The following is a 56,876-nucleotide window of genomic DNA, read 5'->3' on the forward strand; positions in this document are numbered from 1 at the left end:
TTCCACATCCCTCTGACTCCTTTCTTTCACCAATCTACCCCAATTCCCTGCCTGATTCTCAGTTTATCTCTCCTGCCATCCTACCCATGGCTACCTATGGCCCCTTAGGTGTTGTTCTGTGCTGCTCCCCCTGCCCTTTCTTCCCTCCTCCCTCTACCTTTTCTATTCAGGCATCTGCCTGCATTTTGCTCATACCTTGACAAAGGGCTCACGCCTGAAACATTGGTTGTATATCTTTACCTCCTATGGACGCTGATGAGTTTCTCCAGCAATTTTGTTTATTACAAACACAACATCTGCAGACTTTATTGTTCTCCTTCACAAAGTGGTTTCCTGGATTGGGGGACTTTGGTTATGGGGAGGGATTGGATAGGGTTGTGTATTTTTTGCCTAGGGTGAAGAAAACTAAAGACCTGGTGGAGATTTGTAGCATTACAACAGATATATGATAAGAGGAGAGATGAGAATTGATTTTAGTAGGCCCCAAACGTCAGTAATATATCTTTACCTCCTGTGGATGCCGCAAGACTGGCTGAATTCCTTCAGGATTTCTGTGTGTTTTTATTACAATCTTTCATGTTCAACACCTTTGAGAAGCTAATGGCCTCAAAATTCTTTTGGCCCATTGGATTGTCTGCTAGCAGAGGGAAGCCAATATCCATCGTCCAAGGACATAAATGCATGAAGCACATCGGCAGTGAGTGGGGAAGGGTGAAGTTTAGAAGTCAACTCCAAACGTAATACTAAAGAAGGACCGTATTTAAGAAGGCCAAATTCCTGAACACCTTTGGCACCAGCTCAGATTAGGTTGGCTTCTTTAACAAATGAGGCAAACTCCAGTTCAAATTAGCTTTGGTGTGAGTTAACTCCACAGTTCACAGGCTTTGAATATGCAAAAGTGTTTGTGTGAAAGTGGCCAGAATAAGCTTCACACACTTTCTGACAACTTGCCCCCACCTAGTAACCACTGTGTGCACAAATACCTGCTTCATTTTCTGGAAATGGACACAAAATCTATGATTAGAGTTTCAGATGAAAGGTTGTGCCACATGAAAGAATTGCAAGACTATTATCGTTATAACAATCAGTTATTCATTGTTCTTCAAGACATATTGAACAATAATGGTAACCCTCCCCCACACAGCAGCAACCTTGGGGAGATAGGTGTGTTTTTTTGATTGGCTCTTTGTGTCTGTTTGACCTGAGAACCCTGCACCCATTACATTTATATTCAAACCATTAAAAATGTCCAGACAACGTCCATAGTATGCTGAAAGCCTGGCAATATTCCTAAGCTTTTTTTAGTCTGATGATATTTGAAAAATCTGAACTGAGCAGAGAAAACTCAGTAGTGGCATAACCTTTCACTACAGCCAATCTGTGTCGAATTGAACTGAATTCACAGCACTCCAGTCACATTTGTATTAAGTGTTCTGTACTCAGGATTTGGGTATAGATGCACAGGTGAAATGGAACTCACAATTTAAATGTCCAACTAAACAGTTGTATTTAATAGACCAACATTTTCTGAAAATGGTTAAGACCAATTAAATCTATTTTAAAAATCTCCTTCATCTGCACATGTAATTCACTATTACATCTTTGGTCAATTGAGGAAAAGGTTATTTGAAGCTCGACCTCAGACCTGACATAAAATTCATGATTTCCTGGACTGCAGTTATCTGTGCACTATTTAAATGCTTCTGAGACCTGGATTTTCTGCGGCAAGCAGCGAAAGGCAAAACACACTGAAGCTCTCTCAACAAAATGCTCCAGGAAAGGGAAAGATTGTGAATTGTTTATTGTCACAAGATACAGTGAGACACTTGTTTGTGTGCTCTCCAGTCAAGTCAACCTACCCTTGAATACAGCAGATAGTACAAAATAAAACCAAAGTGCACAGAAAAGTTCAGTTAAAAAAAGGTGCAAGGGCCGTATCATTTTACTAATGAGATCCACCCAATTATTTGACAACAACTGGGAAGAAACCAATATTAATGTCCTGACTGAGACCAACATCCTCAGAGCCAAGACCCCGTTACGCTCAGGTGGACATGTTGGATGTCAACATTTTTTGTACGCCCAACACAAGCAGCTCACAACATGCACTCTACTTTGAGTGATATCATGAGAAAAGATTACTGGGTGCGTGGGATGGTGGGGGAGGGTATTAAGGAGAAAGATTTAAGAATGTGTTCAAAGCCACCTTGAAGACATGCAACATCTCCATCGATCCCTGGGAATCTCTTGTCCATAACCACTCAAAGTAGTGAAGGGGTGCATGGTTATAAAGCCATACAGCCATAGAAACTGACAGCAAGGGGATACAAGCCATCATGCATCCCTCTACAATAATCCCATCTGCCATTTCTCTCCCCTTCTTACCAATTCAACAACATCGTGAAAATATTAATATCAAAATCTCTCTTCACTATCAACAACATCTCTGATGTTCATGTTTTTTTTCATTTCACTAATCGTACCTTTTATATTCGCATTCTGATCATTGATAAAAAACAAGGACCAGAACACAAGTAATTTAGTACTCCTCCCAATTACAAATACCCTTACCTTCATATCACCTAGCCAATTTGTCCCATTAATCTGGATCCCATGGGGTCTTATTTTTTGGACCAGTGTCCAATGCAGGACAATGTTAAAAGCCTTACTACTTCAACAACAAAACCCCAATCACACACCTAATTACCTCTTCAAAAGATTCAATGATATTGGTCTGATAGGACCTTCCCTTACAAAGCCACGCTGAGTATCCCTGACATACGTCTCCAGGTAGGTTAATCTTGTTTGAGAGCCTTGATACATTGGGAGCACACAGGAGTCCTTACTCAAGTGGCAAAAAGAATGGACCTCCTTGCAAACTTCTCACCCACCTGATCAATCAGTCATCACCTGTCAATATCTACACCATCTGTGGAGTAATTTTTGACATAACAGAACCCAAATAAACCTACGGTATAAGGAAGGATGTCATCCTCTATCATAAGGGAGCACTTAAAAAGGAGAAGAAAGTGTTAATCTCTGTTGAGGTTCCAGCAATCTTATTCTTGTGATGAATACATCATAAGGAACTACTGACATCTTTCAATATCCATTGAACGAGCGGTTCTCATTTTGATTTGCCATGAATATTTTATAAATAATTATTTTCACTAGCAGACATTGATAAGCCTACAAGGTAGTCAGGAGCATGTGCTTATCTGACATTTGGCATTCAATCATTTTGTTTTCCTATTGAATTTTTAGACCTTGGGGATTCTGTTAGCAATGGATTCAACTTATTTCATTTCTAACTTACAAATTCCAGAAGCAAAATCTGATCTAAGCTTTTTCTGACTGACGTAAACTTTTCAGTTAATAGTTACAAAGGCTAATCAAACGTTTCAGAGAAACATTTAAAGTCATAGAGTCAGAGCGTGAAAATGGGTCCTTCGCCACAACTTGTCCACGCTAACCAAAATGTTCCACCCACACTAATCCCACCTGTCTGCATTGCCCCATATCATTCTAAACCAGTGGTTCTCAACCTTTTTCTCCCCCACTCACCTACCACTATATGTAATCCCTTATTAACCACAGATCACCTATGAGAAAAATCTAGCCAATATATCTGTCGGTGTAATTCAAACACCAGCCCAAATAATATCTTTTGCCAATCTGTTCTTCTGTCTTTCCCTCTTAATGACATCTCTCCTATAGATGGTTGCCCATATTTGCACAGTGTATTCAGTACTGTAGGCAGTAATGTCTTGCACAGTTGTACAGGAGACTCCTCAGCCACTTATCTGGCCATGATTGTACTGACTGATTGACAGGTAGCAGGATCTTGATTAGGCAACATTTCTTTCTTATATTTTCAATGATCCAAAATTCACGGGTCCTATTTGTTGATTGACTTTAAACGTGAGACCTTAAACTGGGTGGGACTTACTTTAAGTCAATATCACTGATTTCTTTTTACTTCTCTTCCAAGAGAAATAGATCTTTACTATTTAACCTGTCTAAGCCCCTGATAATTGTATAAATCTGTTCCAAAGGAATACTTATCTATTCTTACTTCTTGCCTACAATTTTCCACCAAAGGGAATATCTTCATGTTCCTCATCAGGACCTATGTATTGTACTTACAGTTTTCTTGCAATGCATGCACAATACTAATGTGTGCCAAATCTACAGTTCTAGAGTATCCTCCAAGCTCTTAAATTTCATGTCTGTCTTAAAGTGTCCTATATGCCTTTTGACCACCTTATTGAGCTGTTCTACTACCTCCACTGATCTGTGCACGTTATTCATAGTTTTGTTACTTTGTTCATCTACATGCACCAATATTTCACCATTTATTATTTGCTTAGTTATCTCAATGCATTATCTCATTTTGTATTCTTTGATGGCCCTCTAAACTAAACACAACTCCAGCAATCAATGTAATTTGCCAACTTACTAGCCACCCACCTACTTTTTTTTATCTAAGTTATATACATATATCACAAGGAGCAGGAGTCCTAAAACTGATCCTCTAATCAAAATAATACCCTTCCATCAGTCAGTTCCAATTCCAAACTATGGATCCCCTGCAGCCTTACCTTGTGGATCAAACCTACCAAGAAGGACCTTGTTAAATGCCTTACTAAAGTCCATGTAGGCAGGATCCACTGCTCTACCCTCATCAACTACCTTTGTCACATTCCCAAAAATTCAATCAAATATGTAAGACATGACCTTTCCCCAAAAAAGGCACGCAGACTATCCCTAATCGGTGTCTCAATGCATCATTCCACACCTCAAAGTGGGACCACTCAGAGTTCAGGATTCAATCAGGGCAGTTGGTTATAGGGAGTCAGGAGGTGTAGCCTGACATCTCTACAGCAAACTTCAATGCGGAATATTTCTATTTCTACATAGATGGTGTTAGTTCAACCCATTCACACTCCTGGTAATTTTTCAGTATAATTTTCCTCCACATTTCTTGTACTAATCTACAGGTGAGCCACTCTAATATCCAAGCCCCCTATCTAGTTTTCTCTCATGGGCTGCCTTGACCATTGCCTGCATTTGTTCTTGACACCCTCATGTACCTCACAAGTTCCAACTTTTCATTCGATCCAACTATTTTAAAATACTATGTTCCTGGCTCTACTCAATCTCAGTGAATATTAAGATTAGAAGACTATTATGTTTAAAAGAATCAAACTGTTAGCTCACATTCAATTTATTGGAGTAAAAATTGTGAAGATTTGTCTCTGGCTGTCTTTTAAAAGGAATGATTTTATGTCAAATATTGTGATGGAAAGTAAGCCAAGAAATCCTTCTCATGTTAAATAAGACCAGGACTTCATTACCTAGGACTTATGCTATTTACACATTGAGAGCTATATATATTGCGCTGGTTCAATTTGCACAGTGAATAAATACTTCCATTTTAATAATATTTAGATGTTTGAATGAAATAGTTTCAGCAGAAAACACCCTGCTCAGTCGATTGAAGCATCTCAGCACATTTATTGTACAATCAGCACAGCTAAAATTGGGAGACAAAGGGCTTTGAAGTTACAGAACAGAAAATGAATTATGGATTTTGAAATCTGAAGAGCAAAGGCAAGTAAAAGGAGCTGTTACAGATTTGTAACAACAGACACATCATTCAAGTAGTATGTAAACAGGATAAAGAGTATTTAAAATACCCAGAAATGGACAGAAATTATAAATGTGCAAAAGTTCATATTTCCAGCATGAATTATACATGTTACATTCAGGTTTCATTTAAAAGACTGAGTCCAGTGGACAGGGGGGCAGTGCTGCCTGAGCTAACCAGAGTGTCGCTTCAGCACCTCAGGGGGGAGGGGGGAGGGGGGGGTTTGCTCAGGCACCTCAGGGTGCCGCTCCGACACCTCGGGGGCCACTCCAGCACCTCCTTGTGGTCATTTTTGATGAACTTTGGCACCTACAAAATTAGCATTGCACCCCTGCCAGGGCCACATATCAATCTCAAGTAAGTACAGGCAGTGAATATACTAAAACTTAATATGAGATAACTTAACAGCCACTGTACAAAATCGAGTCATTATTACAAAAGAAACCCGCAAATTCCATGTATTCATATGTTTACTTGTCTGGTGCAAGATTAAAATTATTCAAATATATTCCCCCTGAGATTTAAAGACTCAAGTGAAAACTGTGCTTGCTTTTTTAAAACAATAAAACTGGTCATAAAACTGTAATTTCTACTCCAAACACAAATTCAATAATCATGATGTTAAATTAAAGGTGGGTTCTCAGTGACATAGGAGGAATCATGTACATGCAAAATTAGATAAGTTGGAATGTTGAATTGTCCCTTGAATAAATCCTTATGGGTTTTGTGTTGCTGAGCTGTGGAATGCTGGAACACAACGTGATCTGAAGTCAACTATTTACAAACGCAGATAATTGTTCGGAGCTTGGAGAGTTTGAACATGAAAGTGAGTAGCTTGGGGCACATTTATTGACACTTTCTCCTGCGTTGCTGTTTGGGTTCATTCTGGAGTAGGAGAGAGATAATTTTGCCCATTAATATGTAGACATCATGTAATGGTCTTCTCAAGAAGATATAGTTAGAGGTGTCTAGGGAGATAATTTCAGAAACATATTTCAATCCCAGGAATAGTGTAGGAAGTAATTCAATAGCCTTACCAAGTCAAGAAAAGTGAACACAGTTGCAAATTTATCAGTTTCTGGTGCACAATTGCCCTCTTCTCTCTTGTCAAATTATCTTGCAAGTTTATATTATTATAATATTCCCCATTACATGATGGGGTTCTGCTGATCTTATTTTACCAAAGACTGATCCATGAGATAAAGGAATATGAGAGTGGAAAGAAAACGTTTGAAAACCATTGTTTTAATTATACGTAATTTCTTGTTATGAGCACGGTTTCTTAACTCCAAAGCAAATGGGTTAATGACAAATTTTCTCAAGCAAAATATTTCAGTAATACTTTCTCACATACCACCTTAAGTAATCCCTTAATAATCACAGAGCACCTATGGGATAGGATGATATTTAAGGTGGTGTGTGAGTGAAAATAAAAAGTTTGAAAGTCACTGATCAAGCAGAATAGTTAATGTGGCGTATTTGAATTTTCAGAAGAGATTATTAAAAAAAATCAGTGCATACCTAACAGTGGTAATATTTTGAATGAATTGAGTATTTTTTAACAAGTGATAAACTACAAGTAGGAATTCATGGATCATTTTTGGGTTGTGAGGATCTGATGTGGACTGAGTCCTCAGATGCTCATGATCTATGAGAACAAGTACAATACACCTAAGTTTGCTGAAGATATAGATCTATCCAGCAATGTTGGTGAAGAAGCAGAAAGTTGACAAAAATGTATTTTTTACACACTCACTGTGTTCCAGATATTATTCCCCAATTTCCTGGAATGCAGTCTATGTAAAAAGATCGGAATGGGAATAAGGACTCATTTCTCTTCTAGCATTTTACCTCCTTGATCCCTAGGAATTTTCACGGATCGCCTACATTCTAAACTGAATTGCAGGTGATCCATGAACAACAAGTTAATGAATAGGATGTCCAGCCAACGAAAATATCGCACTTCAAATATTCTGTCTAAACTCATAGTGTGATACAGATATTTGGAGTTTTGGTCATTCCTGTGTGAATGGCCACTCTGAGAAGATAGGGAGACCCTTCAGAATGAAAAAGATCACTTAAGTTATATGTAAAAAACATAAAAGGTAAAGGACATGGCAATTGGAATATAATGTGGAGCAATGTGAGGTCATCCACTTTGATAGAAATAATAGAAAGGCAGAATATTTTTCTTAAAATGGAATAAGGTGATATTCAGAAGGACCAGGACTCATTCAACATGTCATGCAAGTACAGTCAAACAAACAAGAAAGCACAAAAGTAGAGCTATCTTGTCTAAAATATTGTGCAAAATTATCTCACTGCCAAAGGAAAGTTACTGATAAGTAGAAATTGTGCCTGGCCCACAGGAAAAAGAATTTCAGTGTTGTTTGTGATGTCATGTGTGTGCTCTGACATTAATTGTGATATTTGAACTTTGAGAATGCATTTGTGGTTGAGAATATGTGGCAAGGATTCGCTAGATTAACATCTAGGTCAATGGTTCTCAACCATTTTCTTTCCACTAACATACCACTTTATCTATGCCCTATGCCATCGGTGCTCTGTGATTAATAAGGGATTGCTTAAGGTCGTCTGTGAGTGGAAAGTAAAAGTTTGAAAACCACTGTTTTAATTGTACCTAACATGCACGGTTTCATAACTCCAAAGGAAGTGGGCCAATGACAAATTTGCTGAAGCAGATATATTTCAGCAACATTTAGGTCTAGAGCTGTGATTCTCAACCTTTCCTTCCCACTCACATACCACCTTAAGCAATCCCTTACTAATCACAGAGGACTTATGGCATAGGGATTACTTAAAGTAGTATGTGAGTGGAAAGAAAAAGGTTGAGAACCACTGATCTAAGTTAATAGTTTGTTGTATGAATATTTAAGCAGACTGATCCTTCTCTGTCCAGAATTTACAGGCATGAGAAGTGATCACAATGAAGTACAAAACATTGCCACAGAGCTTGACAGAATGGAAAGTGGAACAATGCTTCCTTTGGATGGAGTGTTCATATTCTCAATATATGGGATCAATTATTCAAAACATAGTTTGTGAAACTTTGAATCCTCTACCTAAGAATGATGTTGAGGTTCAGTCACTAAGTGTATTCATGAAAGAAAAACATACATTTTTAGATATGAATATTTAGATAGATAGGGAGGCACAATTAGCGGAGTGGTTCACACAATGATTCTGCAGTGCCAGCGGCTGTCTGTCAAGAATTTATACATTCTCCTTGTGTCTCCATGGGTTTCCTCTGGGTGCTCCAGTTTCCTCCCACTGTTCAAAATATACTGGGTGTAAATTGGGCGGCACACAGGCCTGTGAGCCAAAAGGGCCTGTTACCATGCTGTATGCCTAAATTTAAATTTAATTATTAAGGGAATCAAATGATGCTCTAAAAGATAAACCATGCTCTTTTGAAAGGTGGAGCTGATACAGGGCACCGAATATTCCTCCTTTGCCTTCTCAAGCTCTCGTTTTGTTTTTAACAAGGGCATTCTTCTGCTGCATTTTTTTTCTACAAGAAAGAGTAATGGCTCAAGTAAGTTGTGGACTCCTGTCCGGTTACATGGTCTTAATCAAGGTTGACCATCCTATACAGAGTTAAAATCTCAACTTACAGTTTATGGTTCCATGGGGATTAAAATTGAACAACTAGTTACTTTAGGAGTTCATACGGGACTGAAGAAAACCAGTCTTTTAATTAATTCCATAGATGAAAGAGATCCCAGGAGAGTAATCTCTTGCGTCCTATCCAATGTTTACCCCTTAACTGAGATTAATAAAACAACAGATCATTTGGCCAATACCAAATGTGAGACAGTTTCCTATGCACAAACTGGTTACAATACAAAGGTGACAATATTTTAAAACATATTTCATTGCTTTGGATTATGTAGAGGTCATGAAAAAGACTTAAATAAATATAGTTATCATTCTATTATCAGAATATTCCATACATTTGTATTGTTGACTTTGAATAGATGAGATACAAAATTGCAATTTATTGATCTGAATTAAATTTCAGGGCTTCTTTATACTTTGGATAGCTTTCCCATCAGGGAATTGAAACAAAATGGAGTTAGCCCTGTGCCATAGGACACTTAAAACCTATTTCAAGCACACTTTGATATTTAACAAAATTTATGTGCCACTTTTAACAGTGAAAGTATAGCTGAAGGGTGATATAAGTAAGGAAACGGTCAATATTATAATATCAAGAGTAGCAATAGCAAGAAATAACCAGAATGTCTATTAACAATACTGGGTCCGCCAATGAGTTGGAGGATAGTTCTACCTGTGCTCACAGCAAGCAGCCAATTGTACAGAAAACATACACAATTTAATCAGAATGCAGTCAATTCGTACAGTGGAAGGAATTTATGATGAGAACTCATGTTTACTTTTCATAATACAAGCAGGATCATTTCTATAGAGAAATATAATGAGAGGAGACTGGCTGCACAAAGGAAAATGCAGAAAACAATTTATTCCAGTGGTAAGAGCCGTTCAGTCTTAATGGATGGGAGAATTGATTCTTCATTCCACTCCTGCCAGGAATAACGTTGTCACTGTATGCTGTTCCAATGGTTTCTTAAATATGACATAAATTAAGATAAGTCAAGATTAATTATCATAATGGTAAAATTTGACATTGATCTTTTGATATAAACCTGTTTTGAACAGTACCTGAATATTGTGAACTGTAAGTATGTAAAAGCATTTGCAGTTGCCAACATATTTTTTTTGGAAAACATAATTAGATCCATTAAATCACAGAGAGATACAGCATGGAAACAGGCTCTTCAGCCCAAGCAGTCTGTACCAGCAACAAACCACCCATTTACACAAATCTTACATTAACACAGTCATCCACATCCACTACCTCATCCCACCCCCACCTCTAATCCAAACATTAAGGACAATTTACAGCAGTGAATTAACCCATCAGTTCGCATCTTTTGAACATGGGAGGAAACCAGACCATGCATTGGAAGCCCACACAGTCACTGAGAGAATGTTCAAACTCCACGCGGACAATATTAAACGTCAGGATTGTATCTGTGAGGCAGTGGCTTTCCTTGCTGTGTCACAGTGCTGCTCTAACACATTGGCTCACTGAAGATAAGCAAAGCTTCCCCTGTGTCCTTCCATGTGATTCTCCATGACTGCATCAGAGGAGGTATTAGACATCATGTTGCGGTGCCTTCTTCCTCACAGCGTGCCCCCACTTTAAAAGCCGACTAAAAGTGACTGTTTGCTGGCCATTCTTCCCACTATCTCATTCAACAAATTGCTTGAAAGAGAAACTGGCAGCTCATTTGTTGAAATTAAAAGATGAGGTGTCGCAAAAACATAATCCAGACCTGCGGAGTGAATGAACAAGACAGCTCACCAAAATTCCCCACAAAATGTAACAAGTGCAACAAGTTCTTCATTCATGATAGCACAATTTAAATAAAAAGGAAATCTAAAATATCACATCAGCATTCTAGGAATGTTATTATACACCATGAACCAGGAGCTGATTGACGTAACATTTCCTCTACAACTATGAATGTTCAAGCCCAGAAGCTAATTTTTTAAACACCTTATAAAGCAAAACTGATTTCCTGATTAACTTATTTTGCAAAGCAGCCATGTGCAAAATGTTAATCTTTTAGATTTTGTTTTTAAGAATGGAGTGCTCCGGTTGACTTCAGATTTTAAAAAATCAACATCTATCCAACGTGGAAGAAAAAAAATTATTTTTTTCAGACCACTTATTTGTGTGCATGGCATGAAAAGTGCTGAGCTGAATGATGGCATTTTAAGTTCTGCGATGCTTTGCTGTTTCAAACACATTTGTGCTGGGAAGATAAACTAGAGATTCAATAACAATATCAAAATTAAAATTGATATTAATATTAATATACATTTTTTATCAATAAGCATGGTTTAGATTTTATTCTTGAAGTTAATTCTTATTTAGTACGATTCTCATAAACTCAGGCAATATAGTTAGCAAAACATTTAACACCACGCTATTGCAGCAACCCAGGTTTGAATCTGGCACTATTTATAGGGACTGTGTATATTCTCCCAATATGGGTTTCCTCCCACCTTTCAAAATGTAAAGGGGTTATAGGTTAATTTGGGCATTTGGGTGGTACAAACATGTGGGCCGGAAGGGCCTGTTACTGTGATGTATGTCTAAATTTAACATTTTTTTAAAAATCTCAATCAAGAACTTACCAAAGAAGATGAATAAGAAGAAGGAATTGCACTATTTAAACAACAATTTCACATCAGTTACTCTTCATTAATTTGGGTTACTGGATTAACTTTCTTTTATATTAGATCCAAGAGTAAAGATTTTACATAATAATTTGCACAGATTAACATTTTGTGTTGAAAATATTGCAGGAACTAGGTTTCAAGTCTGTTAAAGGTTGGGTGGGAACTAGGACCCTGGTATGTTGAATTCCATATGAGAATGGGGACTCTGCTGTGTTGTGTGGAAACTGTGACTCCAGTGTGTTGAAGATTGCGTGGGAATGAGGAACCTGGTTTGTTAAAGGTGGTGCTGGAACTGGGACCACTGTGTGTTTAAGGTGATATGCTGGAAGTGGGGCAGTAGTGCACCAATTGGGATCTCAGTACTGTGAGAAAACCAACTGAAAAACCTCACAAAGATTAGCATATACAGAGCTGTTGTCATACCCACACTCCTGTTCGGCTCCGAATCATGGGTCCTTTACCAGCATCACCTACGGTTCCTAGAACACTTCTACCAGTGTTGTCTCCGCTCCATCCTCAACATTCATTGGAGCGACTTCATCCCCAACATCGAAGATGGCAGAGGCCGACAGCATCGAATCCATGCTGCTGAAGATCAAACTGCGCTGGGTAGGTCACGTCTCCACCTTCCCAAGATCGTGTTATATGGTGTGCTCTCCACTGGCCACCAAGACAGAGGTGCACCAAAGAAGAGGTACAAGGACTGCTTAAAGAAAGCTCTTGGTGCCTGCCACATTGACCACCACCAGTGGGCTGATATCGCCTCAAACCATGCATCTTGGCGCCTCACAGTTCGGCGGGCAGCAACCTCCTTTGAAGAAAACCGCAGAGCCCACCTCACTGACAAAAGGCAAAGGAGGAAAAACTCAACACCCAACCCCAACCAACCAATTTTCACTTGCAACCGCTGCAACCGTGTCTGCCTGTCCCGCATCGGACTTGTCAGCCACAAACGAGCCTGCAGCTGACGTGGACATTACCCCTCCATAAATCTTTGTCCGCGAAGCCAAGCCAAAGACAAAGACTGTGAGAAAAGAAGCTACTGATTGTTATGGCGCCTGATGATCTGGATACCAAACCATCAGGATTACCATATAGTTTGGATGGTGAATTATTGGAGTATCACAAGGCATCAAAAGAAGTGTGAGAGTTTGGATTTTAAAAGAAATGTAGATATGATTGCTTTGTCAAAATGAAAGTCAAATAGAGTTTTTTTTTCAACTAGAAATTGTCTATTTGGGATTAAAAGTTAATATCAGTGTCTTACAACCTTTCAGAGATGACGCCAAAGCTGAACAATTGAACAGAGCTGAACTACCTTTGACCCCAGAATGATATCGGTGATATTTACACCACTGCAACACTGAGAATCAAGAATGAATCATGTGAGTAAAATTAAGATCAGCTGAGGGCATGTGACTAAATCAAGCAGAGAAAATTAGGGAATTGTTTTAATATGGTAATACACAATGAGAACATAGAATGTTATGTCTGATGCTTTAAACTATGGAATAGGTGTTCCAATCAACTATATCACGAATACATTTTTTTTAAATGTAGACATACAACATGATAACAGGACCTTCCTGCCCAGTAAAATACCACAATTAACCTACAACCATTTATGTTTTGAAGGGTAGGAGGAAAGAGAGCACTTGGAGGAAACTCATACAAACACGGGAGAATGTACAAACTCCTCACAGACAGCGCCAGATTCGAAAACGGGTAGCTGGTGCTGTAATTGCGATACATTAATCACCATGTCACCCAAAGGCATCTCCTGATTTGAACTAAAGCAAAAGGAATCATAGTGATTAAATAAAGATAAATGTATTATTTTGAAGTGAATAAGCTTCATTTGTTTCTTTTTTTAGAAAAAAAAGATTTTTCACTCTTGTCACAAATAACAAACCTTCATTGGCTATTCCTGTTATTCCCATAATGACAGCAGCTTCCAGAATTTAAGACTGCCAACTTTTGAAAGGTGAGATACTGGACATGTTTGGAATATGTAATCATTTTCAGAAGCATGTGCGGAGAAGACCCTTCATCAGAACTGGAGAAGTGAGGAAATAAGCATGTTGCAAGTTGAAGAGACGAGGTGGTGGGGATGAGATAAAGAAAACAGAGGGAATGACAATCATAGAGCAGAGACCAAGGACAAATGCAATTTTTACCCGATAACAGTTGGATGATGGTTTTTCAATCACAGCCACAGAAATCACTGAGATAAATAAAAGTCCGATCAATTCAAATACGTAAGAGTTTTACAAGAGAGGAGTTGAATTGACTATGGATCCAGGTTATCTGAAGTGGGGCATCAAATTGTCACATAATGACCTGAGAATATAAATCTCAAATGAAATTCCCTCAGAACTTTACAGCATTGTACATATAAAAGCTAATTGCAGAAGCTTTGTACACTGGCCAGGTGCTGATAACGATCGACAAGCTCTAGTTTCAGCATATTCCTTCTGTCAAGAGTGTAAAACTAGGCCACAAAAGAGCTTCACAAACATAGAGGTGGGTGATAGGCACAATCGTTTTGAAGAGGCCACGTTGGCAATTTTCTAGTCCTTATTGATGGAACGTGATTAAGTTCAACGTGTGGGATCAACATGGAAGAAACTATAGTGGAGGAGCTGAAATAAATTTTCACTCTTCATGGCATACTTGAAGAATTAATGTCAGAAAATACAGCTCCACTCAGATCAGGCTGATTTAATTCCTTTATGAGGATAAATTATATCACGCAGTCTCTTTAAAATGTTGCTGAAAAATCCATAAAGTTCATACTTTCAAGGACACTTTGAAGGGGCAAACTTTCATGGTTGTCAGAGACTAACCCAGAGGTGAAACCAATGCAGACTAATATAACTTACATGAAAAAATGTGGTTGAAGCGTTCAGTAAAAAGAGATGATAAAATTTGAATAGGTACTTTCATCCCTGGTCTTAACATGAATCACCATTTGGATAACTTTCTACTCAAAATCATACAGCACCACATTCTACCTCAGATGAGGCGGAATTCCTAAGGGGTACCATGAAAGAGAGAAGATATTAGTGGGAGTTGAATGCAATCAATGGTGGTGATATTGGGGATGGGTAGGTACACTTTAAGATCGACTGAGGTTGAGATCAGCAAATAAATAGAGTGGAGACGATGCAGTAGAAATGCAGAAATGCTGGGAGGAACTCAACAGGTCTCACAGAGTCCATGGGAGCTAAAGATATATAGGTATAACCAAAGTTTCAGGCTTGAGCCCTTCTTCAAGGTATGAGTGGAGGAGATGGTTTTTCTGGACCAAGATATAGAGGAATCACCATCCTCAAATGGATATTGTGCAAAGATAAATAATTTATTAGCATTCATATTGATTGGGAGGAATGTCCATAAATAATACATTTATTATTAAGATGGAAAGCGTTGCTTTTGATTCAAATAAAGGAAATCATGATGAATATCATTATGTGTTGACGGTATATCGACAATGGCAAGATTTTGAGGAGCACAGAGATGAAAGACAACACTCCTTCATTTCTCTATAAGACCAAAATAAAGCAAGAAGGTTGACTAAAGTGGGAGGTGAAATACAATGAAAAAAGTCATTTAAATTGAACCAAGAACAGCAAGGATTGTGATCAGTTCAGAATATAATTAAGGAGAGCCAAATTATCAATTCAAAAATGGAAATACAGGAGGGAATTCAGTTTGCAAGAAACATAAAATCTTACTATTTTAGCTTCTATTGGTAGGCGAAGAGAAGATTGGTGTAGACTAATTTTGGCCCACGAGAGTAAAATAAAAGGAGTCATTATGATGGGGAGCAAAGAAATTGCAAACCTATGCTCTAGTGGGAAGGAAAAACCAAGGCAAACCTGTATTGGTGGAGCATTGTTGTTTGGGAAATTGATGGGACTTAATGCTAATAAATCCCTAGTTACCAAGGTGTACATCCCAGTAACAATGGATGCATTGATGGCTATTTTCCAACATTCTTTATAAGTGTCATAGAAGATCATTTGGAAAACAATAAAAGGAACCATGTGGATATGTTTCATAATGGCATTAATGTACATTTTCCTTAACAACATATGGAAGAATTACTAACCTGTGGTGGCTAGCCTGCTAGGAAATCAAACCAGGTCGGAAAGTCTCGGGCAGCGCGATGACGTGACCTTCGGCTATGTGTGGCACGGGGGGTGGTGTTAAAAAGTGCGTGGGTCCCACCGTAAACTGTTTTCCGTTTGAACTCAACTCGACTATGTCTCTTCATTTCATACCGTGATTCAGCAACAATAAACCTATAATTAACAAAATAACACATGATCTGTAAGTCTATGCTTTGTTGAAACTTATTTGATACAGAGCATTTCGTATTCTAGTCGTACTGAATCTAATTCAATTCATTGGAACCCATTGGTCACTATAAAATGCTTCCAATCTCTTGTCTCCAATGTATTAACTGAGAATATAAATAAAAATGAGTCCAGTAATGCTGCTGGGAACATTGTGTTAACAGTTCATTGCTCCTTCACCTGATAGACAGTGCTCTAGATGAGTTATCATATATTTTTTTTTTCTTTTGGCTTGGCTTCGCGGACGAAGATTTATGGAGGGGGTAAAAAGTCCACGTCAGCTGCAGGCTCGTTTGTGGCTGACCAGTCCGATGCGGGACAGGCAGACACGATTGCAGCGGTTGCAAGGGAAAATTGGTTGGTTGGGGTTGGGTGTTGGGTTTTTCCTCCTTTGCCTTTTGTCAGTGAGGTGGGCTCTGCGGTCTTCTTCAAAGGAGGCTGCTGCCCGCCAAACTGTGAGGCGCCAAGATGCACGGTTTGAGGCGTTATCAGCCCACTGGCGGTGGTCAATGTGGCAGGCACCAAGAGATTTCTTTAGGCAGTCCTTGTACCTTTTCTTTGGTGCACCTCTGTCACGGTGGCCAGTGGAGAGCTCGCCATATAATACGATCTTGGGAAGGCGATGGTCCTCCATTCTGGAGACGTGACCCATCCAGCGCAGCTGGATCTTCAGCAGCGTGGACTCGATGCTGTCGACCTCTGCCATCTCGAGTACCTCGACGTTAGGGGTGTGAGCGCTCCAATGGATGTTGAGGATGGAGCGGAGACAACGCTGGTGGAAGCGTTCTAGGAGCCGTAGGTGGTGCCGGTAGAGGACCCATGATTCGGAGCCGAACAGGAGTGTGGGTATGACAACGGCTCTGTATACGCTTATCTTTGTGAGGTTTTTCAGTTGGTTGTTTTTCCAGACTCTTTTGTGTAGTCTTCCAAAGGCGCTATTTGCCTTGGCGAGTCTGTTGTCTATCTCATTGTCGATCCTTGCATCTGATGAAATGGTGCAGCCGAGATAGGTAAACTGGTTGACCGTTTTGAGTTTTGTGTGCCCGATGGAGATGTGGGGGGGCTGGTAGTCATGGTGGGGAGCTGGCTGATGGAGGACCTCAGTTTTCTTCAGGCTGACTTCCAGGCCAAACATTTTGGCAGTTTCCGCAAAGCAGGACGTCAAGCGCTGAAGATAATTTTCATTTGTGTGGGGTCAAGAAGAAAGTTTCTTACTAAATATCACCCACATTAATATTAATTCATTGGTATGACAGAAAGAAACAGGCAATGCTATTTTAACACTGCAGATAACAGGTGATGCTGGATCTTTTCAGAACATTCAATCCACTCGAATTTATTGTTTATTAAAACCAGTTGCAATGTCACATTGGTGTAGATTTCAGAAAAGTTCACGAAGTCTTCAGGCCACATGTTTTTATTTGAAATACAATGAACAATGAACAATAGTCCAATTCAGTGGCATGTCCATTCAGAGGCCTGGATAGTCTCCTGTTACACTTTTTTCGCCTGACTACACCATTAAATGTACTTGGTTTGAACTCTGCTGCAGGCAAGGATGTAATCATTAAATGCCATTTGTGTGGGTACTAATCAAAATGAGGAGTTACCATACTCTTATACCTCAGCTTTTAAACATGTTTGCTTCCTTTAACATATGCATTGAAGACACTGAGTTATGGTGAACTTGGTGTAATGGTTCATATGCGAATCATTCCCTGAACCCCCATCATATGGGTGTTAAGCTTCACATGTTGCTCCAGAGCTCTGATGGATCCAGCAAATGTTTCTGAATATTGTCCAGCCAGATCATTGCAGTTTTTCCAATGACCTCCAGTAAGACATTTACAAGTTGAGTCTTCCCTCATGTTTCAACAATATAAGTGGTGCAGTTTGAAGACAATCTGAGGGGGAAGAAAATAGTCTGGTAGCAACCTAAGGCCACCAAAACCACAACAGCAGCAAGAAATAACAATACCTCCCTTTCCCTGTGAATGACGTACTAACTGCTTTCTCTCTGTTTCTGGAACAAAAGAGGAACTAAAATTGGCTTCAAAGTTCTCAGGACAGAGAAATAAGCCAACAACAAGGATTATCACTTTTGGCTGCTGTGGTATGGACCTGTGGAAAAACAAGTTCAGGCATTCATTGAAGATGAGATTGTATATGCCAGTTCAACATGTGTCTTAACGGCTAATTGGTATTAATTATCTGTTCTTGAACACAAATGGTATTCATTAATCAATGTACCACCGGTAGATATCGGTGGAAACAATCAAGTAAGTCAGTGTATTTAAAAACATGATGAAAGAAAAGAACTATAAATCAAAGCTGCTGAAAGCAAAATGTAAGATAGATTTGAATGACAATTCTTCATCACTTTATGTTGCTTTATTACTTTTGTTACTGTGATATGATACACATTGCTGTTCCTCCTTAACAAAAAGATCACATGATATTATCTTATCTCCTCTGCTGCCGGATGGTGGTTTGTACAATTCCCAAAGATAGTTTTACACTGGTAGCTTCGTCTAACAACAAAAATAGGTGCTCAAACTTTGGCAGAAACATTTCACAATCGTTATCACATTATGTTTGATCAGCAATGCAATGTTGTGTACTGGCTACTGTGTTCTGGTGGAACACAGCCAGAATTTTTACAGTGTGAGCATTGTAGTTCCAATTAAGATGGGATTTCATTAATACAGTGGCTCGGATAAAAAAAAAATAGACATTTATAGCTCCGTAGAGAGCAGCTTAGCTAAGTCACCATTCTAATTAATTAGCCTGACCTTGCACAGTTAACAGGTAAATAAAACCCAACACCCAACCCCAACCAACCAATTTTCCCCTGCAACCGCTGCAACCGTGTCTGCCTGTCCCGTCCCGCATCAGACTTGTCAGCCACAAACGAACCTGCAACTGACGTGGACATTCTACCCCTCCATAAATCTTCGTCTGCGAAGCCAAGCCAAAGAAAGAAAAGAAGAAACCTCAAACTGTAGAACCACATTAGAAGGGGTGTTTAAAAAAAATACTGTGCTATTATCAAAATGACCACTTAGTTTCTTAATTTAACTGTATACTAAAGCTTCATTTTCCATGATAGTGTCCAGCTAATATTAACTCACGTGAATAGGGTGGTGAAGAAGGCTTTTAGTATGCTGGCCTTTATCAATCATTGCATGGAATATAGGAGTTGGGAGGTGATGTTGAGATTGTATAAGACGTTGGTGCGGCCTAATTTGGAGTTCTGTGTGCAGTTCTGGTCGCCTAATTATAGGAAGGATATAAACAGAGTGGAGAGAGTGCAGAGAAGGTTGACCAGAATGTTGCCTGGGTTTAAGCATCTGGAGTATGGGGAGAGATTGGACAGATTGGGTCTTTATTCTTTGGAGCGTAGAAGGTTGAGAGGGGATTTGATAGAAGTATTTAAGATTATGAAAGGGATAGACAGAATGGATGTGGATAGACTATTTCCGTTAAGAGGAGGAAAGTTTAAAACAAGAGGACATGAGTTAAGAATTAAGGGACAGAGGTTTAGAGGTAACATGAGGGGGAACTTCTTTACTCAGAGAGTGGTAGCTGTGTGGAATGATCTTCCGGGAGAAATAGTGGCGGCGGAGTCAATTGTATTATTTAAGAAAAGGTTGGACAGGTATATGGATGAGAAGAAGATGGAGGGTTATGGGCATTGTGCAGGGAGGTGGGATTAGAAAGGGGTGTTTGGTTCGGTGCGGACTAGAAGGGCCTAATGGCCTGTTTCCGTGCTGTAATTGTTATGTTATGTTATGTTATGTTATGAATTTCATGTATTTTGTTTCAAAACTAATCAATTTATTAAAACAAAATTTCAACCATTGTTGGTTAAGCAGAATTTATTCTTACGGAGAAACAATCAGGTCCTCAAATTATTTAGAAGATAACTGTTGATTTTTTTGATTTCTGCAATAAATCTTATGAATTGTACCATGGATACACCTATTTCATTTATTTTGCATGATCCAGCTGATCAGAAATTAGTTGCTGCATTAACCTAGGGCATTGAATACAGGAGCAGGAACCTCATGTTACAACTGTGCAAGATGTTGGTGAGATCATACTTGGAGTATTGTGTGCAGTTCTAGTCACTCAGCTATAGAAAAGATATTATGAAGCTAAAAAGGGTGCAGAAAAGACTCATGGGCAGGTTTTCATGTCTGGTAGACCTGAATTATAAAAGGATGGCTTGATAAACTGGGACTATTCAACCTGATGTGTAAGAGGTAAACTTTATTGAGGTTTGTAAAATCATAAGGAGCACAGATAAGGTAAATATACTTGGAGCCTTTTTTTTTACAGGGCAGAGGGAGCTCAAACTAGAGGGTATGGATTTAAAGTGAGAGGGGAGTAGTTAATAGAATCTGACAGGCACCTTGATCATGTGGAGGGTGATGGGTATGTGGATTGAGATGCCAGAGGATGTGGTAGAAGTGGGGATGACTGTAATATTTAAAATACTTGGATTGGGAAGATTGAGAGGGAGTGAGCCAAATGCACGCTTATCAGATTAACTTGGACAAGTCAGCTTGGACGAGGCTAAAGGGCCTGTTTCCATCCTATAGAATTCTATGACACTACCATTTAAATAATAGGATTTAAAATATAATACATTGGCTGTAATGCAAAGAGGCATCTTGAAGACTATTAAATATATTGGAAGTTCAGGTTATTATTTCTTGTATTCTTTGTCAGTAAATAGGTGGCAAGATTAATATAGATGTTAGCACGATGCCATTGATCTGGTTTTGAATCCAGTGCTGTCTATAAGGAGAACCCATGCCTATGTGGGTTTTTTTTGAGTGCTCTGGTTTCCTTCCCACATTCCAAAGATGCACGAGGTTAGTAAGTTAATTGATCGTATTGGTGTTTTTGAGCATTACGGGATCGTGAGCTGGAAGGGCCTGTTACCACGCAATTTTTCAGAAAGACAATTGTCCTATTCTAAATCCGTAAATGGTTGTCACATGCTCTGATTTTGCCACTCTATTAACTCCAACTCCTGGGGCTTCAAATTAACACAATAAGTTACACCAACAATTTTTCTTCTACAATGCACTACATGGACGTGTCTATGATTGAAACTTACGTCTTCTTCTGGATTCATTGATTGATCCAAAAAAATTTGGAAATAATTTGCACATCAGATTTTGAAATTTCGGTCCACAGTTTCTAAAACTGAATCGAAATTTATTTTGTGTTACAGTGGTACAGCATCTAATTAAACACTAATCTCCTGCGATACTCGAGAGACTGCAGATCCTGAAATCTGAAGCAAAAAAAAACCCAATCCGTTGAAAGGTTGTGATATGAAATTTTGTCTTTTTTTTTTCTTCCATTGATGCCACTTGACCTGCTGAATTCTTCCAGCAGATTGTGTTTTGTCTCAATACTCAGGCAATCTGGCAGAATAAATGGTTTGTCCTTCGTGGCGTGATGCGATTTCAACAACTTTCATTCTTTTCCTATTTCACATGCATGAAAAGATGCAGACTTCACTCAATTGATACTTAAATTAAAGCTATTTCAATCTTAAACTGATTATACCATGCATGACGCCACATGAGATGGGAAGTTAAATCAGTCAGTCAAATCTCTGCATGGTAGGAAAAGGAGTAAACAAAGTCGTTCAAATGGGGAACAAAAGCCAAGTTCAACGAAATAGAATGCAAAAGCCTACAGGCAATTCATTCAAGTAGTTTTTCTGGAAGAAAGTATAGTTCTCAATGAATAATGCAAAGTTAGTTCCACAGCAAGATTTAATTCTGTTCAAAGCAAATGGAGTCATCACTTGTGAACTAAATGAAAAGAAATCAAAAACAAATGTGACAAGAAGTACATCCATGATTAGGTCTCTGTGTACCACAAGATGATCCAGCCTTTATCAAAGGCATCTTGAATTGGTGTGCAATATGGTGAGAGTTTAGTTTCAGGACTAAATGCAGCTTTAGGTGGTCTCTCTTTGTTTTTTTTATTTTCTATCACATGAAGGGCTAACTGTTTCTTGCCAGTAGTTTTATTTCTGAAGACAAATTCTAACAGCAAGCTCAATTGGTTTCTGTGAAGGCACTTAAGTTCTACTTTATCGCTGTCAACTTTCTGTTAAAATCCAGCTGTCTAGAGATGGATGTGCTCATTTTCTTCTCAAGAATGAGACAGCAGACACTACCATTAATTTTTCCTGTATCATTTCACTGTGGCTTCCTCTCTGCTCAATGCAAACTTTATTTCAGATTGATATAAATATTAATCCTTATTTTCTGACACCTGAGATTCAGCTAATGAAAAAAAAAACAGGTAAAGATAGTTATCAACAAGTACATTTTTTCTGTTTAGGTTTCTGAGTGCCATTCTTGTGAAGCAAAATAAAAGTGTTAGCCCCATTAACAATTGAACAGCTTTTCAATGTTTGTTTTTAAATGATCAGCTGGCTGTTGAAATTGGTGGAAAAATTGCAAGCCAGGGTCTTCCAGGCAATTATCTTATCATGCGTCTGCAAAGCCAAACCTTAATTGCCATTGGGGCTTTGCTGCTCGGTTTCTGGATCTGTTGTACATTATCCAGGGCATATTTGTTGGATTTTTCTGGCTTGAAGTATTTCAGGTTCACCCAATATTCTGACTCTCTAGCCAACATTAGAACTAGGGCTAAATGACAATCAAACAGTGTCATTCACATCCCCAGTGATGAAGTGTTTTGGGAGGCTGGTGTTAAATTGTATCAGCTTCTGTCTGAGCAACAACATCGATCCATTCCAATTTACCTTCCATAACAACAAATCTATGTCAGATGTTATTTCGCAAGATCTACATAAAGCCCCAGAACACCAGGACAGCCGAGACATACACGCATCAGGGTGCATTTTATTGACCACAGTTTGGCATTTGACACCAAAATTCCCTCAAAACTGATCAGCAAACTCCAAGACCTAGGACTTAAAACACCCCACTGTATAAATAGATCCTGGATTTCCTCACCTCTGGACAACAATCAGTGAAGATTGGTAATCCTCAACAGAACATCTCCTCCACAATCTCCATCAGTACCGGAGCACCTCAGGGCTATTCACTTTACACCTACCAATGTGTGGCTTGGTACCACAAATTTGCTGATAATGCTACGGTAGAGGGTTGTATAAAAAGGGACGACGAGTCAGCAGACAGGAGGGAGTTTGAAAACTTGGCTGAATGATGGACAAACAATATCCTCATACTCAATGTCATCAAAGGAGCTGGTTCTGGGCTTTAGGAAGGGAAAATCGGAGGTGTACAATCTAGAGATCATTGGGAGATCAGAGGATGAGGGGGTGAGCAAATTAAATTTCTGGGAGTCATTATTTCAGTGGATCTTTCCTGGACCCAACACATAAGGATCAGTGGCTCTACTTCCTCAGGAGTTTGCAGAGGTTTGGTATGACATTGGAAACCTTGGAAAACTTCTACAGATGTGTGGTGGTAAGTATGCTGACCAACTGCATCATGCGGACGCCAATACTCCTTAGCATAATGCCCTACCAAAGACAAACCCTAGTACATCACAGACAAAACTCTTCCCACCATCAAGAATATTTACATGGAGTACTGCCTTCAGGTCAGAGAGCAGGAGCAATCATCAAGGATCCACATTGCCCAGCACATTCTCTGTTCTCGTTGCTGCCATCAGGAAAGAGTTATCGGTGTCACAAGACTCGCACCACCAGATTCAGAAGCAGTTGCTTCCCCTCCTCCGTCAGACTTCTAAACAACAAACTCAATCAGACTCATTTAACGACTCTTTCCTTATTTATTATTGAATGTTTATATTCTCTATTGTACAGTCAGATTGTTTACATTTCTTTCTTTGTTTGCATTCTCTCTTTTGTATATTTATTTTTCCTTAAGTACAGTCTTTTGCACTACCGATAAGTAGAAATTCTGCCTGGCCCTCACGTAAAAGAATCTCAGGGTTTTATGTGATGTCATGTATGTACACTGACAATAAATCTGAACTTTGACTTTGAAGTTGAAATATGGGAATTAAAAGCATGAGGAAGCCATTCAGCCATATTTTGTGAGTCTCAATTTCCAGCAGTAACTATATTTTCTATGGATAAAGGTATATTGTTCTCTTTTATAACTATTTGCAGCTTCTGGGCCTCTTGGGTAGACATGATTCACCATTTATTTATTTGAAAATTATATGCCTGGTTCTAATGATCACAGTCAGGGGAAGCAGTACTTTCACATCTTCCCTTCAATCTTTAGTTTTACTTCTCATTCTTTTAAACACCATACTGAATAATCTCTCCTCACTCAACAAACCCATCATCCAAAGAGTCAATAGGATGAACTTTTACTCTACTTCCCGATCACAAGTACTTAATTTATGATTTTGGCCTTATTTCCCCTCCATCTAGCTATATCAGCTGCTTCTCTGCTCTGTAAGCCTTAACTTTCTACCTCAATACATCCATAATTAATACGCACAAGATTTGGTTCATTGGACTTGTGTATAAACTGGATTAAACTGAGTGTAACCAAAAATCTGCAAAATCAGAGGGTCTACATAATTTTCTTAAAGCAGCAGTTGAAGGGGGAAGAAAATATGGTTCAGTTTCTGAAAACTGACATGAAATGTTTCAAGATGCAAATCACTGGGAGATAATCAGAGATTTACCTCTCAGTTAACACATGCCTCCCTATTTATCCACCTCCATCAGTATCTATTACCTCTCTCAATGAGATGTCAAGTCTTGCTTTTTCAAGAAGTGTTTACACTCTGGGGTCAGCAGTTTCATCACCTGTGGCTCATTGTCCCTTCCTCCCGAAAATTGATTTTTCCTGTGAAAAAAAATCAAACAGGAGAAAGCAGGCAAAGTTCCACATGCAACTTGCATTGGGTGTCAGTTATCTTTGCTGATGTTTTCCATTCCAAGAGGCATTTCCTTCTCCAGCTAATCTGCTACAGGATAATGCCCTTCTGCACTAGAACAATGAGGCCATTCTCAGATTTACAATATGTGCTCCCAATTGATGCTCTTGTTACAACTTGCTTAAAAGTTTTCCGATAAAGCCTATTCTCTAATCTGCTGCAAGTATTTGATGCCTAATCATGTGTTGTTTAGTATTATCATATTTCTTTTGTGGAATCTATAATGGTGATGTTGACCTGAGATCAAAAGCTACAAGATTGGTTCCAACATAGCACTGAGCCAATTGCATAGTTTCACTGAAACTTCAATTCTCCATTCTATATTTTAATGAGTTTCCCGCAAGAAACAATTTCTCAAGCTCAGGGTTGGCATGCTACATGTTTAGACCATCCAAGGTTTATACTGCAAAACTAGTATATTGAAACACACAGTATTGTAGATTCCATTTGACAAATGATGTGTTTCTGTCTCATGGCCTTTGGGACCAACTGTCAAAGGATGATCTTCTGGTAACAGGACGATCATTATTCTAGCAAAAGGAAAAGATGACCCAAAAGCAGAGTTTATCCATCCAGAGAAGTTGCATATTGGAACTGGGAGTTGGGAGATTTGCGATCAAAGAAAAATTTCTACATGGACTGGCACATTTAGCGTAGCAGTTAACGCAATACTGTTACAACGCAAGTGACCCAGATTCGAATCCGGCGCTGTTTGTAAGGAGTTTGTATGTTCTCCCTGTGTCTATTTGTTTTCTTTCCACCCTTCAAAACCTATGGGAGTTGTAGGTCAATTGGGTATAATGGGGCAGCATGGGCTTATGGACTGGAAGGCCCTGTGTCATTGTCTGTACATCTCAATTTAAAAAAACTAAAAAAACCTTTTTAACAACTTTCAGAAATGATCACAAAATATTGGTAAAATGGGTAGAGTTTGCCAAGAACAAACTGTATTGCAAAATTGCAATCAGCAGTTTCTGTGGGTTACAAACCTTTAATTCAAATTATTCGAGCAGAAATTGGGAGTATGGAAGGAAGCCACTTTCTCTCTTGAAGGCAAGCCATCAAGTGTGAAGTATGATTCTTTCTGTTAATGAAGCAGGGATGGCTCATACTCGCTCTCACACAGTGGCAGTCACTTGACCTATCTTCCATTTTGTCTGGAGATCCAAACTGGATTGTGTCCATCCATCAGGATGTGATTGACAGATTTCCAAAGAAAGGAGGAGGGGATTGTATCCAAATTATCCCTCACCCCGATGGCCAGCTTTGTATGTGGCTGAGCAAGCTGAGCAAAGATCCTGAGTACAGAAGTATCAAGAGACTACCTGTCCCTTGTGTAGCAAAAGATGGATCTGTCCTTGTCACCACACAGTTTTTCACTCAATTGGGACTTAACAATTTTTGTGGAAAACACCTTTGATCACATCTCTCAACCAAGATGGAATGTCCAGGACACTGTGTGGTAAGGACAAGTTGGATTCTTGAGCTAAGTTCCTAAGGCGGATGGTCAAAATTATTTGGCAGAAAACCTCATCATCAGAGATAGCAAACAAGCATTTAAATCTCATTAGACTTTTGATGAGAGGGTCCTTCCCTGGCAGATCATTCATGCACATCTGCAGTCTCAATCCCACCCTGTGCTGACCTCAGAATAAATGTGGTGTGGACAAGACAATTGTTCTCGTAGCCTGTTCATTTGCCAAGAAGTTTTGGAAAGTGATGCAATGGTTCTTGTCAAGGTTCTAGCTGAGCAGCTATGTTGTTATATAACACATTCCTCTAACGTCAATGAGCTATTCCCAGGGTCATATTTTAAAAAATGTTGCTGGAAGGTAATCTCAGTGAAAGATGCACGCTGTTCTGCCTGAACACTGTGGCAGACTATATAGATATGTTTTGGGGAGATAAATTGGGAAAGGTTTGTTAGAGTAGGTTACATACAAACACTTTAAAACAGATTTTGTTTGAAATACTGGAGCTGTGCCCCATTGGCTCCACAACTTTTGCAAGAAACTTCACTACTGGATTGTTGTTTTTGGAACCAACTGATTGTCTGGAAGAGAACTTGTTATTCTAAGAGGGTCATGTGGTATTACAAGCAGAGAGAATCAAACAGGCATTCTCTCAGAGAGAGAGAGAGAGAGAGAGAGAGAGAGAGAGAGAGAGAGAGAGAAAGACACACACACACACACACACACACACACACACACACACACACACACACACACACACACACACACACACACACACACACACACACACACACACACACACACACACACACACAGATCACTTCTACAGTATTATAGCCAGCAGAATCAACTGGGACTGGAACAGGACAAGCTGGCAAGCTTATGGAAAGTCCCATTTGGAAGACAGTCTGGTCAAAGCCCCTGTGGTTCATGCAAGAGAAAAGGACTGGCTGGCTATTGTTTCATTTGGAATAAGAGAAATGAAAAGGATCTCTGTGATGACCTGAAAGAAAGAGGTTATCATCTGGAGAACCCTGATGGGGCAAGTTTCATCAGCAAGATACTGAGGTGACTGATGGAAGTACCTCAGTTGTAGATGTCCTGGAACAACAAATCTCTCTCTGAAAACTGACAAGAACTTTCCTGAGCCGTAACCATTTACCTTTCAAGCACCAAAGCCAGGTGAACTTTATAAATGTTAAATTCTGTGCACAGTATAAGAATTGCCTGCAACCAGTGAACTAGGAGGAATGAGAAGTGAAATTGGACTGTGAACCAAAGAACCTTTCTGAACATACACACACGTATGCTTAGAATTAGAAGAGGGCTAAGTTAGGTTAGTTAAGTTAAGTTAAAGTGTGATTCTGTTTTCATGTTTAAAGATAATTAAAAGCAACTTTTGTTTAAGTAACCATTTGCCTTGGTGAATATCTATTGCTGCTGGGTTTTGGGGTCCTCTGGGCTCGAGGCAACACATTTCACAATTTACTCCCATCCTACTGAAGGCGAGACCAAAGCAATGAATATGACTTGGAAATTACACTAAGTCTCTCCTATTTAACTTAAAATGCTGACAAATCCTCTATACACTTGTGGCAGGAATCTAGCAGAAGCTTACGAGAATATGTTTTGTAACATCCTCAAATATCGTATTTCAAACAACAGCTGATTAAAAATAATATTAACATACAGAGATGCTGGAGGAACTCCACCGGTCTCACAGTGCCCATAGGAGGCAAAGATATAGTGCCTTGAAGAAGGCTGAAACATCGATGATATATCTTTACCTCCTATGGGTACTGTGAGGCCTGCGGAGTTCCTCCAGCATTTCTGTGTGTGTTTTACTACAATCTCAGTGTCTGCAGATGTTTGCATTTCACTCTAAAAATAATATTGCCCTTTCTTCACAAAATTATAGATGAATTAATGTCAAAGCAACTTGTTGCTGCGACATTAGAAATATATGCCAATTTATACATCAAAATGTGACTGATGTTCAAATAATTAATTACTCAGAGAAACTGAAACTTTGTAGCAGAAAATTAGTGATTTTGAGAACAATAAAGTGCTCACCATAGAAGCACTTTATTTATTCCCAAATACACCTTCAGTGATTGCTGCAGTGATAAATGCATTATGGGCTGAGGGCTAAACACCAGCTCACAATTATGGAATATTTCAGTTGTATCATGAGTTTTATTCTTTTCAGATTTTGCTTCTCAAATGTAATCATTTGGTGTCTGCAAATAGTTGATGTATTTAAGAATATGGGAGCGATACTTGCAGGAAGATGGGTGCAATGATTTATAATCAGTGTTGGAACTCTACCAGGCAGCTTGCTCCGTTCGGGTAGAGTGAATGTCTCTTTGTGAACTGTTGAATGGGAGGGTCAGTTTCTATTCTTGCTCATGTTCCTTCATCTTTGCAAGAAAGCCATTATTATTCTGCACACAATAGCATTTATGTGTGTTAGATTAAACGTGTCTCATATTTCAGTCGGATTTTCAATGAACTCCATGTTAACCCATTTTGCCTTGTATCCTGATTTTTAGTCGAACCTGCTATTTTTGTCACTTCTTATTTTCGTTCTTACTCTGGATGTATTTACCCAACTTTAATATTTGAGTATTTCAATTTTTATTTTTGCTTCATGGGAATGCTTTGGAAAATCTGGATACATTCTGCTGTTCAAAAATAAAACCCCTCAAAAAATGCATTAGCTACTGGCCTTGCTCAAGTGCAGCCTGATTGCAATCGATTATGGTGACATTTAGACTCTGAGATTTTTCATTTTGAAAGCCACCTGACACATGACACATGAAAAAGTAAATTTTGTATGGCTGCTATAATTTCCACCATGCAATTTTATCAGTCAAAGCAAATGCAAACATAATCTTCCAATCAGCCTTCAGATTTTTTTTTTCATTTTTTTAAAAAACTTGGTTAAATCTGAAAATTCCAATGATTGCTCATTTTCCCACAGAAAATGAAGGCATGAAGGCATTTGATTATTAATTTAGCTGTTAAAATGGTGTTAAATGCCAGGATGTACTTAACAGACAAAAGTCTGCAAAATGTCTGTTAGAAAATGAGCAGTTCTCATTGGCAGACCCCAATCAGTGCAGATTGGCTACATCAGCCCCTCCTTGCAGAATGTCAATACAGGGAGGGCACTGCAAGGATGGTGTTAAGTGACCCTCTGGGCTCATGACTGCATAGTTAAGTTTGGCACCAATGAAGATTTGTTGATGACAGAATAATGGGTAATGATGTACCAGAATGTAGGATGGAGATCAAGAATCTAGTTGGGAGATGCCAGAACAATGGTCTAGCTCTCATTGTCTATAAGACCAAAGATTTTATTGCAAACTTAAGGAAGGGGAAGCCGAAGGACTGTGCACTTCTCTTCATGGATGGGACAACGTGGAGAGGGTTAATAGCTTGACATTCCTATGAGCCAACATATTAGAGGATCTCTCCTGAAGCCAGCACATTGTAGCAACCATGAAGAAGGGACAATAACAACTCTACTTTCTGAGGTTTGGCATGTGTTGAATACTTTATCGAACTTCTGCAGATGGACTCTGGAATGTATACTGATTGGTTGCATCATGGCCTGATTTGGAAACTCAAGTGCTCAGGAAGATATGGCAAACCTAGCCAAGACCACCACACATACTGACCTCTCTCCATTAAAGACATCTATTTGAGATGGTGCCTTAAGAAGGCAGACATAAAGGATCCAAATCATGTCAGTCTTTTCTCACTGCTATCTTCAGGCAGAAGGTAGAGAAGCCTAAAGTCTAGCTAATCTGGGTTCTAGACCAGTTTGTCCCACATCCATCAGGTGCTTGAACCTCCCATCCTACCCTACCATCACCAGGACCACCAAAATATCTACCAACTATTGAAATTCCACTTTGCTTCTTGCACTAATTGCAACTATGAATATTTATTTATATTTGCTTTTATATTTATTATCTCTTTTACTGTTTTGGCATGTTGTGATAATTTAGAGCAGGGTTTCCCAACAGGGGTGCAAGATAACATTTCAGGTTTTTTTATAAATCCATACTCCTTCAATTTGGATAATACGTCAGATGATGAGGAGCTGAAGGAAGATCTTATTAAACTGAGCACAAATCGTGTTCTTGAAATGCAGTTTGAAAGCCAAACTTTGGAACAATATTGGTGTTCAGCCATGGACATGTTTCCAAGATTTTGTGAAAAAAACACTAACTGTGCTCATCCCATTCGCGACGACATACTTGAGCGAGTCTGGATTTAGTGCCCTTTTGTCAATCAAAACAAAATCTAGAAATCGCTTGGGTGCTCAGGCAGACGCGCGGATTGTTGTCAGCAACAAAGTGCCACATTTTGAAAAACTCTTGAGTAATAAACAGGAACAAAAGAGTCATTAAATTTAAATTGGCTTATGAACATTTGATCATTAGTTCTTTAATTTTTTTTTAAGAAATTTCATGCATGGATGAAAATTTAATTTTTTGTAGAGTTTATGCAACTTTTAATTTGTTGTAATATTTTTTCTTTTCCATATGTTTCATTTTTGTTTGTATATTATTAAAAATTGATTATATGAATTTGTTTTGGTCACCTTCACCTTTATTCTTAAATAAATTATTACTTTAAGGGGTGCAAGAACATATTAACATTTTATAATCAGTGGGAACCACTGATTATATTGTTGTAGTTGCTGTAACTTATGGACATGCTTGAAGTGTGAATTTCAGTACATCTGCACAGATATGTCCTGATGTAATGACAAGAAACTTTTATCTCAGATCTACTCAGGAGAATAGTAGCATCCATAACTCAACCCTCAAGCCTAGGTTTAAGGGTACAGAAGGCAAATGAGGTCTGTGAGCGATTTACCAGAGTGATCCGAGAAATCAGGGTCTTTATTTACATTGAAGGAACTACAGAGGAATAATAATATCAATATTTTTGAGATACCTCCCATTTTGCTAAACCCTAGTTTCAACCTCCACTAAGGCATGGTTGTCAATCCTATCTGATCTATTTCCTGTGTCTCTGCCTGTATCTGCTCTCCTCCCAGCCAGAGCAAAGATAGGGTGCATTTCTCCAGTCCACTAGTCTTCACATTTAAATGATCATCATCCATAGTTCCTGTCATTTTGTTTACGATGCCACACCAGCCACATCTTCTCAAATAATTCCCTGGTTCACTCTTCCATATCTACCAACACCCACTTCATTTCTCATGCAGGCACAATACTACTACAGTGCCATTGACCTGGGCTTGATTCCAACACTGTCTGCATGAAGTTGGTATGTTCTCTCCATGTCTGAAAGGGTGCCCTATGGATGCTCCGGTTTTCCTCCCACTTTTCAAAATGTAAGGGGGTTGCAGGTTAATTCAGGCACTTGGGCAGCATGGGACAGAAGATCCTTTCAAAAAAATTACAGAAGATCTCCCCTCTTACCATCCAGGGACGCATGCAATTCATCCAGGGCAAATGGCAATTCACTTGCATTTCTTCCAATTTAGTGAACTGCACTGGATGGTCCTGGCGATCGCTGGTGGAGAGATCAGAGAAGATTAGGTGACAACTTTGCAGAATATTTGCATTCTTGTTATGATGGCGAATTCAAACTTCCAATTGCCTGCCACTTTAATTTTGCACAACATTCTCTGTCTTCGACTAGCTTTCCTGTTCCAATGAAGACAAAGGTAAGCTTGAAGCTACAGACGCAGATCGGGTTACAACTTTCAAAAGACATTCGGCCAGATATGCGGATAGGAAGGGTTTCGAAAGATATGAACCAAATGCGGGCAAATGGGCTTCCACCAGAATGCCAACTTGATCAGCATGGATGAGTTGAGCCAAAGGGCCTGCTCTGTTTTATATGACTGCGTGTTTTTTTAAAATGATTTTATGACATTTTATCTACCTATTGGCAATGATGCAGTTCAAAATCTTGATCATTCCCCTTTCTAGTTTCTATTTGAACTGAGTAGTTCTAATGAAAGGGCATCAGATTCTTACATTCACTCTGTTTTACTCCTTCCATGGATTTTTCAGACCCGCTGAGTAATTCAACCATCTTCTTTCATTTTAGATCTATAGTAACTGCAGTGTTTTGCATCTCTTAGTTCTATCATTCCTGTTGCTCCATTTCCTCTATTCTCATTCATCTCCTACTTACACTTTGTCCAGCCAGATCAACTGTGATTAACAACTGCTCAGCACACACTCACAGATGGCACCTCATGTCATTGAATACCCTTTGGTTTCCACCAAACCACAGACATTCCCTTTGCTCACTCTCTCTCTCTCTCTATCCCACTCCCTCCTTTCTCTTAGATTTTTTACACAGCTTTTGCGAGATTTTTCCATTATGAAGAGCCTTTGAAATCCCGGCATTAGTTGTTCACACTGGAATGACCAAAACCTACAAATATCCATATCTGTCTGCCATTTTATACACCGTACCAGCATTGCAGTACATAAGGAGGCAGGACGTGTAACGCCACTGCTGAGTTGATCCCGGAATGGCTGTAGTTTACACTGCAGGTATTCCGGGAAAATTATTATGGGTCTAGGCGAAAAAGAAAAGCTGGAACTGGAATGGGACCCCCATCCTGGTTCTGTGCTTAGCCACTTTCCAGAGAAATTGGAATAATATCCCAGAACGAGGTGGCTGTGTAAAAAGCTTAAGTTCTCCACAGTGGATAAAGGTAGTGGTAGAACAAATGTGTACAATATTGGCAGATGACCTCCCTGTGAACATTGAAAAGCTTCTTGTTCACACCTTACAAGTCAAATGTTCATCCTGATTTTTTTTTCTCTGTGCCACAATGGCAGGATGAGATTTGGCTCCTGTCTATTGCCATGCCCTTGAGATGCGATTACATGTCAGAGATCAAAGCATTTCATGTTTGCTACATGAACCCTTTGTCAACTGTAGTTTAACTGGGACACAAGCCAAAGATGTGTGAGGATTAGAAAATTTGCTGCAAGTACTTCAGCACTTGGGATAAATTCTTGGGAGTCACTATCTTGGTGGATCTTTTCTGCACCCAACACACTAATGGCATTATGAAGAAAGCACATCAGCACTTGTATTTCCTCAGGAGTTTGCAGAGGTTAGCTATGACCCCAAAAACCCTGGCAAATTTCCACAAATGTACAGTGGAAAGTATGCTGACCAGCTGCATCACGGTCTGGTGTGGGGACACCAATACCCCTGAGTGTGAAGCCCTACAAAAGATAGTGGACATGGCTCAGGCCATCACTGGCAGAACTCTCCCCACTTTCGAGAATATCTACAGGGAACGCTACCATCAGAGAGCAGCAGCAATCGTCAACAATCCACGCCACCCAGCACGCACTCTGTTCTCACTGCTGCCACCAAGAAAAAGGTAGAGGTGCCACAAGTCTGGCACTACCAGGTTCAGGAACAGCCGCTCCCCCTCCACCATCAGACTCCTCAACAACAAACTCAACCAGGAGCATACTTAAGGACTCTCACTTGTGCACTTTATTGATTATTTTATTCTCTCAGTATTGCACAGTTGGTTTGTTTACATTAATTTTCTGTTACAGTTCTTTACATGTGTATATTGTGTAGTTTTGTTTGCACTATCAATAAATAATTCTGTCTCACATGCAGAAAAAAAATGACTTGCAGGGTTTTATATGATGTTATAATTGTACTCTGACAATAAATCTGAAGTCTAAATCTAAATTCTGAGAAAGCCTAATCCAGCTACACATTGCCCTCAGGTGAAAAAAGTTACCCTTTAGGTCCCTCTTAAATGGTTCCCCTCTCACCTTAAACCAATGTCCTCTAGTTCTAGAATTGTCTACCTAAGCTTAAGAATAACATTATTCTGATTTCTGGGAGACTGATGAATCTGGTAACTGGTAAAGATAGTTTATGTATTTTTTTTTCTCATTCCAATATTTAGTTGATTGAAATTTCTGCTTTTCCAATACCAAGTCTGACAATTGAGAGACATTGTAGAGAAGGGGATTAGAATTGGTATGGAAGGATAAACAGCGCCACATGGAAATTGAGGAAATGTTATTGCTTTGTCATTACATGTTTGAGAAATTGGCAGGGTTCAAGGATAAAGTAAAAGCACAACGCTGGAGAAACTCAGCAGGTCAGACAGTGTCCTTTATATAGCAAAGATAAAGATACCGAACCAATGTTTTGGGCTTGAACCCTTCATCAAGATATGGAAGAATATTGGCAGGTGGGAAATACCTGAGAAAAGACCAGAGGAATCTGTGCTGGAGCACCAGAGAGGCAATTGAAGGTAAGTTATCAGATGTGGTCTGATATTCTGGTACAGGGACCTCAACAATGGAAGTCAAGGTGCATATGCTTCACTAGACAACATTTGTGTAAATTTGGATAATTTTTTAGTTTAATTTATTCTCCAAATGTTAAACCTGCAGTTTCCTATATTTATCCTTCTGCAACATATTATATACATCAAAGGAAAATCAACAGCCTGAATGAATTATGGTCCTAAATTAATAAATCAAATTTGTTCTGACACTTAATTTTATTTATTTTCTCAGCTCTCATTCAATAAGAAAGGCCTGACCTTGGCATACACACACACTGCAGCAGCTGGCTCTTAAACCCACCTTGGTTTAGTTATTAAGACCTGACAGCAGATATATTATCTAAATAAAAATCAATTTAGTATTCTGCAAAATCTACTATACCTATTTTATAATAAGTGAAAAAATAAACAAAATTAAAGATTAAAAATCCCCTTATGCCATTTGTTACATGGGTTGTCACACCTTGCTTCCCAGCTGAGACGGAATAGAAGTGCATTTGTTGACTCCAAAAAAGTTTCAATCATTTGCAGTTTTTTTCTTCCATTTTCATATTTATTTCATTATTTTTTTATAAAGTAAACAGAAATTTATTGGGGAATTTTTGCAGTAGTATTTAATACATACTACTTTAAAAATGCAGTTCCATTGACTGAATTGGAAGTGAATTTCACGAGCAAAGTACAATGAAAGCATAACTGCTGCCACGTTGAGTGTTTCGTTTTACCATATGAAGACAAATTTCACTCCCTATCACTGAGGATTATGGCTGTAGATCTTTAGTCAGGAGTATACACTGGCACAATTTTTTGAGCCAAAACGCCTGCCTATTGCTGTACTGTTCTGAGTAGGTTTGGTGGTTTGGGGTGAATAGTAGGGAGTGTGCGTGCATGCATGCAAGCACGTGTGTGTGTGTGTGTGGGTGTGTGTGTGTGTGTGTGTGTGTGTGTCCATGTGTGCGCGTGAGTGTATGAGAGAGAGGGAATGTGCCTGTGTGTGTGTGTGTGAGTGTGTGTGTGTGTGTGTGTGTGTGTGTGTGTGTGTGTGTGTGTGTGTGTGTGTGTGTACACATATGCGGTAGGGCTTAGTCATAAACTAGGAACGGCCTTGGTAATTTCATGGTAGGATCAGGGTCAGCAAGATAAATGGAAAGATTGTCATTCTTTCTCACTTTTTGAGGGGCTGGTCACGGCTGCTGCAGGAGAGAAGTGGTGTTCTGGTCTGGTATAGAGGTGTTGGGGAGGTTATCTGCTAATTCTGAAGGAGAACTGTAGAAGTACCTACCAAATTTTATTCATTGACACCCCCCACCCACCCCCACCCCCCCACCCCATCCTGCACAAGAAGACCCCACAGGTTCTATGAAAGTCTTCAACATGTGGCATTTCAATGGTGCAGCTCCGACATATATCACTGAAAATGGCAGAGAGATTGGAGTTGAAATGTATCTGGAGCGAACTATCCTTTTGTTTTCTCCTCAAACAGAAACAATGGAATTCACATGGAGATACCAATTTCCAATTATCTTTCTTTTTTTTCATTGAAACTCAATCATAATCCTATTTCAGAGATAGAAAAGTGCATTCGTTGAACAAAGAAAGGCCTGGAAGTAAAAACTCTGGTAGAAATCTCTTCAGCCCACAGAAAACAATCAATATTTTAATTACAAATCAATTGAGCATTGCAAGCTAGTCAGATGTGATAGGAATCAAATTCAATTCCTCCCAAAATTTACATGTTTTAACAAATTTCATTGCAAATATAAATTTATATATTGATTTGTTTAATGCATTTGCCCAACCGTTTGAGTAGGAATTATTGTGGAACAGTGGGAGCTCTCTCTGTTATCAGCTACTGTATTTCACAACGAAAATGCAATGTTCTCCCTTTCTTCAGGAAGACAGAGTGTTGAACTTCATAGTCACTCTTAGACAAAACTTTCCTGACTGCACTCTGACATTGGATTCCAGTAACAAATTTGTTATAAGTCCCCAAAATTTACATCAGGGAACTAGCCCGCAGAACATGTGTCAGGTTAGAACAGGTGCAGGAACAACATTCCTGTTAATTCGAACAGTGAGGTATAATTGCAAAAATACTTTCAGAATCAGAATCCAAAATTATTGTCATGAAATTCATATTATAACCATCTTACAACATTAGTATTAATAAAAAAAATAATTCTGCATGAAAAGTATGGCATGTCTTTGGTTCATTGATTATTCAGGAATCTGATGGCAGAGGGGAAGAAACTGCCCTTGTGCCGTTGAGTTCTCATCTTTAGGCTCCTGTACTTTTTTCCTGATGGTAGCAGAGTAAAGAGGGCGTGGCATGGGTGGAGGGGTCTTTGAGAAAAGAGGCTGCTTTTTAAGACACCTCCTCATGGAGATGTCCTCGATGGAGTGAGGTCTGGTGCCTGTTTTGAAACACACTGAGTTAACAACCCACTGAAGGTTCTTGTCCTGAGAGTTGGCTCCTCCATACCAGACAGTGATGCAACCAGCCAGAATGCTCTCCACAGCACACCTGTAGAAGTTTACGAGAGTGACATTTCCTCAGACACCTCAGAAAGTAAAGCCGCTGGGGAGTTTCTTTTTGACTGTATCAACATGGAGGCTCCAGGACAGATCCTTGGAGATGATGACACCCAGGAATTTGAAGTTTTTGACACTCTCCACTACTGAGCCCTCAATGAGGACTGGGTCATGTTCTTCTGACTTCCTTCTGAAGTCCACAATCATCTCCTTGATTTTGCTGATGTTGAGCACAAGGTTGTTGTCATTTCACGATTTAACAAGCTGATCTATCTCCTTCCTATACACTTCCACGTTGCCGTTTGTGATTCTGTTGACAACTGTGGTGTCATTGGCAAACTTGTAGATAGCACTGGAATTGTGCCTGGCCACATAGTCATGGGTATATAATGAATTGCTGTTTTCGAGGTGATCCAGAGCTGAGTGGAGAACCAGTGATATTGCAGCTGCTGTGGATCAATTGTGATGGTGGGTGAATTGCAGCAGATCCAGACCTTAGCTTAAGAACATATTAATTCTGGCCATGACCAGCCTCTCAAAGCATTTCATCACGGTAGAAGTTAGTGCTAATGGTCGGTAGTCATTGAAGCAGCTCACTCTACTCTTCTTGGGTACTTGGGGTACTTTATTAATTAACCAAAATTTACTATGATGTTTAGAATTAATGATATACAAAATGGTGGGGCTACCAGTGACACAGACTCACTTCCTCATTCACAATAATCATCAACAAACATGTGTAATGAAATGTTATGGGCATGTACACACATGTTCATTTCATGGCATTGTGGATCCATGCATATCTTCCTCCCGTGTGTCTCCCTGCATTTGTCTCAGTTTTTAAATGTTTTGATATTTTAAAAGATTTAAATAAGACATGAAAATATTTCACTAATTTCTCACAGTTTTGGAATGTTGTTATGTGTTCCTGAATACCAAACATTGCAGCATTATTGAGGTTTGCATCAGTTCTTGGCAACAAATGGGGAAAGGTGGATTGCAATTAGCAAATTCAAACTTACTATTTCACTCAGCGACAAAGCAGCAACCTGCTTTATTCGACCAAATCTCTCCATTTTGCAGAATATATCTATTGGACACCAAAAAATGAAACGAAGAGAAAAGCTCTCCGTGCAAGCATCCAATATACATTTTGGAGATGGAGACCATTTGACAGAGACAGTATAGATCAAGTCAAATTGGACTGTAAGACCTGAGGTCTTGAATTTACATTTTACAGTAAAGGTTAAAACCTTGTGTTTTTGATTCTTAGTTAATTTTGTGCCCATCTCTTTGAGGAAAAGTCTTGTTTGTAGTGCTACCATCGTGACTCTGATGTAATATGTCGTAATATCCATGCAGACTAAGAGCTTGCATCTCACTCTTCGATGGACAATGAAAGGAACGTCAGCTCGAGATCATTTTCTTTGAATTTGTCTTATTTCATCTTATTTCTTCTTGTATATCTCTTTGAATATTGCCGAATGCTTTGCTTATTCATCATTATGAAAATCTTGATGCGAACTTATGCAAAATGCTTATCTGTTTTATTTACGAATTAAAGCTTCTTGCATCTACAAAGTTTGGTTTATTGGATTATTAAGATAGTAATTCAAAATATCATCGCTCACGTTCCCTTGAAGATGACACGCTTTGAAATTAGGATATATTAGAACCTGGAAAGTGTCTTCTCTACCTTGGTATCCGGCAGATGTTAGATGCAGGATAAGTGTGTCTTCCTGTATTGAGACTTACTCTTTAGAGTGCCTAACTATTACACATGCATTAAGAATAAACAGTTTAAAAGACAAAATACAAAAATACTATTCTATACTGACACTGAACAAACCTTCATTTATAAATATTAAAGCATTTTACTTTATTTTCAGTCATATTCATTGAAAACTTTTAAATGTCAATGCATCTGCCGGGTTCCTCCTCCTCCATGGAGCTGCCTAAAAGATGAACAATAACATTATAGATAATTAACCCCACCCCTCCCTCAGGTTTACAGATAAAGCTGTTGACTGGGGCAACACGTACTAAGCAGGAATAAGGAGACACCCCAATGGCGAGCTGCATCAACCAGCTCTTCATCCTGGGCAGCGCCATTCTATTCAAACACAACTTTATTTAAACAACTGCAAGCAAAGTATGACCAAGGCCCTCTGCTGGCTGAATATCTGCTTGCATCTTCACCAAAGCTTTATCTGCTACTTCCAAGAACATTTATTTTTACAATTTAAATTTACACATTTTTATCTATTATTTTATTCCTAATTATTTTATATTTTTAAAATGTATTATCCTCAATCTTGTGCCAGTTGCATGAATTCTGGATACCAGGGGGTTTTACTGTATAGAGATTTTTTTTTTTAATATATACAAATCCAGATCATTCTTTTTCAATGTGTTTGTTCATGACTCTTGAATGATTTTGACTGATCTTTTAACTCCCTTTCTTTGCATCTGTCAGACCTCCCATTAGCAATATTATAAAACATTAACAAATATGAACCCATGAGCCGCAGGACTACAGATTGCTCAATGTTTGATTTCTCCATATCCCTCGGCTCAGCAATGGAGGAGAAGAATCTATTTTGAAGAGCTATTTTTTTTTCTTTTGTTTCGCAAATAAGTTATTGCACAAACTGTTTATTTGATCATGGTTATTATGTTGTGTAACAAAAACAATCTTTGTCAAGTTAACATATCGCAAGTAGTTAATTATTTGTTTTTAGACTACCCGACCTTCAACATATTCATTTAAAGCAACTGATAATTTCTACTTGAGGTAATTATCACTTTAGATAATTATTTAGACGAGTCTTAATTATACTCATGATTATTTAAAAATAAAAACACATTAGTGAAACTCCACAGGTCAAACAGTGTAATTTGTGTGGCAAAGATAAAGGTGCATAACCAACGTTCCAGGCTTAAGCCCTTCATTAATGTATCTAACATCGTAATTATTTTTTAAAAATTTTTAACAAATTTTAAACATACAGCACGGTAACAGGCCATTTCAGCCCATGAGTCCGTGTTGCCCAATTTACACCCCATTCACTTACACCCCCCAGTATGTTTTGAATGATGGGAGGAAACCCCAGAGAAAACCCACACAGAAAGTAGAAACACTTTACAGACAGCGTGGGATTCTAACCCCAGTCTGGTCCCGATCGCGGATCATTCTTGTTGAAAGGTCATTAACGTCAAACATTCAATCTTGCCTTTTTTCTCTACAAAGGCTGCTGGACTGGCTATATATTTTTCCACCCCATCATTTTTATTTCAGATTTCCATGAGCTGGACTGTTTTGTTTTAAATGGTGGGTGGTCATTTGAGGGTGAGACAGACTGAGATTATTGAGAATTTATATATTTTAATATTGAGGACATAATGATAACCATATGAAATTAATTTTCATGAAAAATAACCAACTACAATCAGCAATCAAACTTCAGAAGTACTATATTGCAAGATTGTCATTTGTTCAGCATGAAAACCTGATGGATCAATTCAAATGATATCCCACATGCTCACAGCACTGATTGAACCCTGACATTGTGTTGTGCGCCTTCTCCTGATAAAAATATGGGTTTCCCCTTGATGCTTTGGTCCCGTCCTATATCCCAAATACATGCTGGTTGGTAGATTCATGATTTACTGTAACTTAACAATGAGAGGAGATTCGGGGAGAGAGGTGGAGAGGGTGGGGCAGGGGAAGCTGATGGGCACATGTGAGGGAAGATGCTGCAGGTAAATAAACAGGGATGAAGATTGATGAGTTTGAGCTGTAACCGACCAGACAGGCTGAATGGCCTCCTTTAATGTTAAAATAAAATATGAGATGCCTATGCCCTGAAGCCAGGGTGTAAAAGAAGTTGAAGACTAAGTTAGTGATGGATCGTGAGCAAATTTGAAATCACGAGCTATTATTCAGGTTACCTGACACAAGTATTATTATTAATGCTCTCAGAGCTTTGGATTGAAAAAAAAATTAGCCCAGGCAAAGTAAGTGACAAGCAAATTTATGACCTCGCATTTATATTCATGACCTGGCCAATGATGATCAAGCTCTAAGCAATGGCAGAGCCAACCTACAGTACTGGCCGATAAAGGAATGCATGGGATGGATCCACCCCAAAGGATTAAAAGAAGAAAAGGTAGACAAATATGGCTTACAGATTGGGACAAATTAGGATTCTAGGACTTGCTAAAAGACAAGCAAAATAGAGAGAGCAGCATCACTGGCAAAACATTTGTACTTATTCATATTGTCAATTCTAGTTATTTGAGTGATGCTTGAATTAAAGTTGTGCTTTCATAAAGTGTGTTCAAATTATCCTAATGAAACGCGAATGGAGCAAGGGTGCCAGACCAAACTTGCATGATGTATATATTACTGGAATCACTGGTGCCTTTAATAGGCAGTTTAGAGATGTTAAGTAAAGCGTGAAGTAAAGAGTTCGACAACTGAGTAAATATTTGCTTGTAACATTAATATTAAGAGGAGCATGGTTAGTATAATTATTACAGTGCGAGCAGCCCAGGTTTGTATCCAGTGCTGTCTTCAAGGAACTTGTACATTCTTCCCATGTCTGAAGGCCCTGTTACTGTGCCGTATCAGTAAATTTAAAAGAAATTGCCAACATGAGAAATATGTGTTTTTTTTTTTAAATTTCCTATCTAAGTACAGGCATATGCTGTGTAACATGGTTTCAAACAGCACAGGTTTTGATATAACGCGGATTGAAATTTTGACCTGCAGTTTTAAATTTGCAATGTTAAAGTTTCATCATTGTTGTTATTCAAAACAACCTCATAATACTTTGCAAGACTCTAGTTTGAAATATTTGAAGTATGGACACCGAGCTGTGAAATAGAGAGAGTCAAGTGGCTGTGTTGAAAGTTATTGCTGTCCCTGCTGTGATCGGGCTCCTGCACTATCCCGTGGCACCCTGCCGTACATTGATGGGCATCTGCTTCTTTTTTCATCTCTGCTCTGATGTGGCAGACCAGCCAGTTTTCAAATGACTGAACAATGCCAGTTTGTATGGAGGGGAACCCCTGGAATTTGTTGTGGAATAGAGAGAGTTAAATGACTGTGTTGAAAGTTATTGCTGCACCTGCTGTGATTGGACTCCCTGAACTATCCCACGGTGGTACTGATCGAAGTTTGGTGAAATTCTCATGTTGGCAATTTGATGCAAATCTGCATTAGTCAAATATTTTCTTAAATAAACCATGTTCACTTGTTGCCAATAAATATATATCACCTATAAAGATCAAGTTTGTATATCCCTTTTATAGGATTGGAACTAGTATAACTTCTATAGGATTAGAATTATTACATTACAGTGCAATGTAATAATGCTTTGAACAGTGCAGCTTTCCATAGCACTGAACGAGGTTGAAACACACTAACTGTGTTATACAGGGTATACCTTTTGTTATATTTTAAATATGGAGAAAGTGGATGGCTTGCATTAATTTGTTACTTTTTTTTTAAAGGGAAGATTAAGGAGTTTGAACATACTTGGTGTGACATTGGTACACTATTGTATCTAGTAGTATAATTTAAGGATGACTCCCTTCTTGTCCTCGGCCAGTAGAGTCTTTTTTTTGTTAAAAAATGCTTTTTCTTTGCCTTTTCATCTAAGTTTCTTTATGGTTAATGTGTTTCTTTTCTATAATTATTTTGTGTTGTTGGTCGTGGGGGTGGGGGGGGGGGGGGTGGGGAAGGGGGATAAAACCAGACTCAGTAGAAGAAATGTAAGTATACTTGATTAATTTAATTATTGTACTGTGGATTATTGGAACTGTCTGAGTTTGGAAAAATCAAAAGTAAAATATTCAAATAAAAAGATGTTGGCTTACAATAAATTGTGTTCTGTTCTTAGCTACGTGTAATCTACATGATATCGCATAATAACACGAAGCAAAACGCACCAGCACTGCATAGGGAAAGTGTGAAGGTACGAGTGAGCAGTATGTTGTATATAGGCCTTCTTGTGATGTTCCTCATAAAGTCAAGTAACATGTAATAGAGCTTTTGTTGAAGCAGTCAACACTTAAATAACAACAGGAGCTGACACAACATATTAGTACACACACACACACACACACACACACACACACACACACACACACACACACACACACACACACACATACACACACACACACACACACACACACACACACACACACACAGCTTTTTAGTTCATTATTCAATGGGATTTGGACCTTATTGGCAATGGCCATTTTTTTTTGTCAATTTCTAGTCCCTACTAAAACAACAAAGCAAGAGGTAATCAGCCTCTTGGATTTTGGAATCACATATTGGCCAATCTGGGTAAGGATGGAAGATTTCCCTCTCTGGACAGCATTAGTATGGATTTTAGAGCAATCTGTTTAACACAACTGTGAATAAATGTAAAAAAAAGTCCCAGTCTCTTTAATTATTTTTTAAAAAGATAAATTTTGCAGCTGCCATGGTGAGGTTTGAACTCATATCTCTAGATCAATAGTCCAGAAAGGTAAACTCTTATTTATTTAACACTGTTTCCCCTTAAAAATAAACAAACCCATAAAAAATCAATTATGATATCATGAACTATACAAGCAGTTAACTCTTTACATTTGTGAAATTATGGAATTGACTGATTACATATAATGTTATCTTTACTAAACATAAATTTACTCATTTTCATAGTTCCCTCAACTCTAAATTTTATGCAATAAGCAAAACAATCTATCTGCAGTGTACATTCCAGACACTGATAAATCCCGTAGGTCAAATCTCCAAAGAATCTTCATACCATCTACTATTCAACCTATACAGCAATTGTCACATTAATTGTGAATACGCGGAACTATATATTTTCAAACTTCAACAATGACACTACATGCATATTAAATGCAACATCACCTGCAATTATGTACATATGTTATGGGAATAGAAGGTTTCAAAACATTGTCATCCTTAATGACAGGCACAAGTTCCCCGATAAATTGCACACCATGCTGACTTTGAAACATATCGCCACTTCTTCATCATCAAGGGGTCTGAATGCTGGAACTTCTGTCCCAACACTACTGTGGGAATACTTTTACCTGAAGGACTACAGTGAATCAAAAAAGCACTACTTTCTCAAGGCCAGATGGAGATGAGCAATAAATTTGCATTTTTGTGGTCGTTACACAGTGCTATTACATCACTCGCAACCTGGGTCCAAATCTGCATTTAGTTGAATTGCTCTCCCTGACACTCCGATTATCTCCGACATTACAAGGATGTATAGATTAATAAGTTAACTGGTCACATGGGTGCAATTCAGTGGCACGGGCTTGTGCCTGTTACTGTGCTGTATCTCTAATTTTAAAATAAATTAAATGCTGGTCTTACTAGCGATGCCCAGAAACTGAAATAAGTCAATGCAAAAAAATTCTCGACACTTTAAGCCACACATGTCAAACTCTGGTCCGCGATATAATTATATTTGGCCCGCAAGATCATATCAAAAATGTATTAGAGGTGGCCCGCTGGCCGCCACGCCAGTATAGCGCCTGCACAGTAACCGCTGTGTCCCAAGGTGAGAGAGAGAGAGAAAAATCCTGGTCCTTGAAAAGTAGTGGTGAGTGGTTTTATAAACACGCTGTCGTGTCCCCCAGCCCACCCCCCCACCGCAGCGCGGCCTGGCCGGTGTCAGGGGAAACCAAGGCCACTTCCCAGCGCATGGAACCCCAGTGGCGCAGCGTTTCTTGGAGCTGCAGATGGAGTCGGGACGCCGGAGGGAAGATTGGGGCTCCCCACCGGGCGATGGGGGTGCCAGCCGCCGGCCGCCCTGCGCCTTCCCACCGGACCAGCGGCGGGTGCCCGGAGTACACGTGGAGAGCGAGGCTGGTCGGGCAGGTAGGGTGGAATCCCCCGCCAATCTCGGGAGTGGCGTGGGCTGGATCGGGATTAGCCGCGCTCACCTGCTCCTCCTTCGCTGACCGGGATCCCAGCGGGGACCTGAGCGTGGAGACTGCCCTGGAAAGGTCCTGGGACACCGGCACGGAAAGAAGAGCAGGGTCCGTAGAACATTACAGATCAGAAACAGGCCCTTCGGCCCTTTGACTCTACCTCGTGAAAACCCAACACTGGAGAAACTCAGCGGGTTAAACAGTATCCTTTATCCAGCAGAGAGGTACCTGACAATGTTTGGCCCTTGATCCCCCTCATCAATGTATGAGCGAAAGTCAGTGGTTCTCGTAAAAACACCAGAAGGGAGAAACTCAGGAGGTCATGGGGGTCCGGGAGAAACTCAGCAGGTCGAAGGGGGATCCGGGAGAAACTCAGCAGGTCAAAGGGGGGTCCGAGAGAAGCTCAGCAGGTCAAGGGGGAGGGGTCCGGGAGAAACTCAGAAGGTCAAGGGGAGGGGGTCCGGGAGAAACTCAGCAGATCAAGGGGGGTCCGGCAGAAACTCAGCAGGTCAAGGGGGGTCCAGGAGAAACTCAGCAGGTCAAGGGGGGTCCGGGAGAAACTCAGCAGGTCAAGGGGGTCCGGCAGAAACTCAGGGGGGGCCTGACCTCGCCAGGACCGTTGCCCACTCCCCCTCCCTGCCTCAGGCCGACCCGTGACTCACAGTGACGGGGCCGATGATCCGCCGAGATGCAGCCCTGCAGCGAGAGCCGATGCCCCCGCACTGTCGTTGTCCAACCCGATTGCCCGCAAGCCTCACCCTCCTGCACACAGGCCTGAGTAAGTATTATGAACTTTAATCTCAGGATAAAACGATCTTCCAATAGTTTCATGTCACAGTGATAAATATATTCCTGGTTAAAAATGGTCCTGCACCTGGATACAAGCTCATTAGACATAAAACTTGAAAAGTGTGTAAATCAAAGGATATCTGTACCAATGGAAAAAGGGCATGGCAAATAACCCTGCTAGAGTTCATGCCCACAATCAGTCACCCATTTGATTGTTTCAGGAATCATGTTATTCTCCCACATTCTCAATAGCCCTCAGATTTTACTATTCGACAGCACACTAGCAACATTTGACAAATCCTCTATAGAGAAATATTGTTTATTGAATATTTTATTTCTCATTTGTTAATGCTTCTGGAAAGAGTTTATCCAAAACTATTATTAAACATTTATTTTAATAAGAAAAAGTTTAACATTACATATGTTGAAAGAAGAGAAAACATGCAGCAGATGTTGTTGAAAATTTTCAATAAATATTTAGTTCGGCCCTCGACTTAGTCCAAGTTTTTAATTTTGGCCCTCAGTGAATTTGAGTTTGACACCCCTGCTTTAAGCAAATTCCTACCATTTTATGCATTTATTCCTTCTCAAGGTTGCCCATCATCATGTCTCGACTCCTACCTGGTCTTGCATCTCACTTCCACATTGACATTCTATTGGCATTGGACTACTTCTTTCCTGTTCTTCATGTTACAGTTATTAACCTGCTGCTCTGGATTTTCAAGTCAGGGAGCATTTCGTTCAATGAACAATAAACCGAGTTAAAGTTCCAGGTTGAAGCCCTTACATCAGAACTGGTAAAGAGAAAAAGAAGTTAAACAGTGCAGGGATGGTGGGTTGCGATGGATAGGATAAAGAGAAATGGTGGGTTTAGGACTGTTTTAAGGACAAGCTGTAAATGAGGTAATCTAATTGATGGATTAATGGGAATAACTAGGCAGAGACAATATGATTGTCCATGTGGGCAGTTATAGAAAGTGAGACATGGACAAAGGCTTTCAGCACACGATATGCAGGTTAGGCTGTGGTGACACAGAAAGAAAAACTGAGCCAAGATCATGGATGGTGGGTTGAACCGTTCTGATAATCAGACAAAACAGGATACCTGAAGATGTGGAATTTTATATTGAATGTGGAAAGCTACAATATGCCTGAATGAAATCCCAAGCCTTTGATGAGGATTTTTATAGCACTATGGACAAATAGAACAGAATGCAAATGGAATTGCAAATGAGAGTGCCTGATAATAGGAAGGTCAGTATTACTCCCGTGGAGTGAATAAGGGTGCTCATAGAGCAGTCACATAATCTGTGTTTGAATTCTCCAAGGTGGAGGAGACCACATTTAAAGAATGCTACAATTACCATTTCTGTGGGTTTGTTTTATGCCTGCACATTGGAATTGAGCCCTGAGGCAACCTAATTCACATTTCTCAATGCCATCTCTGTACTGCTAGATAATCCACAGACTTACATCCAGCATATCCATTGATTGCACCTGAATTCCATCTGTCACTTGTCTGGCCTCAAAGAGCCTGATCAATAAAATATCTGCACATTGCACCTATTATTCTGTTGGCTTTTTTTTATAAAGATAAAAAGGCGAATGTAAAGGCAGAGATTCTCTGACTTTACTTCGCTGCACTTACCTCCATAAAAGCTCCAAAGACAGATGGACTGCTGGGATACGCTCCAGCTTCTCTCCACCTTAGGGGGGTACACTTAATGGTGGATTGCAGTCACTTCACCGCCACCATAAAATGAATGCCACTGAAAGCAACTGCAAAGGGCAGGGCTGATGACGTCGTGATAGTGTCGTCAGCCTGTGACTCAGGAGTACAAAGTTTAAAAAACCCATTTGTGTTCTCGGCAGTGAACCCACTATGAAATAAGCGTGTGTTCATCAACTATTTCCTCTGATCTTTGGCTTAGCATCTTGAAAGCTTCTGAACGCATCGAATTAAAAAATACCTTCGGGGCTTTTACACCATCATCAAATGAGAATACATTTGTGATTCATGTTGCTGGTAAATTCACCATCTTCTATGTCTTTGTATGTCTTCAGTCATGTTACCAGCAACAACATTTCACCCTTTTCTTTTCATCTAAGTTTTCTTGCTCTATCCTGTGACATCAATGAACTCTTAAGCACATCTCAACATGTTTCAAGTGGAGGGGGGATGGCTGAGCTCATATTTCTGAGACTTCCTGACATATACACTACACCTAATACAATAAAACTCCTACTCTCCAAAATTCAAGCAACTGGCAAAATAATGGAGGAAAATAAATTTTAAAAATTAACATAGGTAAAAATACATAAGTTTAAAATTGTAAAAATAAATGGTCTCTGATGCGAGCAAATATTCAGCCAGCGGAGAGGCTTGGCTGTGATTTGCTTGTAGCAGCTGTTTGGATAAATTATGTTTGAATAAAATGCCATCACCAAGGATGTAGAGCTTCTTGATGCTGCTCGCCATTTGCGTGATTCTCTGTAAGTGTCTCCTTATCCCTACTTAGCAATAGACACATCAGTCATAGGCTTTATCTGCAAAACTTGAGGGATGGGGAAGGTTAATTGTTTATAATGTTACTGTTCATCATTCAAGTGACTCCTTGGAGGGGGAGAAACCTGCAGATCCAACAACGGTTAAATGTTTTCAAAGAATGTGACTGAAAAATAAAGTAAAATGTTTATATATTCATGCAAGTAAAGAAGTATTTTTGATCTTTTAAACAATTTATTCTTTATGCAAGTGTCCAGCTACTGGAAAATACACTTATCAGGCACCTACCAATCCCACAGACACCAACCTGAGAACATTATTCCACATGGGCCTCACCTCTGATTACTGTTGCCCTGCCCCCTTCGAGCAGTGACATTCCAGACTCATCACCAAAGTTCTGCCTGTAAACTCACTTGGTTTTCAGTCCAGTTATGAAATACTAAGGGCAGAGATAGCAGAAAACCATCCTTCACTTAATACAGTTGGTGTCCTCTTACATCCCAATGAATAAGTGACCATGCCCTACTCCTAATATAGATGCAGTATGTGTTGGAATATAGGGGTTAATTAATCATAGAAAATATGTAGAATATATGCTTATGTACTATTCATTTTGTATACATGAATCCAGTACTATGTAACAATTTAATATTTATCTCATGGTGAAGGGAAAGAGTAATGTAAGTAAGGGGCAGCCACAGTATGTAGCAAAATTGGCTGATTACAGTAGGTTTAGAATTGTCTGTTCCCAAAATACAAAAGAGAGAATATGTATGAAACAATTTAGTAGGAAGGTTAAGGCAAAAGGAGGTGTTGATTAGCACAGGAGACGATGGCCAGACAAGAACAAAGAGAATCCTGACAGAGACTGTCAGAAACAAAGAGAATGGAACCCCAGTAAGAAGGCAGAAGGAGGTGTTGAGTAGAACAGAAGAACATGGCCAAATGAGAACAAAGAAATAATTAGAAATATCTGGGGTATGAATTGATTTCTGATCAAAATAACAGGATATTCTGGCCTTGAGGATTAAGATGGGAGCTCTATATATACCCAGATATCTGCAGAGCAGGAAATTACTTGTGATAAATCTTATGCAAGAAATCTAGCAAAGAAAGCCAACTTTTGTTCTGTATGATAAGGTTGAGCTACATAAACTGTAGAGACTGGACAGTAGAGGTCAGTCTTGGGGAATAGCTCACTGTGCAGGTGACCTATGAACTAATGACTGAACCAGAGCTCTGTTAAGCTTTATTCTTGTCCTGTGTAATAAACTGATTGTTGAACCGAATACCTTCTCCTATCACTTCATGCAACGAGCACGCTGGACTCAGACGACACATAGACTAAATTGAGGGTAGGGTAAAGCCAGAGTCCGACATATGACAAAGGTATGAAAAATCTTTGAACAGTTTTCTTTATTGTAAATAATTTACTGTGAATTAAGTTTATTTTTGGAAAAAGAATCAAAAGGGAATGGATGGGTTTGTATGAGAGAATAAGTTTCAGGTCTACAGTGAAACAACAGGATGGAAAATTAGGCTAATTCAAGGTATTACTCTGCTGGGACTCAGCATGGACCTGATGGGCTGAATGGCCTCCTTGGCATTATAATAAGTTCGCTTTTCTCAACTAACAGTGCTACTTCAATGTACTCATTCAATATTGTACACAATTCCTAACAGTTCACTCATCTATTTCATATTTTAATTTCCTTTCCAGCCACCGAACGGAGTGAAAGGAATCAAATCTGCCTCATTCTGCAATCCTGCTTGTCTGTAATGCATTCATTTCCAAGCTAAGGGCAATATATTATCCTTTGACTACATTTTTATTAATTTCAATCATACTAATTGTGTACATTATAGCTAAAGTGCTCACAGAGGAGATGGAATTCATTAGTGAAGGTGTGGGAAAGCACAATTAAGTTTGTGTTCAATTCCACAGCAGATTTAAAATTCAAAAATGCATTTAATATTCTTCCATACTTCTGCTGCTAACAAATTGAAATTCACAATATGCTGCAAAGTTAATTTAGGGTCTAAAGAATATGATGATCTTTGCAGCTACCAGTTGTGATGCAAATACAAACTTACACAGTTCCTTTGCTTTTGGCTGCATATCAAATGACTACGGGTGCATTGAGCAAACTTCTTGACAGTACAATAAATCTTTATTGGGCTGTGTCTGTCCCTGTCTCTTGGTTTCACAAGTTATTTTGGATGTCATAAAAGAAGCCTCTGTGAATATGGAGATTCTTATGTTTCCCAAGAGTTCGTAGCAGAGAGATAATCCTAGAGCAGTGAGGTTATATTCAGCCATAACTATGAACCTTTTGGGTTAAGTGCACTTACAGTGTTTGAAAGACCCGAAGTCTTGCAGATTAAATTTCGTATTGTTGCGTATGATGTTAAGAAGAAGTGTTTGATAGTGAATTACAGAATCCTCAAATGAAAATCTCACACCACAATCTTCTAAGGGGAGAAAAAAAAAGCCTTTTGTGAATAGTTCATTCTTTCGTTTAGTTCCCAATACTTAAATTGTAAGTTTTCTGTTTCAGACATTCCATCCGATGATATGCAAACAGAAGCTCTTCAAACTGGCATAATAAAGCACTCACTCTAACTCTCTGCGTGGAGGCATTCTTCATGAAGAGCTTTAATTGGAAACACAGTGTCCAGGAAGAACTAAGTATGCTGGTAATTGACCTTACAGTTCGAAAGCAACATGCATAAACTGCACCTCATACAAATCTTGTTGACAAGCACTTGCAGCTGGACTCCTGGACCTCTGAAGTGATCATGGAACTTTGATGAAGCCTGAATAAATATGCCCCAGATGTTGATCCATTGGTCATTCTGCTAGGGGTGGGGTGGGGGAACAACACCAATATTTAAAATAACCCTATAATAAACTAATTTCAGTGGAATTACAAACCATTCATCTTCTGAAATAGATGGTTTGCTATTGCAAAGTAAAAGAATGAACAGTTTAAAAGTAAATATTATTTGCTATCCTCTGTTGCTAAAGTCAGGTTGTCAATGCAGAAAATCCTGCAATTGATTATTTGCCAGGAACTGGAACATCAAGAAATGTTTACAAATAAATGTAATGCACGAGGAAGAACTGTGCAAAGGAAGTTAAACTTTTCAGTCAGCGGTAACCAAATTCCTCCTTAGGGCATGAGAATGGCTGATTACTTGTGCCAAAAGAGCATAATTAAGATACAGCAGGGAGAAGTAACCATGGCGGGACTGAGAGTGTTTTGTGTGCAGTAAGTCAATATCATGGAGTCACAAGAAAACCTTGACTGAGCAATATAATATGTTTATTAAAGCAGCTGATGCAACTGCATGCAAGGCTCAGATTCTCACTAAATTGCTCACGGTGTAGTGGAAGATTTTTTACAGCAAAAAGAATGCTATGTTATGAGACACGTGATACATGATTATCTTGGTCACTGCTTAGTGATGAATGAATAGGGTAAACTTAATCTATTTAATTAACAAAATGTGGCAGTGAAAATGTGTAAAGAATTTCTTTTAAGGGAGCAATTGTAACTCTCAAAGGACATCTGTGCAGTATGGTTTTTTTTCTCTTAGAAAATATCTGCACAGTATGAAAAGTTTAAATTGATTACACCAAAGAACATACAGATGCATAGAAGAAGAATTTTTTAAAAATTACAAAAACCAAGCAATTAATAGAAATGGTTTATGATGCAAAGCTTAGCATAGACCCAAACTCTACAGCAGTGATGTCTGAATCAGACATTTAGATCAGATTTTTAGCGTCAATGAGGAAAAATAACACCGTATTTGCTTAAGTGGAGCAAAAGAGGATAGAGGTTTCTCCGACAAGTCCAAGGTTCACAATAGTGCAATGAATGGCCTGAGTTGCTGCCTGTTACATATTGAAGGTCACCTCCAGCGAATCTTCAGGATACCAGGGGTTTCTTTAACCGCTGTTGTGGATTTATTGCAGTATTGTTGATGTTGATGTATGATGTAGGGAATGTTTACTGTGGGTATCCCTTGATACTTTGCAGCCAACTCTTAAGCCTGCCGCCAAACAAAAATGTATTAGGAGCCAAATGACCGAGCTATAATTGTATGTATAGAGGTATATTTCCCACATTTGGATAAAGAACCTTTTTAGCCCTCTACCTTCCAAACGGCATAACCTCTTTGCTCCATTCTTTTCGTCACCTTCACACCATCATTAACCAATCACTTGCAAGCTTGTGCTGCTCCACCCTTCTCCTCCCCTTTGAGGCCATGAGCCCGTGCCACATAATTACACCCAATTAACCCTATAATCCCAGTACGTTTTGAATGGTGGGATTAAACCAGAGTGCCCGAAGGAAACGCACACAGAATTGAACAGAATGTATAAACTCCTTACAGACAGTGCCAGATTCGAACCCCTGTTGCTCGTGGCGTAACAGCATTGCATTAACCTTGTGCCACCCTTGTGAAACAGGTGTTTGTCTGATGTTGGCATTCCTGATGAAGGGCTCAAGCCCAAAAGCCAATGGACTATTTCTTTCCATGGATATATGACGACCTGCTAAGTGCCTCCAGAACTTTGTGTATTGTTGTGGGTGACGATCCTTTAATGGTTGAATAGCAGCTGCACATTTAGAGAGTGGGAGCCTTTGGTTATATTGGCAGTACCTAGATTCCCACACAAATGGTTGATGGAACTCTGCACCTGAAGGAAGACAGTCTTGGCCACAAGGTTTATTCTGATTGGAATTAGTGGAGGTAAAATTGATAGAATAGCTGGAACTTCCAAATAACCCATAGGCATCCGCAGTCACAGGTGTATCTACAAGGGAGAATAAGGAATCAAAACAAAATAGTGAATTTTATCACAATAGGTATAGCATAGGAACAAGTCCAGCAAGCAGGAAGTTTTCATTAAAAAGCATGAAGAAGGGTCTCTTTTATCTATCATGGATATTCTTTCCATAATATTGATCTTCAGAGAAGACAAACAAATAAATTCACTGCTTCTACACCTTGTGCTTTGGATACATTCTCTCATAAGCCTGATTGTCTCTGCTAGTTCTCCATTTGCCCATCCTCGCTCACATTTTTGTGGGCTAGACCACAAGCAGCCTCCAACTTAGAGTATTCGGCCAAAGATGCAAAGTATAGAAAAAAACGGCCTTCCACTTCTCCAGTTTGTCTTGTCTTTCCCCTCCCCCTTTTCCTGTCTTTCCAGTACCTCCAGGCACCCAGCCATCCCTCCTCCCCCTCACTGCTGCTGTCCCCTCCCTCTTTTCTCTACCTATTATCTCCTGCCTTTGCCATCATCCCCCCTCCCACTCATTTTGTTTAGACATTTTCTGTCATTTTCTCATATTTTGATGGAGGTCTCAATCCCGAAACGTCGGTGATGTATTTTTACCTTTGCTACGTAACAGTCACTATTTGACCTGCTGAGCTTCTCCCAGCATTTTGTGTGTGAGCTTTTCACTTGAACCACGGTGTCTAGAGAATTTTGTGATTTACTTCTAATGGTCTCTCATTGTTACCTTGCACTTTTTTTTGTAGTCTTTCCTACACTCATGTTTTCTGTTCTTTGACTAATCATTATTCAAATATATATTTTTTAATATTTTTATTAATAATGAAAGTAAAAAACAATTATACAATGTGCAACATATTTTTTTTAAAAAAAGGATTATTTTCCCCAAATACGAACACAATTCAAAAATCGAGAACACCTAGTATGTCAAAGTATAACATCAAACAAAATAACAACCCAGAGGAGGAAAAAAGATGAAATTATAAATTCTTTTCAAGTTATAAAATTTATTTTTATAAAAAAATTACAATTCTATTTCCTCTTCTCCTTCTATAACAACTTTATCTATGTTTACATTATTCACAGTTGAACAAAAGTTTATATTGTCAAAATCAAAAGATAAAAAAGAAAATCCCACTTGAAAGAAAGAAAAAAAGACCTTATAAATCAAAACCCTGACTACTAAGCAAGGTCAATAAAAAAAAATACGTGGGAATTATGTGATACCAACTTGGAACCAGACAGCAGAGCACCACAGCGTCTACATATCCTAATTCTTTAGATAGGTTCTTAAATGGGACCCACGTCTTTTGGAAGTTCATATTTGAATCTTTAATTTCATATCTTTTTTTTTCTAGACTTAGATAAGACCTGACATCACTTAACCATTGTGTGTGTGTAGAAGGAGTATTATTCAAAATATATTAGCCCCAATCTTATTTTGCATAATAACCTTTTGCATGGCAATGTAAAAAATGTCATTTGCTTGTCCAAACAGAGTTTCTATTGGTTTTTTTTAATAACCTCTAACTAGATCCTTCCTCAAACTCTAACGTACCTGCTAAAGACAAATGTCCTTTCGCTAAACTGCCTCATGGGTTTCAATGTGCCATTTTTGGTTGCTTTACTTCTGATTAATTTAAAGGGCAGTGTTACGAGCCCAGAGGACCCCAAAGCACAGCACCAATAGATATTTATCAAGACAAATGGTTACTTAAACAAAAGTTGCTTTTAATTATCTTTAAACATGAAAATAGAATCACACTTTAACTTATCACTAACTTACTTAACCCCCTTCTAATTCTAAGTGCACGTGCATGTAATGTGTGTACATGTAAGTTCAGAAAAGTTATTTGGTTCACAGTCCAATCTCACTTCTCATTCCTCCAAGTTTACTGGTTGCAGGCAGTTCTTATACTGTGAACAGAATTTAACAATTATAAAGTTCACCAGGCTCTGGTGCTTGAAAGGTAAATGGTTACCGCTCAGGAAAGTTCTTGTCAGTTTTCAGAGAGAGATTTGTTGTTCCAAGACATCTACAACTGATGTACTTCCATCAGTCACCTCAGTATCTTGCTGATGAAACTTGCCCCATCAGGGTTCTCCAGATGATAACCTCTTTCTTTCAGGTCACCACAGATTTCCTTTTTGTTTCGCTTATTCCAAGTAAAACATTAGACAGCCAGTCTCTCCTCTTGCATGAACCACTAAGGGCTTTGACTAGGTCATCTTCTAAATGGGGGTACTTGCCAGCTTGTCCTGATCCAGTTCCAGCTGCTCTTGCTGGCTGTAACACTGTACGAGTCATTTCTGTCTGTCTGTCTGTCCGTCTCTCTCTCTCACACACACACAGAGAAAGCCTATTTGTCTCTATCTGCTTATAAAAAAAACACATGACCCTCTTACAACAGCAGGGTCTCCTTCCAGACAGCAGCAGCTCCAGCATTCTTTCATCTGTTGCATTTGGTAAACAACAATTCATTAGTGAAGTCACTTGAGCACTCTTCAAAGCTCTTCCAAAGGGTGTGAGGCCTCGATATGTCTAGCATTAGCAGAACTCCAGTATTTCAAATAAGATCGGTTTTAAAGTGTTTGTATGTGACCTGCTCTATCAAACCTTTCCCAATTTATCTCCCCAAAACATTTCTGTATACTCTGTCACAGCAGCAAGATTAACATGGAATCTGAGGCACTGATCATTTCTCTGATTGGCCTTGCATAAAGAAGTGTTTGTTGTGTTCCGACTTATCAGGGTGAGATCTTACCCACAGTAGGACATTTCTGCAGGGAGGCCACACAGTAAACTGCTGTGGATTCTCAGAAAGCACAAACTTCCATTTTTTTAAAAATTATTTTTGGAACTATGGAGCCATAATTCTGTCAACAACACATTCCCTAGGCACTGCATGAAACCTGTCAGTTTTATATTTTGAAGTTTCAAAGTAAAAAAAAAGTGAGAAAGATTCAAAGGAAAATCCTCTATTGATAACACAGAAAGACAGACAAGAAAAAATGTCATCAGTGCCTGTCATGAAGACTAATTTGATATTCAGAAATAAAGATCAAAGCTCAACCAACTGTGACAACAATAGAATGATGTGAAGTGTGACATAGCATAGTTTTGACTCCACATTGGAATCTTGACTGATTTTATTATGAATCATAACTGAACATATTGATAACTGAGTCTAC

The 56,876-nt window shown here is 39.1% G+C and overlaps 1 long non-coding RNA gene across 2 annotated transcripts; it reads right to left on the reverse strand.

Moving 5' to 3' along the window:
- Positions 1-5,497: 5,497 nt before the first annotated feature.
- LOC138746144 (uncharacterized) lies at positions 5,498-48,139 on the reverse strand. Of its 2 annotated transcripts, XR_011346725.1 has the most exons (5): positions 48,014-48,139; positions 32,192-32,285; positions 25,053-25,163; positions 16,059-16,251; positions 5,498-11,031 (listed from the first exon to the last, which is right to left on the reverse strand). It is a non-coding gene; the product is annotated as an uncharacterized lncRNA (long non-coding RNA). The 2 variants fall into 2 exon arrangements; XR_011346726.1 differs by lacking the exon at positions 25,053-25,163.
- Between the last annotated feature and the right edge of the window lie 8,737 nt (positions 48,140-56,876).

The sequence above is a fragment of the Narcine bancroftii genome, chromosome 11 (genome assembly GCF_036971445.1).
Source record: "Narcine bancroftii isolate sNarBan1 chromosome 11, sNarBan1.hap1, whole genome shotgun sequence".
Taxonomy (NCBI): Eukaryota; Metazoa; Chordata; class Chondrichthyes; order Torpediniformes; family Narcinidae; genus Narcine; species Narcine bancroftii.